Here is a 72,089-nt window from a genome sequence, read left to right on the forward strand (position 1 = left end):
CAGAATTACATCATTATGCCTCAGCGGCCATACAAAATTTTTTTTTCCTACTATTTAGGGGTTGACGGATTGGCAAGATCAGCAGGGTTGGTTGGGTCGACCCCGCTACCTTCAGCGGTTCCACCGGCGGCCTGCGGAGGATGGGAGCGGCTCGTCTGGTCGGACCCTCGGGCCGTGGGACTGGGAGTCTCTATCGTGCCATCCGCCCGGTGTGGGACGCCAAGAACCCAGCGCGGGACCCCTCGGACTGCGTAGGCGTCCGCTGGGAGTCACCTTCTGGAGGCTCGCCACTCTCCCCGCTACCCGAGAGGACTCCAGGACCAGATGCGGCAGTGGGAGCGGTACTTGTTGTCAGCGGCGCTTCTTTCCTTGGCTGCCCGACTAGCATTGCCGCTTTCGCCCAGTCAATGGCGCCCTTCTGCCGCAACATCTTCACATTGGCCAGGGCATCGGCCTTGGCTGCGTTGTTCAGCGCCTTCTTGTGGTCTACCGACTGCTTATACGATTCAACAGCGGCAGCCGCAGCACGGCTTCCCTCAGCCTCCAGGCGAGCGACCTCACCCTTCAGCCGCTTGATCTCAGCTTGTTTAGCGGCGGACTCCCGTTGAAGGATCTCAATTTTCTTCTCCTTCGCGGTCACCCTGTCCCGTACCAGAGACATATCCTGCTCCAGCTTGGTGTACCGCTCATTCTGGTCCAGATGCCGCTCAATGGCAACGTTCAGCTTGCTCCTGGCATCCGCCGCATCGCAGTCGGCCTTTGCCAGACGTTGCTCGACGTCAGCCAACTTCTCCTAGGTCTTCCCCAAGTCCCTCTGGAGGCCCGCCACTTCCTCCCTCAGCTCCCGCTCAACCAGAGGCTGCTTGGACGCCGCCTGGAACATCTCGTGAAGCCCAACGGCGACGTGCCCAAAGACTGTGCTGAAGGGCGACTCGCTGACGACGGTCGACCGAACAATCCCCTCCAGACCGCCGAACCCTAGCCGCTCGCAGAGGTGATACAGGAAGTCCCGCTCACCATCATTAAGGAACTCGGCGTAGGCAGCGAATGAGTCCAGGCCGCTCGCACCCACCTCTTCCGCCACATCCGCAACAGCCCAGGGCGGAGCCTGCCTCGACTTCTTGGGTTGCTCTCGGGCCCCCGTTACCTCCACTTCCTCCTCATCACCAGAGTCCGGCTGGCGGCGTTTTCACTGGAGCACCCGCGTGCTCCCAGCAACAGTTGGCCTCGAACCCCCTGCCAGCGGCGCCAACCCCGCTATGGTAACACCCTCGGTGGGGTGCACCGCTTTCTTCGCCATGCCACGCCGAAGGGCCGGCGCCCTCTCTTTCCTCGGCGCTGCTTCACTCGCCCCTCCGGTCCCCGCCTGGACGGCGGGCAGCCCATCACCACCAAGATAGGAGTGGTGTGGCATTGGCAGAACCACGGGAACCTCTGACTGGCTCAGCGCCAGTGTCTCCGGATCCACCACCGTCTTTTGCGCCTCCATCCCGGAAGCATACATGGCTTCCAGGAAGTTATCAATTTCAGCGCGGTCCATGGCTTTAGAAAAGGCGTCGCGGCTAGCCTTGTTTCCAGGCGGAGTCTCTGCAAAAGTTAGTGGCAGGCCAGTTAGCATGGGACAACCCCACCAAAGGTACGATACAGCTAAGATTACTTACCAACGGCGCGTGTCAACTGTTGGGCTACCAGCAACTCCCACCCGCTAAGTAGACGGAAGTCCAGCAGGTTGCGGTTCCGCCAGCAACCTCTGATGCGCGCTACCCGGCACACTTCTTCATGAGTAAGGTTGTACCGCAACCCCGCTGCACAAACAGGTCATCATGATCAGTAAAAAAAAAAAAACACAAACCACGCCAGTCGTGTTCAACGGAAACAACAAACAACCTCGGATGGGCTGGAACTCTGACTTAATTCTAAACGACGGCTCCCCTCGTTAGCCCCCGCCTGGTACTCCCATCCCGCTGTGGCAACGCAAAACGACCCCCGCCAGTACGACATGGAGTCCCGCAGGTTTTCAATAAGCTTAGGCGCTCCTTGCCAACGGCTGAGGTTCACTTGCCCTCTACAACCCTGGCGCTTCACGTACACCAGTTCATAGAAGTGCAGCACCTCCGCCACGGTCGGTCCTTCACAACCAGACAACCGCCACAGCGAGTTGAGTGACAGCAGTAACCGCCACATGTTGGGGCACACTTGCCCAAAAGCGATGCCAAACTCGCACAGCAGAATCTGAAGGTTGGGCACCAGCGGGAGGGTCACTCCCTCGCGGAATATGGCCTCGTGCACCGCGGCATGACCCACCGGCAAAATCGAAGCTTTCTCCTCTACCGATGGTGGACGTAGCTTCACTGCCCCAGGCAACCGGAACACCCGCTTCAATCGGTTGACGGCAACCGCTGTCATCCTACCTCCCGCCTCGTCAACGGGAGTGCCGTCCTCGAACACCCACGCAGACTCGGTATCCTCCCCCTTGTTACCTCCCCCGCCAGCGGAACCGCTGGCGGCACTATTACTTTCTAGCCGCTCCTCATGCAAGGTATGCGCAACGGCAGCCTCCCCCGCCCTAGAACTCTCCGGACGCGACGCACGACCCATATCTACGTCCCACGGAATGGTCTGTAGCGGCTCGACTTCTAGCGGTTCTGGCAGTGAGGTTCCTGCACGGGCAGACGGACGCAACGAGTCAATAAAATTTCTATCCGCTGCGCTGAACGACACTTCAGATCTGGAATCCTCACTGCTAGAGATCTCTATGACGTCGGCCATCCCAAAAAACCCTAAAACCCAAATCAGTTAGCTCACACAGGATCTAACCTATCCCTATAACAGTTAGTGCCCAAGAACATCAACAACACCCAACCCAGAAAATGCCAAAACAAGAACGAACGCAGACTAAAACCCAGATTCGACCATCTAGAAAAGCCCTAACAACCCCAATTGTCAATCACAACCACCCTTCCCCAAACCCACTCACACCCTCACAGTACGTCGACAGAGCATATAACGGAAAAACACAGAAATCCAACAACGCAGACACCCAATCAAACAGGAAAAAGGCCAGATTACCAACCTTGACAGTGGAGCCTTTGACAATAGTGTGCACACTACTCTTCGCAGCCGGAGATGACGAGGTTCGTCCACGCGCAAGAACTCGCCGATATCGCCTCACCTTTCTCTTCCGATTTCAAACACAGAACACTTGAAGATGACGAGGGCACAGTTCGAAGTTTAGAGCAGTTCCAAATATGCGACCTTCCCCCCCTTTTATGTCAACGTCAAACAATCCCACGCCGTCCGTTTAAAAAAACGACATCGACTGCCAGCCGTACGAGTGTCCAACAGCTGCAGTTACTCTCCGGATTAACCGAGGCGTCGCCTCGGTTACGAAATCCATCATTACTCGACATTAATGGCGAGGAGACGGCTCGACGAAGGAGACACGCCTCCGCACGCTAACCCTTTGGGGGCTTGCCACGTGTCCACCACCATCAGACGAAGCGTCCGACCGAAGCCACAACTTTGGTTAGAAGCCTTCAAGTATCGAAGTCCTCTGAGCGAAACCCCGCTAGCGGAACTTCTCACTAGTCATCTTCCAAGAAGCGGACGAAACCCCGCTAGCAGAACTTCTCACTTGTCATCTTCCAAGATCGAAGTCCGCTGAGCGAAACCCCGCTAGCGGAACTTCTCACTTGTCAGCCTCCAAGTATCGAAGTCCGCTGAGCGAAACCCCGCTAGCGGAACTTCTCACTTGTCATCTTCCAAGTGTCGAAGTCCGCTGAGCGAAACCCCGCTAGCGGAACTTCTCACTTGTCAGCCTCCAAGTATCGAAGTCCGCTGAGCGAAACCCCGCTAGCGGAACTTCTCACTTGTCATCTTCCAAGTGTCGAAGTCCGCTGAGCGAAACCCCGCTAGCGGAACTTCTCACTTATCATCTTCCAAGTGTCGAAGTCCGCTCTCACTTGTCATCTTCCAAGTGTCGAAGTCCGCTGAGCGAAACCCCGCTAGCGGAACTTCTCACTTGTCAGCCTCCAAGTATCGAAGTCCGCTGAGCGAAACCCCGCTAGCGGAACTTCTCACTTGTCATCTTCCAAGTATCGAAGTCCGCTGAGCGAAACCCCGCTAGCGGAACTTCTCACTTGTCATCTTCCAAGTATCAAAGTCCGCTGAGCGAAACCCCGCTAGCGGAACTTCTCACTGTCATCTTCCAAGTGTCGAAGTCCGATGAGCGAAACCCCGCTAGCGGAACTTCTCACTTGTCATCTTCCAAGTATCGAAGTCCGCTGAGCGAAACCCCGCTAGCGGAACTTCTCACTGTCATCCTCCAAGTATCGAGGTCCGCTGAGCGAAACCCCGCTAGCCGAACTTCTCACTTGACAATTGGCAAGGGGCAGCCTAGGCTGTACATGGCACCGCCGGCAGGGCCCTCTCCATCTTGCAAACCCCGTGTATTACTGAGCGCAGTTCCGCTCAGTAACCATGGCCGAACACGTCTACCCGATGCTGTTTTCCTGCTTCATCCAGCGGGGGGTACCCGCCAACGGCGGATCCCCAGGCTACGCCTCCTTTCTGCCAGCGACAGCCATGCGGCGTTGCGGTCAGACCGTCCCTACGGGACACGGGGACTTGTCAACAGTCTACGACGACCCTGATCAAGTACGTTGACCCCCGCCACTCGGGTACTAAGATTGGGCTCGCTACCCAACACCATCTGCTCTGCGCAGCTTCCCCTCATCAAACAATTTGCCGACCATCTGGAGGTCTGTCTTGGATAGGGAGTGGGGGACTCCCTGGCGGCCTGGTAGGGGCCCACCCGAAAGGGTATAAAGCGTTTGCTCAGTAAACCCATGGTTGATGACGCACTGACGCTAATTATGTTGTTGCAAGTCTACTGGAAGTAACGCTTCACACCGCCGATCAACTCCCCAACCAAGATTGCCCTCCTTGACTGGGGACTTGGGGGACTTGTACCTACATACGCTAGAACGAGCATAATTAGCTATAATGAGCCACGCTCATTGTACAGCCGGAGGTACCGAATCTCACCAAGGGGATGACCTGCGAAGTCATGGCCAGGCGGGTTACCGCTCGAGCCCCGGACCGCCCCCAGATCACCGCTGAGGTGCCGCCACGCGCCGCGTCAAGATAGCATCAGAAGCCCATGACGCTGGGAATCGAAGCACAGCAGTCCCACATCGGAAACAAGAAGAAGATCAACCTCTTCCTCGCCTATAAAAGGTCCTCTCCTCTCTCCTCATTAATTACGCAATTACTACTCATTTATTGTTATGCTGCACATACAGTGACTGACTTAGGCATCGGAGTAGTGAAGACCGCCCAATGCGGTCTCCCTCTGACGCACTGTCTATCGTGTTGCAGCAACAGGAATCACCTAATCCTGGGAGTAGCGGTCCGCCCACCGGACCCCCGTTAAACAAGGAATCGGCTACCGCCGGACTTGAGCATTAACACCAGCCGACCTCCACCATAGAGAGGTAGCTCGAATGTCGGACTACTGGACGCATATCGTAGGCGGGACTAACCATGTCGCGGGGCCCACCTAAAAGGTCGTTGCTTATGCTTGGCAGTATGTGATATATAGGCGATATGTACAGTTGGCTTGCGGTGGTGCTCGACGTAACTGTGCTTGGTGGATCTATCTTTGACTGGCAAATCCATGATTGATTGATCCTTGATGAACCATCGTAACCCTTGCTGCTTGAGAGAGCTTCTGGCGGAGGAGAATTGCGGTCAATTGCAGCTGACGTATCTTAGCGGAAGAACTACCGTTGATGGAGATTAGCGGACCTTTGTTTCCCGCTGATGAAGCTCAGCGGAGGAGCTTGCACGGTGCGTCAAGATGGCTGGCAATCAGCGGAGACTTAGAGCTCACTAGCGGAGGCGCTGGATGGCAGGCCTAGCGGAAGATGGCTTTGGCTAGCAGTGGAAGCTTTGGTCAGCTGTAGTCGAGCGTTCGCTAGCGGTTGGCGGAACCTTCGCTAGCGGGTTGGCAGAGCTTGTGCTAGCCGTTGGTGCTGGCGGTTGGTGGAAGCTCTTGTCGGGGCGACCTTGACTCTAGGGTTTGGCATTTAACGGTTTGCTGCCAGTTGAGGAGCTTGACATTGATGCTCGCTACGTGCTGGTGATGACGACCATATTAAGTGAAGGATGTAGCAAGAGGAAGATGATCTCCTCGAGTCTTTGACGAAGTGTCGATGATGAAGGTTGGTAGTGCAAGACCTTCTGATATTGTGGAGCTCAGCGGTGCGTTGAAGCTTCTGGTGGTGTGAAGATTTTGTCTTATATGGTGCCTAGCCTAAAGACCAACTTTCTGGGTGTCCAGAAAAGATGGCACCCAAAAAATTTGTTTTGTTTTGGCATTAGGATGGGATGTCGCTAGACATTAATGAGGATGGCTAGCGCCTAGACGTAGATGAGATGACTCAATATTTTTTTTTTGTTAGTTTTTGTTTTTGTGTTACCGCCAGGGATTGGGCAAATATAACTTTGTATTGCCGCCACATATGTTACCGCTAATTATGGGATTATATTGTTTGACGTAACCAAAAAATAAAAGCCACTGGGAGCGGATGATAATCCAAGAGAAGAGAAGAGTGATGATCAAAGAAGGTGATGCCTAGTGAGCAACTTTGATAATTCAAAGGAAAAGAAGAAAAATTCCCTAAGCTGGTGTACATACATGTACATTTGCAAACATAATTAGCTATAATGGGCCACGCTCATTGTACCGCCGAAGGTACTAATTCCAACTAAAGGAATGACACGCAGACACACTGCCAGGCAGGCTACAGCCTCAGCGTCGGACCATCTCCAGATCACCGTCGACGCGCCGCCACGCGCCACGCCAAGATGGCATCAGAGGCTTCTGAAACTGGGAACTGAAGCATATCAGTCCCACATCGAAAACAAAGAGAAGATCAACCTCTTCCTCACCTATAAAAGGTTCTCTCCTCTCTCCTCATTGATGACGCATTCAATACTAATCTACTGTTACTCTGTCAACATAAGTACATTGACTAACTTAGGCATCGGAGAGCAGAAGACCTCCCGGCGCGGTCTCCCTCTGACGCCCGTTGTATTTCACTTGACAGGTAACAGGAGCTTCGAGAACAACACAAGTACCGATCCGCCCACCGGATCAGCGTTAGCTAGGGTCCAGCTACCGCTGGACTTTCAGATATCAACAGCTGGTTAAGCTAACTTAACGCATGGTAAGTGACGAAGTCATTGTGTTGGCTTCCCACAGACGGCGCCAATGTTAATGTTAGTGACCGAGGGGTCTAATTAATGTTAAATAGAGAGAGAGAGAGAGAGAGAGAGAGAGAGAACGACACAAGAAGTATAGTGGTTCGTCTCCTGCCTTAGCGCGAAACTACATCCACTTGAAAGCTTAACTATATGTGTTGGGCCTTGCGGCCCAAGATGATTACATGAGATGTAACGGGATGGATATGGAATGTCTTTCTAAGTGGGAGGAGAGTTCCTTTTATAGGTGAAGGAAGCCATCTCCTTCACTTGTTTTCTGATGTGGGACAAGTAACAACTATTTCTAATCTAGAAAGCCATATTGTGGAGGCAACTTTGCAAGGCCAGAAATGTGGCTTCCCGACGAGGTCTTGGCCGCTTTCGGATACCATGGTATGGCCTGAACATAGGGCTACTGGATGCATGTCTCGGTTGGGCCTCACCATGGCTTGTGGGTGTCCCAAAGAGGGTGTTACTTATGCTTGGTGATGTAGCAAATCCTCTATATTGTTGGAGGTATGTACAAATACCAACAGAAACACAAAAAGAACACAAAGAAAGCAAAACTAGTTGAAATACAGAAGGAAAATACTTACAAGTACCACAGACCAGTTAATTGACACATATCAGCGGACAGTGCTCCAGTCAAAGAGTTGCCTCGCAATCCACTGTAAACTCAAGTTCCAACCAAGAGAATCAGAAATATAGAGGACTTTTACCAAATACAGTAAAGTAACTACAAAACAAAGGATTGTAAATAATCTACAGAATCAAAAACACACATGAAAGCAAGAAAAAATGCAATACACATAAATTCATGGAATAATTGTTTCAAGTACTCACAGAGATATAACAGTTACAGACCATCAGTTACAGTTCATGAATTGACAAAAACAATGAAGCAAATGAAAGTAGACAAGTGAGAAATGAGAACCCATGAGAGAGAGAGAGAGAGAGAGATTATTAATACCTAGTCGTGGGGCATCGGAAGAGGAGGTTGAAGCGACAAAAAGAGGGAGTCCGATTAACTGAGAAACTGAGAGAGCCATAATAAGGCCGGAAACTAAGAGATGAAAGTTGGCTCATCTCTATTTTGGTATCAATAACACTATCCCTTTTACTTCGAATGGATTCGATTCACTACCAACCTTTGTCTTTCTTTTCAGTATTCACATGAGCGCCTCCGCTGCTCTCGACCAAAGCAGATTTCACCTCCGCCGTCGACCAGAGCTCTGATTCTAATCTTTAGACCCTCCACTTTGAGCCCGATGACCTCTCTCTTGGTCCTCTTACTGCAACAAAAAAATAATCGCATCAGAAATCAAAATCCCCAAAACTTAGGAAATCAAAAAGTTAGGTCAAAATCTAAAAGAAGAGAAATTAGATACCCATTGGTGCTGGAAAGTGAAGGCTCGATTTAAGCCAAGGGAGTTTGGCCACAGGTGACGACGTCATCTTTGAGGCCAGAGAGGCTCCTCTCAGATTAGGTTGATGTGGAAACTGATTTGGTTGTCGAAGAGATGGATTTGGGGTATAGGTGTAGAAGATAAGAAGAAGAGAGAAGCGAGGTCTAGGTTTTGGATCCGATGAATTATTTGGTGTCGATGTAGAACAAAGGTCTTGGATCTGATGGACTTCAAGTGTAGGTTTTGGTTTTGGGGAGATGCTGTCGGGAGAGTGAGGAGATTCGGGTTTTGGTTTTAGGTCTATGTCGAGAGAGAGTGAGGAGGTTTGAGTTCTTCGTTATTTTTTTTTTCTGAAAGTGTTTCATGCCCGGCCTACATTAATTTGGACAAGCCCTATCAATTTGGACAATGACTCACACAACAGAATTTTATAAAAAGGTGGTATGAATGCAGCCATTTGAAATTTGGGGTTTGTCTCCTATCAATTTGACTTCCCTCTTTGAGAAGTTGGAGAAAAATGGTGGTGGGAAATCTCCCTCCTTTCTGTCAAACATATTGATTAGACCACAGTTTTTTATTTTTCATCGTAGGATCAATAAATGGTAAGGGGAAAATTCGGGGTTTGAAATGCGATTTGGCACCACTTACATGGTGGAAAACTTGCCACTCAAATTTTTTAGGGTCATACAACAGTTCTGTCATTAAACGTCTTCTGAACTAATTCATAATTCCATATCAGACGTCGAATTTTATAAAAACGACGTCTAAAAAATAAAAATCAATCATACGGCCGAAAACTGTAATGCCTCGTCTGAAAGGTATCGATTTTTGTAGTACTGAAGGCCGCATGAGCATCGCCGAAATCTTTCCTTCCGCTGAGATAGATTCACCGTTCTCTGGCCTTTCCTGAGCGACACCACCACCATAGATGGTATCAACACCTATCCTTTATCCAAAACCCCATGGTCCCCACCTCCGATTCAGACCAGGAATGCCATACGCGTTGCAAGAGCCGCCGCTGGTGCATGGACCACCGTAGCTCCGCCACTCAAGGTTGCTAAGCCTTCTAATCATCTCTGTTAGGTAATTTACGTCAACCTAGTCTGGGTTGAAGCCTCCATTCAATTTAGACTGAAAGTCTCTAATTCTTGTCGTTTATTTTGAAATGAACGAGGTTTATGGAGTCTGCGGTTTTTGGTGATTTTGAAGGGAGAAGGCACAGGTTCAGTCCGACTAATATCGACGAGTGGTAAGAATCTCGACCTCTGTTTGGATGAAATATTGGTTGAGGGTTGTTCATTGATGGTGTATTGTTTGCTAGGAATTCAGATGGTTAATGGTTATAGATTTTTGCATTTTTGGAAGTTTTGAGGGAGGATGAGACTGCTGGGCCAATTTCAATTGAAACTGGACAAGGTAAGAACCATGTATAGGTTCTGTTTTGGGATACCGAAATGGTCAAGGGTTGGTTACTAATGATCTAGTATTTGTTAGGTGTTTACACGACTGTTGATGGTAGATTGCAGCAGTTGGAATTAGCTCTCAGCTTGGAAAAGAAGAATTGGTAAGGGTCTGGGTTTTGAATCTGCTATTTGGTGAAACTATTGTGGTTGTAATATGTTGTTTGATCGATGAATAAGTGTGGTTAATGTGTGAAATTATTAGTAGCTGATATGTGACTCGATTAAGTTTTGGTATTGTGACTCATGATTGAAATTGTAGAGATGGGTAATAAGAGTAAGTTAAGTGTGAGTTGGTGGTGATTTGAGAATGGTGTTGAATGGTTGGAAAATGGATTGAACGAAGGTTAATTTAAGATGACATTTTGGGTCAAATGCTTACACAGTTTGGTAATTAAGAATGAGTCAAAGTGTCCAATAACGTACTCTAAAGTTATCATATCCCGAAATGAAATTGTTCGGGAATGATGATCACTATTTATTTGCTATGTTTTAACGATTAAGTAAAAAGTTCAAACTGGTTGACCTGAAATACATTCAGGAAATAAGTATGATCACAATATCCCAAATGAGCTTATTACGGTAGCTGAATTGTTCAGGAATGGAAATTGTCAATTGCTTTCCTAAAGTAAAAAAAGGTTAAAAAAATAAAGTCAAAGTGTTGAGTATAATCACCATATCCTAGATGGTTCAAATGCCATATCATTTGAATTGTTTGGGAATGGATAATAGGTTGTATCGATTAAAGGATAACTAGTTGGACTTCAAAGAAATTAAATCAAAGCTTTGGTTGTTCGGTTAATGCTATGATAATGTGAAGTTATGCATTCGTTTGAATTTATTTCAAAGGACTCGAGCGTGTGCACACGGAACTAGACGAAGTATTGAAAGTCAGAAACGAACTAAATTTGGACGAGCACTCCAATTCCAGGTAGGGTGAGATGTCCCTTCCTTGTTAGAGGCTTTTCGATATACGTGGAATGCTATACTATGATAGTATGTTGCCTGCAAGTGCGTTTTTGGTTGTTCATTTGTCGATGCATTGTAAATATCTGAGTTTTCATAACTGATAATTACTGATTGCAAAACCGAGGCTAGACTTGCATGTTGAGATACTGTACCCATTGTATGTTTGTACTTATGACCTGAAAGTAAATGGGACCTAGACGCGTTGATTCCTAAGGATCCCACGGTGTTGATAACCGTGAACCTCCGGAGGGGGCTGTGCTCCTATGTTTGTCGAGGAAGGGTGAGTACCGACAGTGAACCAGTCATAGGACACTCAGGGCCAGGAAATGGACACTTTCGCTACTTGTAGTCACAAGCACTGCAGAGTAGTTGGCTGATTCTCGAAGGATGATGAACCGGGCCAGTCACCGATTGTTTTAGTGTAGCCGGCAGGTAAGTATCGCGGAGCTCCAAGTTGTGTGAAGCATGCTGCATATGTTTTATAAAAAGAATAAATATTTGTGGTTGACTCTTTTTAAAGTATTTTCGATAAACGTGCACAATCTTATGTAGTAAATATTTTCAAGTTTATTATTTTTTGAACCTAGCATGGTTTGGTCAGCCCTTACTGGGCATGCGAGGACGAAAGCTCATCCCTACAATAGTGTGCAGGTTTGAGCATGTGGTCGGGGAGCGTACAGAGGAGGCATATGGCTCGGCTTAGCGTATTCTTCTTTGAGTACTTTATCAAAAGAAGGTTTTGGTCCTTTATCGGATTTTGAAGTCACTTATTTACTTTTTAATTATTTGTTTTCTACTCACTTATTTACAAAATTTTGGTAGACCCGTAACCCTGGGGCGCGTCTCTCATACTTGTAGAGTTGTAGTTACTTAGTGATTTGTTTTCCAAATTGGGCTCCAATTATAAGCCCAAATCCTTTAGCTCACTTTAAATTCCGCTTTTGAAAATATTAAATTCCGCTTTTGAAAATATATTGTTCTGTTGCTAGAATGATTCGCCCAAAGAAAGTGTTTGTAAACCAAAAATCTAAACCCAAAAGCCCTTGCGATTTCGGGTTGATGAGTTATCGGGATGTCATTCGTGACATGTCGGTTTCTCATTGGCTCGGGGTTGCGGCGCTGTCGGACACCTCTCTGGTCACCACATAAAAGAAATTATTTTGCTAGACTATCGCAAATTCAAAGTTCCAATGTTTGACTGCGATTGGGCTAACATCGTAAATGGTGTCAAGGTTGAAGAAGGATTTACACTAGTTAATCTTTGAATATGCCAACATCAGTTTTGTAGACACAAGAAATTTAATGAAAATAAAATTCATTAAATAAATCGGTCAATCTTCGAAATTTTGACTAAACAAGCTTAGTTGGCACATGGGTTCTACAAAAGGCACACGTGGCTCATATGTCATCAAAATTATGTGATCTTCGAGGATGACACATGTCAAAACACGAGTGATCCATTGATTGAATGACGTGGAAGCATCAATTGTGGAAGCTTCAAATTATCGCTGATTGATTGTTGCTCGAGTTAAGTATTTAAAGCGGATCAATCGCATTCAACTGATTGATCTCGATGAAAATCAAGTATTAAATACAAATATCGATCAGATTAAATTGTTTAATTCTGATTGAAATCGGGCATTAAATCAAATCGAAATTGATTGTCATATTCCTTAGATAAAAGATAATTAAATCAATCAATTAAAACTGATTGATTTAATTACGCAATTACGGAATGTGATTAATGCTATGTCATCGAGACACCGATACTATAAATACCCCCTCTCAAATCAAGAGAAGGACTTCGGCCAGAAAAGAGAAGGAAATACTCTCCAATTCCTGAAGTCTCCCAAGCTCGTGTGAAGAACCCTCAAGCTGCCAAATAGCCGGTTCCTCACCAACTTCAAGTCAAAACATTCGTCACGTGTCAACTCTCGTGACTATCGTCTAACTCAAGATCAAGCGTCAAGCCCTTGAGTGAAATTCATTGTCGGAGATCGAATCAGAGGATTACAAGAGATTGTAACCTGCACTTGAATTAATAAATATATTATTTTTGTACACGTGTCTGCATCTTATTTGCTTTCAGATTTTGTGTTTACAAGTTTCAAAGGAGTCCTTTTATCTTTGCATCACAAGCAAATCAAGTGTTTTACTCAAGAGAAAGTGATGTATCGAATTGGTATCACTACTAGCAAAACGGGCAACTCACACATATTTATTTCACATAGATTTTCAACACCCACGGATATCTGTGTGAAATACAATTTCATACCGATAACCGTGTGAACTAAGTAGAATTGGGCCCACGTGAGTTTGTGCATTACTAATAACAACAAAAATCCGTGTGAAACAACAATTCACACAGATTTCAGTGTCAGAGTTAATATTATTTCTCACCTATTCACACAGATGTCTGTGTGTAAATCAATTCACACAGACTTCAGTATCAAAGTTAAGATTCTTTCTCACCTATTCACACGGATGTCTGTGTGCAAACCAATTCACACAGATTTCAGTGTCGGCGTTACGATTCTTTCTCACCTATTCACACGGACATCTATTACAAAAGCTTTTTTCATACAAACATCTGTATCTGAATGAAATACACACCGAAACCGAAATCTGTGTGAATCTATTTTGGTGAAGCGGCCAAGTCTTTTGAGATTTTAACAAGGCGGGGAACAAAAATTTCGAAGTTGCACGCTTGGAGTATTTTCCTCACTTCCTCACTTCAGTTCTCAACCCCGACCCCAAACTCGGCCTCCTCCTCCATTCTCAAGCTCAGACCCTAACCACACCTTTCTCCCCCTCCGCCTCTGCCTCCTCCGACTTGACCCTTACCTCCTCCAGCCCCATCCTCCGCCAAATTTCACTCCCCCAAAATCCCGCAAAATCAAATAAAGATTAGAATTCTCTGGCTCCACCATTTCCAACTCTTTCATAGCTCCGTCTGCTCCTCCCTCGCTGGAAATTCACCAATCGGGACCTTAAAGCCCAGTCGTTCTTCCAAGGCTTCAGATCCAGGGAGCTACACAGATCCCGAGGTCGGTTCGCTCTTTAATTTTGCATCTCATTTCTCGCTCTCTATATCAGAAATTCCTCAACAGCTTCTGCGAATCCTTGCCGTACCTTGGTCTCATCCTCGTCGCCGGCAGCTAGGGTTTTCTCATATACTTCCACTCCGATCACTGCCACCCTCTTCCCTGGCGATGCTATCAGCCCTGAGATCATCGAGTCTGTCAAATAGGTCCCTCTTTGATCCTTATTCACTTTCTGCTCTTCAATTTCCATTTATGACTGGTTTATTTTGCATCGGAGTTGTGTATGATTGTATGTTTGTGTATGCATCTGTGTATAATTAGTTATATACACTCACTCGCACTCAATGAACTTGAATCTAGGGTTTTGAATTTAGATTCTTTATTGGATATTAGTTTATTTTTTCCCTGATTGGGTATTTTTGTTGTTTAGCATTTTACTATTCACAATTTGATTATTTGATTCCTTGTGAGTACCTTCTGCAATACATAAAGCAAATATAATACAGAAAACTGACGGTCTTTTTGTCAAGGTACATCAGTTGTTAATATGTATATATGAAAAACTATATTTCTCTATTGTTTTCCCAATTATCCTCAAGTTAAAACTGGTTTGGTCTTTGCTTTCAGTGTTCCCCCGAGCTTGCAGAGAAGTACCCTGATATAAAGTATGAGAAAGTTGTCATTGATAATTCTTGTATGATGATATGAATAAATTTCTTTATAACCTGTTGGGAATATGAGTAGAACTGCTTATGTGAACATGAAGGAATACATGTTATTAGAGGAATACATGTTTTATGCATCTCTTAATTATTAATATGCGTTTGGTAACTTTTGGTAGGTCGTTAGAGTTGTTGTTTTGGCCCTGAGGAACTTGCTCTCCAAACGGACACTTGGTGTTCAAATGGTGGACCTTGGACTGCCTCAAATTGTTCAGAGTTTGAAAGCACTAACATGGAGTGATGAAGTGAGTTAGAAGGTTGTATGCCTTTTCTGTTGCTGATAGTTCTGTGTATTAGTTGGTGAGACTCTGTTAAATTTGCTGCGTTGTTAGCAGCTGTTGGAAGAGTAATTGGTTCACACAAGAGATGAGCTAGATACTTGCTTTAATAGTGAGGTATTTCAAACATGATACTTTATAAAGTGCAATTCATATGTACTTTTATAAGTTTCTTGTATGATCTCCTACTTAAACTTGTCTTGATGGTTCTATATTGATATAGTACCAGGCCAAAACTTGAAGGAACTGTTGCAGATGGTAAACTGATTCAGAGAGTAAACTGATTTGGTGGTTTTGTGATAGATTGAAGAAGGCCTCGGGAGTTTTCTGGAAAAGAAAAAGGGATTGGGAGGGAAGTTTACCCAATTTAATTCCTTTTCTTTTTAATATGTTTGTAAAAATTTTCAATTTTTGTTGGCATGATGGGGTTTATTTTCCCCTTCTTCATTTTGACCTGGGGCGTTGTTCATGTTTCATGTTGCTGGTCTGAGAGTTGGCTTCTTCTATTTAGTTTGATTGACTTATATGCTTTACTTTCTTTACTGTTGATATTGGTGGGTACACAATGAACTTCTTAATTGTTTCTTCATTTTGTTTGTCTAAAAATCCAAGGGGTGAAAGGAAATTTTTTTTTTCTTCCCTGGATCTGTTCAAGCTTAATATTTCTGATTCAAATATTGTCACTGAAAAAAATTAAAAAAAAGAGGTTTGTAAGGCTGAGGGTGTTCTTCTCTGCTAATCATATATATATATATGTATATATTCAGCAGAGGTGTATATAATGATGGTCTCTCTTCTCTCCTTCACAGGTATGCAACATGATGAAAAGAGAAAGAACATCGCTTCAGTACAATTAGCAGAATATGAAGAGTCTGAAGAAGAATTTCGATACTTTCCAGTTTCCATAGCATTTGTGGGGTAGTTGTTGGGATAGACAAAAGATTCAAATGGACAAAAAAATCAGATTGCTGATGTAATTTTATTTGTTAATTCATTTGCAGAATTTTTCTTTTTTTTTTTGAATGCCATCACTCTTCCACACAGACATCTATGTGAATTAGGAAACTATTTCACACTGATCAGGATATTAAAATATTAGTTTTGACTCACACGGATTGAACCCAATTTAAGTATGTATGTGGACAGACAAGTGGGACACACATCAAATTCCACACGGACTCCCAAAACCGTGTGAATAGAGCATTAGCGCCCCCTTCGGAGGCAACCGAAAAACCATTCCGTGCTTGCACCGTAGGTACAGTCTTTTACATACTGATATCCGTGTGAAATACTAGTATTTCACACAGATTTAAATCTGTGTGAGTTGCCCATTTTGCTAGTTGTGTATGTAGTCCTAAGAGCACCACCAAGAGGCTTGTATGATAATGAGAATCTTGATGAAACTGATTACATGCCATCTATACCACTAGATTTGTCAGAACTTTCCCTAAATTTTGTTGATGAAGATTTAAGTAGAAATCATTGTGATGTGATGAGTGAGGCATCGATAATGCGTGTTTGCATAGTATAAACATGTATAGATGACCTATTTATATGAGATGATTCTTTTGTACCATTTATTTATATCTAACCATATCACTTTGTTTGTTAACAGACTGACAGCGAAGGTAGTGACGGTGAATCCACAGAAATCTGATTTGAAGACCATTTACCTTTATTTTGTCTTCACACTTGAGAATGCCAAGTTATTACCATGTCTACCGGAGAAGTAAGTTCAATCTTAAGAAATTGAATTTGATATTGGGATTTTTTTAATGTTTCTTTTGAACTCCTTTGATTGTTATCAAAGTTTTGAGAGTGCATTTAAATCAATGGAAGAGTAATAATGGGTTTCTTTGCTTGAACTTGGTTTAGTGAAAATTTCTAGTTATGTCTTGATAGAATATGAATTAGCAAATTGATAATGTATACAGTGCTTTCACTACAAAACAGAATTCTGTTGGCTACGCATAGCCAGCGTCGGCACTGAATTGCGGTCGCCTTTGCTCTGATATTTACTTCGGCAAATGATGCCATCGCGAAATTAGGTTGTGCTTGCTTCGGCTACACCAATGCGGTCGCAAAAGTAGATTATGTTTACGACTGTGCATGTTTTCCGTCGCTGCATTTCTTTTCCTTTAACGACGTCGTCTTATTTTCTTAAGAAGAAAAGCCATTGACTATGCCTTTTTTGCTTCACTTCTGGTTTTCGCATCAACCCATCTCTCTCCCCGCATCGACTGGAGACGCTCGAGAAGCCTCCAACCGCTGATAGTATCAATCTCGTCTCACACTCGCCGCCAATCTCACATCTTTTGAATATGTGGTAAGTAAGTCTCCTATGAGATTTGATTTGAAACCCTAATAGAGTAATACTTAGTTCAAATTTTTAATTGTGAAGATTTATCGGTTATAACTTATGGGCTTTATGTGATGAGAGGATTCCTCCATAGATATTGCCAGTTTCTCTCTCGCAATCTCACAGTCGGCAGGTATCCTTGCTTTGTGGTAAGTCTGTGGTACTTTGAATGAGAGAGGGAGAGCGAATCTGTGGTTTTGATGGGTTTCAATGTCCCTTAAACGCCGTCATTTCACTGCGATCTGAACCATCTCCACTCTTCGCTTTAGGTAATCATCCTCCTGCCTCCCCATTTCTCAGTCCTCTGTTCAATCTTTGATCGCTCTAATTTTCTGTATCGAAGCTTATACTTTTCTTCTGTTAATTTTCTAAATTGGGTTCGCTCGAGTGAATGTAATCAAAACTAGGGTTTTGCTTGGTCTCCGATTTGTATCCCAAACTTCAATAGGGGTTTTTGTTCGTGGATGGAATTGGATCATCTTTCGGTATTGTTTAATAATTGCTAGCCCTAACAAGGTTGGAATTTACATAAAGATGAATTCTTTGAGGGAAATTTTCCTTTTTTTTTTTTTGTTTTCCTACCATTATTCACATTTTAATGGCTCTCATGAGTGTTTTTAGCTGGAAATTTCATAGACATTTGGGCATTTTCAGTGAGTTGGTCAAATAGTTCAAAAATTCTTTAGTTTCCTTATTGCATGTCATCTAGGACTCTTTGTCTAGGTTCCGCTGTGATGCCCCGGAAATTCATAATTATTTTCCGAGGATTTTCCAGAATTAGTTTTATAACTATTGGACGGTTTCGTGGCTCGTGGATGGAGCGGAAGTGTTTCGGGCGAATAATTAATTGAAGAATATGGTTTTAGGGGGGTTGCCAAAGGTTGACTTTTTATTCGTTGGGATTCTCCGAAAACTTCCTTCACGAAAGTTGTAGAGCGCGTCGATACGAGTTCGTGGACATGTGGAACGCGAGAATCGGAGTTCGTATGAGGAAGTTATGGCTATTGGAAAAAGTTTCCATTTTAGTATATATAGGAAAAATCAGAAATATATTTTCATTTCCTCATTTCCTTTTCCGGAAGCCTTTTTTTTCTCTCTCTCTTCTCTCTCGTCCGCTCCCTCAGTATCGAAGAAAACCGCCTGACCCGACCCGAACCCGGCCGATCCGACCCGACTTTTCCGGCCAACTGCGGCGGTCTCCGGCCTTGAAACTTGGCCAGCAGGGTCGCCTCCTCCGTCTGGTCGTCCCTCTGGTGTTCTCTTACGGCGATTCTCCGTCTCGGTGGCAGTTCAAGGCGGTGCAGACTGGAGAAATCGGACCCGACCGGAAAATACAGTTCCGACGTCGGCACGGCTTCGATTTTCTTGGGTTGAGTTCAGAACAAGCTCCCTGGTCGATCCTTGGTGGTTGTTTGGATCGATTCACGTGAAACTTCGATCAACTCAGTTGGGATTACTGTTCACGGCTTGTGAGGTAGTTTTCGATCCCTTAAGCTTGTTTTCTGACTTCGAGCTAGTTATGAGAATTCACAATCATGCTTAGATGAAGAACTTTGATGTTGGGAGTTTTGTGAAATAATGTGTTTTGGCCGGTGGCGGTGCACCACCGTCTGTGGTGGCGTTCCGGCGGTGTTCCGGCCACTTAAGGAACTGTTTTTGGTATTATATATGTTCTACTCGTTGATACGAGCGTTTCGATATATAATATGCAAGTTTTGGAGTTCGTTTGGAATTGTTATGATTTTTGCAGTTTCATACCGATCAATTTATTCTATCCGTGAGGATTTGAGCGTCCGATCGACTTGTGGTTTGGTCACATCGATCGTGGACGTATTCCAGAGACTTTGGAAGGTCTCGGATGTGGTTTTGCCTCGATTGGCGCCACTTTGGGGGATTTTAGTTCAAAACAGGGGTTTCGGACTTAAAATTGGTTATGAATCGTTACTGATTTGAGATCATTGGTGAATAGGTGCTTCTAAAAGGTGAATTGGACGAGTTGTTGGTGATAGTGTACTGGTTCGGTTCTGTATAGAAGACGCAGCGGGATTCTAAGGTGAGTAATCTCACAAAGTTCATTCACGAACGGGAAATACCCTTATTGTTTTGAGAGTTATTTATTTAACTGCAAACTATAGATGGTATTAGCAGCATTTCTAAGTAGATGGCTATGTATGTATATATATATATTATGGGATGTATATATGTACATACGTATTCATGTATTAGTAAATATATATGTTTTGGGTGGTTTGTGGATTTATGAAAACAATATGCATGAAATGATGCTTTTTATTGTTTTGGGGTGAGGCTTTTGGAAAACAAATGACTTGTGGAAATGATTGATTTCGATTTGTTTTGAAAAGCGTTGAGATTTGAGAAAAGTGTTGAGATTTGGGTATGAAAACAATAGGCATGAATAGATGCTTTTTATTGTTTTGTGTTATGGCTTTTTCAGAAAACAATGATTATGGAAATGTTGATTTCGATTGTTTTCAAAAGCGTTGCGATTTGTGTAACATTTTGGGTCTGATGCGACTCCTTTAATGTTTTGCTCCAAGGGACAGTGCGGCCCGAGGATCGAAGGTCTGAGACCTTGGGCAGAATATCAGGTGACCACGTCTTTGGCCGGACGAGTGGTTACGTTTTTCAGTTAGAGCTCTAATCTGTCTGCCATATAGGTAATTCATGGGGTAACGGGAATTGGTTATTTACAACTCATGACATTACGTATTTTTAGGGAACAAGGTGTGAGTTGCTTCCTTATTAATGGTTTTTAAGGGGACAAGGTGTGAGTTGTTTTCCTTATTAACGTTTTGATAGAAATCAAGGTGTGAGTTGCTTTCTATGGTACGATTATGGTACATTTGATAGGAAACAAGGTGTGAGTTGTTTTCTATGTTTTACTGATAGAAATCAAGGAGTGAGTTGCTTTCTATGTTTTACTGATAGAAATCAAGGTGTGAGTTGCTTTCTATGGTACGCTTATGGTACAACTGATAGAATTCAAGGTGTGCGTTGTTTTCTATGTTTTATTGATAGAATTCAAGTGTGGGTTGTTTTCTATGTTTCGTTTTAAAAGGAAACAAGGTGTGAGTTGCTTTCTTTTATTTCGATTTGAAAGGAAATTAAAGTGCGAGTTATTCTCCTTTATTTCGTGTTTTTAAGGAATCAAAGCGTGTGTTGTTTTCCTTATCTTTGGAGTGAGTTGTGTGTGGTTTGAGTTACTCATACGGGCTTGCAAAAGCTTACCGGGTTTGTTGTGTGGCAACCCGGTGCACCATTCCAACGGTGTAGGGGTTAATCCTGCAGGTTAGGATAATCGAGGTTGAGGCAGCGAGCTAGCAGCTTTACGGTAGGAAGCCAATTTTGTGACTTTACCGTTATTTGGACTTCCGTTGTAGTGAGCTCTGAGGAGCATTACGTTTATCTTGTTGTTGACAATTTAATTCGTAAGCTTGTGTAATATATAACTCTTTGGAGCGAGTGTATATTAACTTTGAGGGTTCAGGGCATCAATAAGTGTGTAAGTTTAAGGGAAAAAGATTTCAGGTATTTTGTATTGATGACTGGGCGTTCACGCATATATAATTATGGGGTTATATATATCGATTTTCATGTGTGTAAAATCAGGGGCGTGACATCCGCGTTACGGTATTTTACATTCAGTTAGCTTCTTTTAGTCTGGTAATCGTTTGGATACTGAAAATATACATGTTTTACTTTACAGTGAACTGGAAAGTCGGTAATTTTACTTTCAGCATAGCTTTTTAGAACTCAACAATCATGAGTTTTGTTTTCAGGGGGACAAGAGGCAAGTATTACACCTGGGACAGTGTTGTTTATATTGGCCGGAAGGTTTAAGTGAAAGAGAGTTGTTTTCCTTAAGCAACTTTCATCTGGCTTGCTTCTTGTTACTGGTCAGCTTCACTTTCATTTTCTCTTACAAAAATATTCAGTTTTGTTCTTTTTTTCGGTATGTTATGTGAAAATTATTGCCTCTTATGCACACTGCAATTTTTTGTAGGCACTCTAAGCTAGTTGCTGTTTAGTTGTGAAAAGATTGATAATGGTAGAATGGATTTTTTTTTAAGGGGGAGAGAGAGATGTTGCGCGCCCTTCTGTAGTAGCATAGATAGGGTTTTATTGGAAATAAAAAATATCATCGATTTCATATTCAGTTTGCTCTTTCTATGTTCAGTTAGTGTTGCAAGTTAAATGACAAATCTCCCTTATACATTACCATGGTTCTTTTTCTCTTTCCATGTTCAGTTAGCTCCTTTGGTAGAATGATACTGAGACTTCAATACATTGAGGGATGCACAAATCTCCCTTATATATTACCATGGTTCTCATGTCAAAAACCATTCTCATGTTCCTGTAGATAGCTATGTACCATCAGAACAAGAAATTGTTTGTTAATGTGCTTCTTCTTGTTTGATGCTCTTAAATAAACTAGTTAATTCATGCCTTCCTCCCTCTGTTGAAGCTTCATTGGAGGAAAGGGAAAAGGCTGTTAATCCTGAAGTCTCTCATCAGAATTGTGATGGTATAGAGTGGAGCCTCCCTGATAAATGCTTAGATTGAATTGTTTTTATTTTTATTTTTTATTAATTATTATTATTTTTGCTTCTTCCTACTAGTTCAAACTTCTCCCCAACCTTGGTTTCTGGCTTTCGTGAATTTCTGGTTGCCTTTTTTTCTTTTTCTTTTTTGCTCTGGGCTGGGTTTAGTCTTATTTGATGATTCACCATTGCGATTTTGTTTGGTTTCCTTTTGCTTTTGAGCTCTTGAAGCATTGCTACACATTAGAATTCCCTAAGCTTGAACTTTTAACATTGGAGACTATGCTTAAAAGATGGTGAACGCCATGTCCACATTTTTATCACAGGATGGGTGCTTTTACAATATAGAAAATTACATAGTAGCACATGACCAAAGATGTAAATACAGAAAACACACTTTCAAAAAGATTTATACTAATAAGGACATGAGCCCAGGCTAAAAAGCCAAATGATGCAAGTCTGACTCCCAATTCTAATGGAAAATGACCAAAATACTCAGTTTGAAGAAATATTTACGCATATGCCACTGACCAAATACTAACACCCAAAACGAAAACCCAAAACAGATAAGGATCAAGATAGCTTGACGCCTTGACCCATTCTCCAGCCCTGCCTCGGTTGCGACCTTTGCAGATCAGGGACCTAATCGATCTACCTGACAGAGATCGAATTGAACCATCTGTTCGGCGGTGTGATCCATGTCCTTAATTTTTCGACCCGACGTCGGACGACTACTATTCGAAGCTCGAAAGCTCTGAGTATCTCGACGGGTTCTCTGTAAATTCCGGCGGTGATGCGGAGGAGGACCACCAATGTTTGAATGGTATCGGTGTCTCGATCACGTGTATGGTTCGGGTTTTCACAGAGAAGCTCAGATGAAGTTGAATCGAAGCCGGAAGTCTCAAGCTTTCGGGCGAGCTTTCTGGGAATTTTCTGACGAATTCGGGTAGAGACTGAGCCATGCATGGTATGAAACTTAATCTCCTCTCTGAGATCTACATGCTAGTGTAGATAGATTTTGAATTCGATTATGTTTTGGGGGAAGTTGGATTTGGGTGTTTATAGTCTCTGTTCGAATAACTGTTCATGGTGTTGATTTCCGGTTTCCTTAGGTTATTACTGGCTCGATTCTTACTGTTACCATGAGAACTGATGCTTGATACGTTTAATTTACAGAGTTGGTGAAACTGAGGAGAAGGGAATTTCTCAAGAATTGTTGTGTTCTTGTCGTGAAGTGAGGACAACAGCTTAAGGTCCATTTCTTGTTACTGTAAATAAGTTGAGTTGAAATTTTAGTGAAAAAGGCATTGGAGTTTGTGGGTGAATTATAGTTTCTTTGGTTGGGGTTTGAATGTCCCTAGTTGATGTGATTGAAAATGGGATTCCCTGATTACATGAACTTGCATGTTTGAATTTGCCAAATTGTTATTATTGTGATGGTAGTTTGGAAGTTGGTTGAGTTAGTTTTGAATGGTGATATTGGATATCAGGATTAGGCGATGATGAGTGCAGTAGCAGGATTGGACGAGTATGAGTGCAGTAGCAAGATTGAACTAGCGCAGTAGCAGGATTAGGCGATAATGAGTGCAGTAGCAGAACACAAGTACAAGTGCAGTAGCAGAACTGGACGAGTATGAGTACAGTAGCAGGATTAGGCGATGACGAGTGCAGTAGCAGAACACGAGTACAAGTGCAATACCAGAACTGGACGAGTATGAGTGCAGCGAGTGTAGTAGCAGGAATGAACTCGTGCAGTAGTAGGATTAAGTGATGACGAGTGCAGTAGTAGAACACGAGTATAAGTGCAATAACATAATTGGACGAGTATGAGTGCAGTGAGTACAGTAGCATAACACGAGTACAAGTGCAGTAGCAAGCACCTGGATTTGAACGAAAAAGAGTTTGGATTAAAGAAAATAATTAAGATTTAGTTATCCATGCATAAAGGTTAAAATTGTAAATGTATTATTGACACATGGTAACAAAGTAACATAAAGAGATTATTAAAAAAAAAAAAAAGGTAATATTAAGGGATTAGAAGTTAAAAGAAGTAGTTAAGGATAAAAAAATAAATTAACTTTGACAAGTGACAAGTGGTGGGTAAATTGTCCTTATTTGTAAGATTTAATCCTTATAAAGGGATTAGAAGTCAAAAGAAGTAGTTAAGGGTAAAAAAGTAAATTAACTCATGACATGTGGCAAGTGGAGAGCAAATTGTCCTTATTTGTAAGATTTAGTCCTTATATGTTTAATTCAATTTTTAAATGATATATTTGTTAAGTCATCTTTTGTCAATAACTTATATGTAATTTGTTATTTACAATATCACAGTACCATTATACTCTTGTTTTCAAATTCTTAATTATTGATCATTTTGACCATCCATCACTCATCTGTTCTATACCTTTGTTTTGTTTAACTAGGTCATATGTGCACTTTGTAAGTTGGCTATATTTATTTTACTGGGTTATATGATCTTGTAAGTATGGCTAATTCTTTCTGTTGTTCTTTTAATTTCTTGCATTTAGATTTCTTCGGTTGCCTGAAGGCGCTCTTTGTCTGATTGCAGCCGCAGCATTCTCTGCGGAGTATCTCTTGTTCTACTTTCACTCAACAACTCATTAAGGCCTCGAGAGGGGGGGTATTACCGCATCATCCTTTTTTATTGTACGTGTAGTGAATGTTTATGGTTTGGAATGAAAAGACCTGAAACCAAGATTCCTTTTTTTGTTACTATTGTTTGCAGTTCCAATCAAAATAATGACCACATTCTCTCAGAGCCTGTTTTTTTTTTTTTTGCTAATTGGGTTTGATGTGATACTTAGTCTGCATTATTTGTTTGGCTAGTGTTAGCAACTGAAACAATTAGGAAACATCATTTGATTACTATTAGGCAGTTTAGGGTGCTGTGATCATTTGCTTCACTACTGGTATGAACTCTACTTTTTCTATCTGTTTGCAAGTGAAGGTGTGATCTTGCTTTATTTGGATAGTTGTTATTGTAGCTCAGCTGAGTTCTAATTTACAGTTAATATTTCCTTTCTGATGCTGGTTCAGAGGCTAAAGAGTACTTTTCGATAATATGGTTGAATTCGTTATCTGATTTACATTTTTGAACTTTCTCAGGGAAAGGATATCCTAGAAATCAACCATCCCGAAAGTCCTTTCAGCACAAAGACCAAAGTGATATGAAATTTTAGTAAATTTCGATTCTGTATAAAATTTAAGAAAATCAAATTGAAACTGGCAGCATCGCATGGGCGAGCTGCCAGGTTTGAGCTAAAGTTTAAATATTAGTGCATTTTTGTACCTGTATAATCATACCTCAAATATTATTTATCTAGACTTTGTATCTCAAAATTAATTATTGTTTTACACTTTGTTGGCTTTGTACTTATAGATTTATTTTGTTTGCATAATTAAGTAATTGAACAGAATGTCAATTGTATGCGTTTTGTTAAAAAAGAAAAGATTTTTTTTTTATTATTAATAATTCACATTTTGCGACGGCATTGTTTACGTTGCAAAAATTGTGTTGCAATAGGTGGCGTCGCTATTGACCTTTGCGATGCCGTAGTTGCCGTCGTCAAACTTCAAGCAATGGCCTAATTGCCGTCGCAAATAGCAATGGCGACGCCCTCAACGACAACGGCAAAATTGCCGTCGCCTAGTCGTGCCATTGGTCTTTTGCGACGACAATTTGACTTTCTGCAACGGCGTTGCTCCGTGGCCATTTGAATTCTTTTTTGTAGTGTTTGTTAAGTTGATTGGAGTTCTTGAAAGAATTGAATACAACTTTTGGAAATCTTGGATAATGGGGTTACTGTGGATTATGCTAAATGTCCAATGTTAGAAATTGTAAATGGAATAGGGGTTGTTAGGATAAGATAACAATGGTGGAATTTGCAATCTGGAACCTTGTGGGTAGTGCACTAATCTAAAAATTTCTAGTTCATTTCTTATGTTATCAAGTTTTGTTTTTCTAATGCTGGCTGAATCACCTTCCATTATGCTATGCTTTCTTGGTTTCCATTACGAATACCAAATCTGGCCTTTTATACCAAAATGCATCCTCACTTCACTTTGTGTATGTCCAGACTTCAAAAAAAGGTGGCAAGAAAGGGAAAAAGCAAAAAAAGAGTATAGAGGCAGCTGTTATTGCTATTAACTGGGAAGAAAGGAATCCGAGAATAGAATCTCGGATGGAAGTTCTAATAATTCACATAGGAAATCACATACTCCAGCACCTAATAGTCCAATTAGGTGTGAAAATGATACAACCTCAGATTATTCGAAGAGACCTCCAAGGGGCAAAGCAAAGGGGGTTAAAAATTTTAAGAACATAAAGGTCGGGTTGAAGTTCAGTTCAATGTCAGAGGTCAGCCTTATGGGGAATATGCATCAGGGTTCTCCTCCTTCCTTGGAGTCATAGCAAGAGAGTTCGTACCATTGACAACTGAGTGGAAAAACCTCACTGATATGTACAAAAGACAAATTTGGGAACATGTCACGGTAAACTACCTTCTTATAATTTGGAGTAGTTCTTGCAATTTCTATCTTAAATTGATCTTTCTCTTCACTGGTCCTAATAATGAAGCATTGGAAACTCTATTATATTGTTCAATTGTATTTTGTAGCAAAAATATATTGTTCCAAAAATTTGCAAAAGAAATGTGCTCTGTAAAATGATGAAGCTTTGGCGAGATTACAGATCATTGACAATGAAAGAAGTGATGCAGCAACCTGAATCGGTAGGCTTCCACGTGCTGCTGCCCTCCTCAAACCTGATAATATAGATTCAATTGAAGTGTGGCTGGATTTTGTATAATTCAGAACCACAGAAGCATTTAGGGTAAGTTAATTTTCTGCAAAACATGTTATGTTTGCTTTCTGTAAAAACTAATATTATCACTTTGGTTTTTGATAGGAAAAGTGTGAAGGATTCAGGTTGATGCAACAAAGCAAAACCTTATTGCATAGAACAAGTAGAAAGAGTTTTGCATGTTTTGAAGAAGAGCTGGTACCAAACAATTTAATCATTACACTTGATGTCTTAATATTACAAGAAAGCTGATATATGTACTTGTCATTTTATAGAAGCAACAAAGTGAGACACTGGATGCAATATCAAGGCCCGATATTTGGCTTCGGGCCTATGAAGTGAAGAAAAAAGCAAGCTAAGAAGTTGAGGATCCAGAAATAGTGGTAACAACTAAATCTTGTATAATTTCTTGTTCATATTATTCATTTTCAGTCAGTGTTTTAGTTTCTGCAGCCACTGTGTTTGTAGTTTCAATAGAGTTTTGTGTTTGGCTAACTGATGTGCTCTTGATAGTTTGATGTTAGCTTTGTCTATCAGATTTGTTGTTGCATTTAGATTTATACTGTCTTATATTTTAGCTATGATGTTCATAAAGATATTTACTTTCTTGTTTTTATAAATGTTGATACTTATATAGCATTAATGGATTCAATTATGTATTTTCCAGAACCTAGTACAAAAATACAAGGAAGAAGAAGAACACAACCATGTTCTATAAAAGTTGATGCTGTTACAAAGGCACTTGGTCTTGACCTGCGAGGAAAAGTTAGAGGGCTTGGGTTTGGTTCACTCCCTTCAAAAGTGGATGGTCAGACACATGTTGCTAATAAGGTCACTATGCTAGAGAACGCTCTTGTTTCTCAAACACAACAGGTGGACCAATTGACAAAGTTAGTGCAAGGCCTCGTTGCTCGGCTAGACAAAGGAGAGAATGTCAATGTAAGTCCTCAGCATAAAGTTACTGTTTTCAGCTTTGTTCATGCTATTTATCTCATTTAATTGGTTAAATAATTATTGTTTTGTTTGCTGTTATTTAAGGAAAACACAAGTGTGCAGCATTCTGCTAATTGGATTGCACTGAGAAGATGAAAAGAGAATCTGAACTGTTCTAGTGATATAGCAGAAAGCAAACAGAAAGATGCAAGTGCTATAAGTTCTAACAGGGAGAGGGGCAGTAGGGAGCAAATCAAAGAAAATATTTACAAAAAGGAGCCACATTTGCGAAATGGTAGACTGAAAAAGAGCCAAAAGACAGATGTAGCAGAAAAAATGTACTTTGCTAAGTTGGTTTGCTAAAGAAGAAGTTGTTGCTACTGGTGGCATTTTGTCAAAAGATCCAGAAGCTTTGGTGCATCATGTGCCTCTAGGCCATGATTGTTGGAAAATTTCAGTGCACGAAGTTTTTCATGATATTGCTTTGTATCGACCGACAAGTGAGTTCAATAAGCTTGATGCATCTAGAAGAAGTCTAATCACATGGCCTGTCAAATATATCAAGGTGAATTCGGCTGTCAATTGAGGTACATTAATATATCTTCTCTTTTAATTGTTCTCGTTGTTAGTGTTTTTGTATATTTAATGAGTTGGTTTACTTCAAGTTGTATCTAAGACAATGCAGACTCATTGTGCTCTTAAGGGTGAATCTTTGAGACCCATGTTGGTTTGGAAATTGAAAGTCCAAATCTTTGAAATTTGTAAAACATATTTGTTTATGTATCAGGCCGTAAGCAAAGTCGAAGATCAATTATTAAAGTACTAAGATATCCTACTGCATGATTTTGTGCTTAATTCAGGAAACTGGTGTGACCTTAATAACTAGGGCTGTGTGCCATGCATGATGGTTCCATACTGTTCTGTACTTGAAGCTAACTGGCGTAATCACATTGTTAATTTATCACTGTTTTGCTCCTTCTTTTAGTTTATAACATATGAAAATTATTCTATGTACTGACGGTGTAAGTGACCCAACCCTTATAAAATAATCTCAACCCTTGATATTTATTATCAACTTTATTTTTAATAAACAAAAAGTGTATTTAATGCAATCTAACCATTCATTTATGTTGGTGCAAGTGCACGGCGGTGTTCTGAATAATCTCTCTATAACATAATGTTGACTAAAGATGGACTGATTTCAGTTTTCATGCTGAAAGTCATTCCACATTAATACCAGTTTGTACTTTAGGTAAAACATCTCTTAAAGGTTTTTTTTTTTTGGGTCTGAGCATCTCTTAAAGTTAACACACATTATTTACAAACTTTTTGATCATGAATTTTCCTTCTAGAGATTGGACTATGTATTATTGTCTTTCCAATTTTATTGTTTTCTAGGTTTTCTTGTTTGAATTAGTCAGATTGATTAAGGTTTGTCAAACTAGTTTTTGATTCAAGTTCGTAATTGTGTGGTTTTGCTAACTTGAATAAAAAACTAGTTCGACAAATGTAATGTAAAAAATATTCTATAACTTCTCTTTTAAATTAACCTAGTCATTAGGTCTTTATTTGGTTTGTTGTTTCTTACTTGACCTAAAGACTTTTTGTATTCAAATATGATACACAACCTGAGACAATGCTATGCTTTATGTTCTGTAGGGGATTTTGGAATGTGCATTTGCAAGCAGAAGTAGATGGACCAGTTTGAAGTTGAGGCATCCTATTAGGAGGACCTAGTTGCCATATGCTGTTTTGGTGATATTGACAGTTCTCGGTAGGTAGCTTTAGGAGATGGTTTGCCATTGCTGAAAATGATGTGTTACGATATTGTTGTGTTTTTTTGATGAAATAGGACATTGTTGTTTACTATGGTTGAATGAAAGGGTTTAATTGAAAGTATTGTCTATTAGATGAGTGAATGAAGACATTTTTTACAACATGCAAAAGAGTCTTTTACGATATGCAAAATGGCCTTTTAAGACACGTGAAATGGTCTTTTACGACAAGCAAAATGACTCAATTATTCGCTTGATTAATTCCAACCTGTGATCGACGACGTGATGGAGAACGACTATTGTCTGTGTGGTTAAAATAGTTACATACATAGCAAGACCAAGTTCAGTCCACAACATGGGATTGTTGATTTTTCTAGTCTTCATGTCTTAATTGCCGGGTAAAGACTAAAGAGGGAAAGGAAAATGTCTATAATTCTATTTATGTGGATGCTATCTGTTCCTGGCTAGTCCAGTCCAATTGAGGTATACCAGCAGCATGTGGTATTACTTATTGCATTGAATTTGGATGGAATGGACCCTCTTAATCTGTTCTTGGCTATGTTAAAAGGTTTGAATGCTAGGAAAGGTTTTTCCATGCCATTATTTTTCAATTTGGTTTTGTACAATGTAAAGGGTATTGGAGCCTAATGAGAAAATTCTTGATTTTTTTTAGTTGACCGAGGTAACTAGTAACAATAAACGTTTGGATCTGCGGTCTAATTTGATTTATATTTTTTATTTGATTTTGATATACTTTGTTTTTCAATTGTGAGTTTGTAGCCTGATCAGTGACCTGTCACAGGTCATAAGTGCTAGGTTCTCTTGTGCAGGAGACGGTTTCTCTCAGTGAGGAGCGTGACCTGTAAATCATCTTCACCATTACTGAAATATACTTGGTTGTCATAATGTGTAGTTAGTTCAACAAGTATAGAAACAAATGTATTGATTAAACTTGGGGAAAAACTTGAACTAGTCTGACTCATATGAATAAGTTATTCTCTTGATTGATCTCAAAAACCAGAGCTGCTATTTTTAACTGTTTGTGGTCTAGTTGAAATCATTAAAGATGACACAGATCAAGCAATAGTTGTCAGCAATAGAGAGAATCCCAAGGGCATGCTTCTTGCAAGAATACAACATCAAGTGTTTGGTTAGACAAAGACTTGATATTGCAAAGCCATTTCAATTTTAATTTTTGCTGTTTCTCAGTTGGTCATTTAATGACTTCTAGTGTTCATATAATCATCAAAGTCTTAAATGGTTCTTATCTGTATGGCATTATTATGGATCTGATTCTCTGCGTACTTAATCCTGAGAAGCACTCTGTGATTGATTTGAAATTTCTAAAGCAGATCTTTTCTACAGGTAGTTTCTTCTTCCTTCCCTCCTCAGTGATCATGCAAGCGTTGCTTTTAGTACTTGAGCCACGGGACCAAATTTTCCTTTCATTTAACGACAGAGCCTGGTTCAGTACACACAACCAATCGCAAAAAACATACTCACTGAAAAATAAGGCTCATTGTCTATTAGGCCCTTGGCCCTCTACAATCTTTTTTTTTTTTTCTTAGAAAGGGAGGCTAGGCCATCGGAGTATGATTAAAATACAAAACAAACAAAGTGATGCAACTCTTTTCGGTTCCGGCAAAAAATTACATTTTTAGAACTGATCCCAGGCCTACATCAGTTAGGCCTTTCCAAACCTAAGCGACTTGCTTTCTATATAGAAAGATCTGCCATTCCCCTAAATCAGGTGTAAATTTAGAAACAAATTTCGTGTAATATTGCATTGTGCACTTTCTCTTTCCAATTTTTCATTCGTGTCTATATGTCAATCTTCTGTATTTGTCTATAGTGAAAATTCCACAAATGGTCACTCAACTATGACTCATTCGACACTTTGGTCACTGAAATTTCAAATATATCACTTTGGTCACTCAACTATTACACTGTCAATCACTTATGTCACTCAAGAGTATTTTTTATAATTTTTTTAATGAAAAAATTAACAAAGTGACTTAAGTGATTGACAGTGTAATAGTTGAGTGAGCAAAGTGATATATTTGAAACTTCAGTGACCAAAGTGTCAAATGAGTCATAGTTGAGTGACCATTCGTGAAATTTTCTCTTTGACTATATATCAATCTTCTTTATTTGACTGTGATAATGATTTTTATAATATGTTTTAAGGCTTTCACGTTGGCTTGACTTGACTTCAGGGTCCTGGTATCTTGCGTAACGCTCAGGTCATTGAAGTCCCTCTATTTAATTCTCACTTAATAACGGATGATGTACGTAGATACCTATAATCTTTCCCATTTCCGGCCCCATTCTCATTACGTTTTTAAACATGAGATCTCATTATGTCTGTATCGAAAAACCATCATTGATGTAACATCAATGCTTATCATATATAAATTATTTTCAACGTCAGAAAGGGTGGATGACTTTTTTTTTTTTTTTTTTTTTTAGAGAGAATTGTCAACTCATTTCATTGATCAGCGAAATTACACATAATTACTCATTCCTGCGGGACTGTCAAAAGAGTCACTACCTAAGTAATTCAACATTTTTAAAGATCATGACGCCCAGCCAAAACTGCCCTAAAACACCCATGAGAATCAAAGGAGCACAGATGCTACGGACATTCTTGGCGACATATTCTCTGAGAGATCCTATGAACTTCTTCCCCAGAGGAAACAGAGTCTTTACAACATAAAAATAGTAAGAGAGAAATAAAATCCAAGCCCAAAGAGATAGGCCCAGACCCAAACAGGAAACCCTAGCAGATGGAGGCCCAATAGAAGCCCAGATGGAATTGATAAGGCCACCCAACCATGTGGGCACCCCATCCAACAGTCGCCACCCAGTAGTCCGCCTCCCTTCAACGATGCCGGTCGAGAAGATCTGACCCTGCTGCCCACCTCAATCTTCGCCGCACCAAGCCGCAGCCAACCCTAACCCAAGAACACCAGACCGTCCCTTAAGCAAGAGATTATCGTCGCCGCAAGCTAGATTGAAGTCGCAATCCATGGCCGCCATCACAGAAGTCGAGGTCCAACCCTAGACCACCTCTCGGAACTCCAGTCCGCAACCCGGCCACCAAATCGTCCTGCTCAGTCAGGGGCAAGCAACGAGACCCCAGAACCGTCAATGAGCCAGGTTGCCCAGGAACATAGCCCAACGTCGCTGCCTTGCACGACCCAGGATCTCCATCGCTGCTGCCAAGGCACCAAACCTTGAACAAAAGAACAAGAAACAAGATTTTGAGACTCCGACAACGAAAAATCCCGTCGCCTTCAATCTCCCACCAACCAGATGAGAGGGATAACCCATCTCCTCCGGCCCAATTTGCAGAACCGCCGCCAGGAGGCCACGGCCTCCACCTACCTCTTAGAGAGAATAACCTAAACATTTTTGTTTGCTTGGGGTTGATGACCTATTGAGTGTGTTTGGAAGGAGAAAAAATGATAGAATTTAATTGAAAGCGAGAATTTCATAATTTCTAAAAGTCAATTTATTTAAAGACACCTAATTTGTGTGTATGACTCAAACTTTGATTACTTATCTGAGTTGTAATAGTGTTAGTCTTACTAATATTTACGAACATATTTCAATCATTGTATGATTCAGTTACCTTGTAAGACGTAGATTTTTTTGTGTGTAATCCTCTATATAAAGAGACTCTTTTTTTTTTTGAAAGGGGTTTGGAACCCTAAAGAGACTCTTATTATCAATGAAAGTTTAACTTAATTCTCTCTCAATTTCAGTTTTCCTAACACACAATTATTTCGTTTGGCATTATCAGATTAGAAATTTTAAATTTGTTTGTGGAAAAAAAAAAACAAAGGAATTCATTATTTAAATTTCGCACTTCAATTTCCACCAAAATAAGTGTCATTTACGAATTCCTTTGTATTATTCAATTTTCATTTCCAAAACAAGTCTTTTTTTCTATTTTGTTTTTTATTTGTTTTAAATTTTCTTAATTTATTACACACTCTAAATCCTAAATAGATACAACCACCACTGGACGCAAATAGTAAACCAACAGGTTAGTATGTATTTTGATGGTGCATGTGACTCTAAGACAAATAAGGTGGGCTTAGGTGTAGTAATTCAGAATTGGCAGCATGATTTAATTGGTGCTTTTGCTATCCCAATTAAAGCAAAACTAAGTCCTCTAGCTACTGAGGCAACTGCTTTATTGTTTGGATTAAGATTTTGTAAAGACTTGGGGTTGAAGAAGTTTGAAGTGATTGGAGATGCTTTGACTGTGATAAATGCTTTGGATTATGATGGCTTGGATCTCAGTGAGGTGGGTGCTGTGATGGATGAAGACAGGAAATTGAAAGTGGAATTAGAGGTGATGTCTTGGAAGCATGTTCGTAAGAAAAAGAATGGGATTGCCCATGGCTTGGCTAGGAAAGCTTTGAGTCTAGTTCAATTGATGTATTGCCAAGAGGGAGGACCTCCTTGGCTGGCTGATTTAATTGATGCAAACTATAGTGTAAGAGCTTGAAGGGGCAGCTCTCCAATTTGGGGACGGTTATTACCTCAATGCTAGTATTAATAAAGTTCATTCTTAATAAAAAAAAATAGATACAACCAAACAATAAAAATTGCAATGATTTTTTAATCGTTAACGATTCCATCATTATAAATTTTATGATTTTTTAATCCAAAAGGACCCTTAGGCCCCGTTTGGATGGCAGGAAATTATGGTATGGAATGAGAATTAATTTCATTTTCCATTCAGATTTGCTGTTTGGTTGTAATTAGAGATTGGAAAGGAAATAAAAAATGAGATCTGACTGGAAATTAGCTCCCTCATAAAGTCTGAATAGAATCACCTAGTGAGGGGTGGTATTCTATTTAGTGGGAAATTCCCTTTGTCAAAGGCAAAATTACATTAATTATCCCTCCAATATTCCTTATTAATTGATGTACTTTAATTAGTAAAAGGGTGTTATTGAAAATTATAATTTCATATTTCATTCTTATGACTTACCAAACACTACAATAGAAATGAAAAATTAATTTCAAAATTTAATTTTCAGTAATGTTCCAAGCACCCACATGGAAATACCAAAACATATCCCATCCCATATCCGTTTGGAAAGGAAAATAAATACTTTTCCAATTTTGACATTCCTGCTAACCAAACAGTGCCTCTTATAGAATTGATGTTTGTCAAGGGAATTTTTGCTTATAAAACAGAGTACTCCATCATTGTTTGAAATTACTGAGGTTAAACACAGAAATGAATTCTTCAACATCGTTGCTTTTCATTTTTGCCACTATTATCGTTGCTCTGGCCATAGTTGACGCTCAATGCACTTCCACAGCTGAATACTGCTGGAGTTGTAGTAATTCTACTACTAATGCCAACACCACCTACAAACAAAACCTCAACACACTTCTAGCCTCTTTGTCTTCCAACAACCAAACCGACTACGGGTTCCTCAATTTGTCTCTGGGAACTGGCACCAACAAAGTGAATGTAATTGCATTCTGTAGAGGAGACCTTGCCCAAGACCAGTGTCGTAGTTGTTACGGTGAAGCTAACATCATTCTCTCGCAAAAGTGCTCTAATCATTACCAAGCAATCATATGGGCCCTGGGTTGCACTGTTCGATACTCGATAATCATCACCATGTTTGGAATCGAAGAAGACAAGCCCGTTCGGTTGTTAGCGAGCCCTAACAGTGCGTCAAACCCTGAATATTTCAAGCTGGTGCTTAATCCCTTGTTGGAAACTTTGACCCAAAATGCATCATCAGGGGATTCGATGAAGAAATTTGCAGCAGGACATGCGTTTGTCCCTGCAGGAAGTGAAACAAATCAAACCATATTTGCAACTACTCAGTGCAGTCCTGATCTGGACGAGCAAAACTGCAGTGAGTGCCTTGAAGATTCTATTAAGGATATTCCTACATGTTGTGAAGGAACGAATGGAGGGAGGGTTCTTAAACCTAGCTGTACTTTGAGGTATGAAAAAGGAATTTTCTACGATCCTTCAGCTGATTCGCTAATAAATATTTCTATAGCCACTCCGCCCCCTACAGCCACTCCATCACCTACAGCAACAAAAGGTATTGGTGATTTTTCCTTTGCTAATTTACTTTTTCGAACATCCAAAAATGACACACAATTCTAGAATAATTGTGCAGCAACTAAGATCAAGGTCATTAATTAATCAATCGAGATAAAATTTAAATAATATTAATCAAATAGTTAAGTAAACTAACTCAATAAGCTGCCTATAAAACAATTCCTGGACAGCTTCCTTAATACCAGATGGAATTAAGCAAAGTGGTTCTGAGGGAAGATCGAGATCACCAATTATTTAGATGCACAAGGCCGCCCCTAGGGTTGCCTAGTGAGGCAGCTATCTCAGGCCACCGGTTGCCGGAGGCCTCCGATTGATATAATTGTCTCAGTTATTAGATATAAATGTTATTTGTGAAAATAGAGCGTATGTATCAAAGTGGCATAACGGAAAAGCAGCCTGGACATATAATGCGCAAATCCCTTTCTTTAATTCTTTTTTCCAGATACCAAGTATTATATATATATACACACACACACACACACACACTATTATTAAGAGAAGAGAGTTTGCTCTCCATAACTGATTTTTTTTACCAATTTACCCTTAATATATTAAAATACTTTAAATCAGGTAAAATCAATAGGGATAATAAAGTCAATTAACAAAATTAAAAAAAAAATTTAAAAAATTTAAATGTAGTGGAAACGTGAAGGGTGGAAACTCCCACTATTTTTAACTACCTTCCCACACACTCTTGAAAAAAAACCAACCTTCGTACACACACCGTGTGTAGGCCAATGCTAGTATATTATTAAGAGAACCCACTTTGTTAGCGAAAGTATATGTGAAAAGACACGAAGATCCCCATATCATATAAATAGAGCGTATGTATCAAAGTGGCATAACGGAAAAGCAGCCTGGACATATAATGCGCAAATCCTTTTCTTTAATTCTTTTTTCTAGATACCAAGTATTATATATATAAGAGAACCCACTTTGTTAGCCAAAGTAGACGTGAAAAGACACGAAGACCCCCATATCATATATTATTTTTAATTAATTTCTAATATTTGAAGGATATTATAGTAAATAATAAAATACTGATAAATTGTTAAAAGAAAAAAAAATGTTCCCACTAACCCATTTTGTACTTAGATAACTTCCCACTATCCTATTATGCAGATAACATCTCATTGCCCTCATCTGCACATAACTCCCCATATTTCTCTAACTTCAATCATTACCAAGACATAAATATTACAAAAAGAAAACTAAAAAAAAACTGTTTTACATATGCATAGCATATGTGGGCAAGACTAGTAAATATATAGTATAAAAAAATAAAGCATTAAAAATATGCTCAAAAAGCATGAAAAGCTCAAATTGAGACCTAAAAAACAGATTTTAAAAAAAAATTTGTTTGATTGCTACAATGTGAAATTCAAGCGAAACCACAATTTTTTTTTTTTTTTGCCCCATGCCTCTACAATCTCATAACCGGCCCTATAGATGCAAAATAACTCTTTTTCTTGATAGACATACTTGTATAGACTCAAATATCAATATAAGTAGCAAGGTCGAGGCCATGGAGATTCTTTCGTACAGCCCCAGATGTTAAAGAACTGCAACAAAAAATTGAAAACTGTATTCACTGTTCAGTCAGTGAGTATGTGATGAAGCATATAATCTTGAAACAGTTTGATGTTAGCAGCTCTATATGTGTATATAGTTTCTATAGATTACATAAAACAGGTTGAGAAAGAACCAAATACACATATAAAGCTGCTCGCTCTGGTGGTGTGTTTTGGATTTGTTTAAGAGGGACTTGGGGTTGAAGAAAAAGAAAGAGAAGAAACTCAAGAAAGTGATATGGCTTGTTTCGTATTTCCCCAGATTCGTTGATTCATGCCCACCAGGTGTTTGTGATTAATTAGTTTTCAATTGGGTCCTCTATTTTCAATTTCGTTATTTTATTTGATGTTAGTTAGGGCTGCACACGGATTGAGTTGGATCGGTTTTGACTCAAAACCATCTCTATACTAAAGTGAACGGTTTAAGCATTTTAGACAACCGGTCATTAAAAAAAAAAAGCTTAACCCGATCCAGTTAAAGATGGTTTGGTTCGGTCGGTTAGGCAGTTTTAACCTATATTATATTAACATACTTTTATGAAAAAAAAATTCTAGTAAAATTCAATCTAAATAATAAAACTTATATTAAATAAGCAGAATCTAAATTTAAAATACAATAATCAAATCCAAAACCCATATCCAAAAACCAAAATCTAGAATAGGTTCAAAGTGATTGACTTATTTGATGGCTTAGCTATAAATACAAGCTTAAGATGGTAGTATTAAAGGTTAGAGAATGAGAGATTGAGATACATGATATGAGAGAATCAAATTAATCGTAGCGATTATATATTAGACTTTTAGGCCTTGGGGCACTGGATTCGATATGGTAGTATATATTTGAGAATAAAGCTATAATCTGATAGTTAGAACTTACTTAGAAAAATTGAACAAATGAATATATATATATATATAATTAATTAATTAATTAAACTTTTTCTTATTATATTTCAAACATACCGGACTATCAGTCGGTTCGGGTTCCGCGGTTTAAGCAAAACAGAAACCAAACCAACCCAATTCAAAAATGGTTTAGTTTGGTATTGAACCGGCTTTCAATTTTTAAAGTTCAAAAACCTTAACCAAATCATATTTACCGGTCGGTTTTGATCGGTTTGGCCGGTTTGTACCATGTTTTGCACACCCCTAATGTTAGTTGTGAATTTCCCCATATTTAAATAGTCGATGACAAAGAGGAAAAGATGAGAATCATAAGGCAAATTTAGCTGGAAGAAGAAAAGAAATTGAACAATCCATAATCAGTGTTGGGAATTGGGACCGTATAATCTTCAATTAATTGCATAGATTGCTTTCAGTTGATTAAGATCTCTTTATGGAATCTTGGAATATTGAGAGGGATATGTGGCTCCAAATGATTCATATTCGAGGCATAGGAAAATAGAGCAAGTGAAGAGGCGGGTTTTGTCCTCCGGTTCCAGAGCCGCCATGGTAGAAAGAGAGATCGGTGTACAGATTGGAGGATGAGAGAGAGAGACATGATGTAGTTGTTTAATTAGGCTGAATGCAAAATTGTCATTTTATGTTTAAATTGGGTAAGTGGGAATAAAAATCTGTTGTTGGATAAATTGGTTAATTTTAGTTCATTTTGGTGTTTTGAGTCAAGGCCTCTTTATAATCACCTCGTTACTTTTTTTTCGAAATCTTTTCAAAAAGATTAGATAATTTTCCATTAAATGAATGAATTTTGTGCACGGCAGTAATTTATGAGTATGAGCATTTCAAATCAATTATGTATATGAATTATGGATCCACTCTAAACCAATCCAAACTTTTTAGAGTGTAGGCAGTATAAACTCAGAAGTGTCATTTTCAAAAATATTTTAAAATACATAATGAAATTTTTTGTTTTGTCAATCTCCCTATATGTAGACTCAAATTAGATAACACATGCAGATTACTAATAATGCAATTCTCGTGTTTTTTTTTTTGGATTAAATTTTGTTTAGTCCCTGTATCTGATATTGTCCTCGTTTCAGTCCCTAACATTCTCATTTAATCTGAAAAAAAGTCCCCACGTCACAATTTTCGTCTGATCGATACACTCCGTCCAATTGCTCCGTTCGTAGTCTGATGTGGCATTAAAGTCAACGCTAACTCAGCGCCACGTAAGCCTTTCCAATTACAAAATGTCCATACTGTCCATGCCCTCTATTATTTTGTTTTTATTTTTTTTGTAATTTTATCTCTTCTTCTTCCCCATCTCCCTCCTCCTTCTGTTCATCTCCCTCCTCTCTCCTCGATCTCTCAAATGAGCACCCTCAAATATTCCGCCTCCATGAGGCCGCCTCCGCCTCGACACCCAGATCGAGACCCATATCGATCTTCTCCATCGTTATGCAATTCTCGATTTGTGTGAGCAATCAAATTCAAGTGAAACGAGCGCCTCTAGTCCACCTCTATAGATTTTTCACCTATCAAGTTATCCAACTGGTTCAAGATCAAATTCAAGTGAAGAAGAGATCATTGTCTTGGCGACCCGGGAATCCTTGCCGTGAACGAAGTACAAATCCAAGACGTCGTGCCAGAACCGGGGGTCCATTTCGACATCAGAAGCATCGTCGGCGCCGATGACGGTCTTCCCCAACAAGCTCGAGTGCTTCTTCACCATGCTGAGCAGTTCATATCTGCGAGACCAAAACGACGCTGTATTGGATTGGAATTGAAGAATTTGTGAGAAGCGAAGAGTGGAGTTGGTACATACCTGGAGGGGATTTGTTCACCGTCTCAGAGCACGAAGCCGTTGCAAGCCGAGCTATTTAGTTGGCTTCTAATAGAGACCAAAAGTGACTAGGTTGCAGTGCACTAGGGTTTTAGAGAGATGGGAGGAAAAGGCATTAGACGGAGAGCCAAGAACTACAATAGGCCATCGCCACCGCCTGGTCGTTCTCAAATCGACACTTTGCCCTCTAAACTCCACAAAATCCTCTCTTACTCAACTCCCCAAGGTTTTATTTTTTGAAATTTTTGCTCAAATTAGCTTGCTTGACCTAGTTTCTATTTGAAATTGGTGTTGTTAAATTTAAGTTCCTGATGACCCAGATCGAAACCCAGATCGGTGTTGTTAAATAGGGTTTTTGGATTAATTAGTTTTGTGTTGAATTGATACTATTCTAATGTATGATCTTTCTATTTGGGTTGAATGAAATCTTTAACCTAACATTGGATTCAAATGTGCTAAGGATTTGTGGAAGCGAAAATTGAAAGGAGGACAATAGTTTGTGCTCTAATAGGGTTTCACAGTGAAGTTGAAGGTGAGAGAGAGCTAAGAATGGGGGAAAAGACAGGGGGTATATTGAACAATTTGCATGTTACATGGCATGCAAACTGCTGAGTTGGTGTGCCTTTGAGTGCCACATCAGCAACTTAATGGTTTGATTAGACAGAATGTTAATGGTGAGGATCGATCGGACGAAAATTGTAACGTTAGGGACTTTTCAGATTAAATGATAATGTCAGTGACTGAAACGAAAAAAAGGTAAGAGTGCAAGGGCTAAACATAATTTAATCTAACCTTCCAATCCAACCTTAACCACCTCCTCCGATCTCCACTCTCTCCTCCAGCACCACAAACAACACTGACTTCTACAACGCCATCTCCGGCCGTACCCTTAACGATGCTGTCTACGGCCTCTTCCTCAACCTCGATGACGTCAACACAACCGCTTGCAAGTCCTACGTGATCACCGTAACCTCTGAGGTCGTGCAGCGTTGCCCGATCGAGAAAGAGGTTGTGATATGGTACGATGACTGCATGTTATGCTACTCCAATAAGTACTTCTTCTCTGTCACCGCAGAGTCGTCAAGGTTGTTCATGTGGAACACTGCCAACATCAGCAGTGAACTGAACCGGTTCAACCAAGTTTTGGTGGCGAGCATGAAACAGATGGCCATGGCGGCTTTGAACAACAGCGATAAGTTCACAACGAGAGAGGCCAACTTCACGGGGTTGATTAGCTTGTACATCTTGGGGTAGTGCACGTAGGACTTGCTAGTTTTGATTGCAATTGGTGTCTTAGGGGAGCCAGAACGAATTTATCGAGTTGCTGCGGTGGGAAGGAAGGGGGACGAATTCTATATCCGAGTTGTAATGTTAAGTATGCAGTTTATCCCTTTAATTATCAGACCTCAACGTCAGCATAGGTGTCAGTGCCAGGGGCTCAGTGAGGAAAGGTAAAGTTCGGCTAGTATTAAAAATTAGATTCATCTCGATCATGCTTATTCAAAACATGTGATGTTCTAGATTTTTAAGTACTTGATGGGATGAAAAATTCGGAGCATCACATGTTATGGAAGTTTCGTTTGATTGGCTAAAGTTCCCAAATTTTAACATATGAAAATTCGGAGTCTCACATGTTTCAAAAGTTTTGTCTGAGTTAAGAATCTATAGTGTGTTAGATTGTTAGATTGGCTAATTAAAGCTCCCAAATTTATATTAAAATTATAAAACTTTAAAAAATGATGTCTTTATTAATTGTTGGAAAAACAATTAATTGTCATTGGCCTTTTTTTTTTGGGTTCTTGACCCAAAACACCAAAATCAGCTAAATTGTTCCACTTACCCAAGCAACAAATTTTTATTCTCACTAACCCAATTTAAAACAAAATGACAATTTTGTCTTTAATCAAATTAATAAACCCTCGATATCTCTTCTTCACATCGCTCTCTCCCCTCTTTCATCCTTATCTGATTTCAGATCCCTCTCTCTCTCTCTCTCTCTGCCCTAGGAATTCACTGCCGGAATTCTCTTTCAAATTCCGTTCCGGCTGACCGGGGTTCCCTGCAACTCACCTCCGGTCACACACGTAAGTCTCTCTCTCTGCCTCTCTCTCTCTCTCCCTCTCTCTCTCTCTCTCTCTCTCTCTCTCTCTCTCTCTTTCTCTCTCTCTCCTCGCCCCCTCCCTCCCTTATTTTGGTTACGCCTCTGTTCAATTTGCCGGGCACTGATGGTTGCTTGCTCCGGTGCCATGGTACGACAACGAGTGGGATTAGAGATCTCGTGTGATCGACTTGATTGTGCACATCGCCGAAGGCTTAAGCTCAGATCTGAAGATGGAAGGCTTTGCTTTTACATGTTTCGGTTGAGTCTAGAATTTTTAGGTCTGTGGGTTCTGAATAAGAGTATCTTTGTGTGCTCCTCTGGGGTTTGATCTCTCGGGGTCGCCTATTTTTGGTGTTCAACTGTGAGTTGCGAATTTCTCCAAGAAAAAAAAATATGATTTTCATCAGATATAAGTTGAATTATTTATTATTCAACTTGATTAAAGGATGGGCATTGAACTATTCTGATGTGAAAGAAGATTAATGATTATTGGCTTGACCTCAATGCATGAATTTCAAATAATTTCTATAAATAGTTGTTCCAATTAATATTCATTTTGATATATTAAGTAGAGACATGCTGCAATATAAATGAGATTTCACGAGTAGGAAAGGTAATGGTGATTATTGAGGCCGGAAGGCCATTTCCTTCCTCTTTCTTTTATTTTTTTTGGTAAAATGAGGGCAGCAGGAAAGAAAAAAGAGAAAAAAAAATATTTAGTGAATTTCTAGCTTGTTTTTGCCTTTTTTTTGGTAAAATGGGGCAGAGGGCCCAGAATGGAAGAAAAAATGAAGGAAAAAAAAGGTTTTATTGGGCCAAAAGAAGTGTGTTAAGGGTCTATAGGGGGCAATAGACGTCTATTGGGGCCAATAGACGTTTTAAATTGATCTAATATTCTTTTTTTTTTTCTTTAATCAAAGTTTTATTTGTCTAAATCTAGAAAGATTAGTTCTTATTCTGGCGACTGAAAGTCCTATGGGGGGCAATAGACGTTTATTGGGGGACAATACATGGCTGATAGTCATCTATTAGGGGATAATAGACGTGTATTGGGGGGCAATAGACCTCTATTGCCCCTTTATTGGTGGGCAATAGATGTCTATTGGGGTAATAAACATTTCCAGTGAGGTTTTCTAAAAGGTCTGATGGGCGGCGGCCGATGATTGGAATCTGGCGAAAGTTGGCCGGAATCCGGCGACTGGTGACCTGATTCCGACGAAAGTTGGCCTGATTCCGGCAACCGGTGACCGGATTCTTGCAACCGGTGACCAGATTCTGGCGGCTGGTGAAGAGCTCCGGCGAAGTCTCATATGGTTTCTCTCTCTTCCATTTTTTTTTTCTCTCTCTAAGTAACAAAGGGCTGAGGGGTAAAATGGTATTAAAAAAATTATAAACAAAAAAAAAACTCTTAATGGGATATTAGGGAAGACTCCCTTAGAGTGTATTGGATAAGAGGGAATTACAAAAAATTAATGAGGTAAGTGGGAAAAAAATCCCTAGAAATGGGGTAAATGGACAAAAATCCTTTTTTTTTTCTTAATTGAAGGCAGACCCACTATATTGATCAAAAGTGAGAATGGCCATTACATACACTTTCACTGCTATCTAGACAGACAAGAAGATGTGTTGGTACCCACAATAGTACATAAAACTAGGTCACTCATTTGACATTAAATATATCGGAATAACATAAATCATTTATCAATACTACTTCGGAAGATTCGCTTGAAGCAAGAAAGTACGTAGCTCCCTAAAAAACTTAAGGAATTATTGAAAGTAAACTATTTTACTGACATAGAGTTCCCTTAAAAAAATGAAATAAAAGAAAACATTAAAGAAAGTGCTTCAACCCACAGCTCAAATGAGATCACCAGCCCAGCTAGACCCAACAAAGCTGACCGGGCCTACAATAGCAGCAAGATGCAGACCACGACCATTCCAGTGCCGCAAACAGCATCCATCCACGCCACCTCCAAAGTACTCGACCCGAGGGACCAAGTATCCCCACCGCACACCAATATGGAACCGCCGCCATCACCAAAACAGAGTCGCAACCCACTTTGACCATTAGCGGGATTGAACAGGTGACTAAACCTTGTAGAATCTCCTCACCTAGAAACACCATCAGAGCCACACGGGCATGGAAACCACTACCCATCTGACAAGAGCAGCACACATCTGCTTGGCCAGAGGCCGACACCTATTTAGCTGCACTGTCGGATAAGTTTGGCATTAGGCTAAAAAGAGAACTTGTGGCTAAGGTTTTTAGAGAGAGTTGTCATTGACCTTGGCGGTGAGTTGTGAGAAGTATTGGCCCTTTTGGAATTGGAATGATTTAGGCTACATAGTGGTTGAATTATGCCTCACCATTAAGGTTTAGTGAAGGGGGGATTGATGTGGGTAAGAATAGGAATTGTTAAATCAATTTTTGGCCAATTGGGTATAACTCATTTCTACTTATCACTTTCTGCATTTTCTGGTTGCAAAGCCTGCGTGACCACCACAATCTCCAACGTCATGCAATGCTGCCCAATCAAGAAAGAGGTTGTGATATGGTATAACGACTGCTTGCTCCCCTACTCGAACAAGTCCTTATCTGTCGTCGCCAGTGATGTTCATGTGGAACATGGCTAATGCCAGTAGCGAACCGAACCAGTTCAACCAGGTTTTGACGGCGAGCATAATGGTGGCAGTAAGTTCGCAACGCGAGAGATAAACTTCATAGGGTTAATTAGCTTGTACAGCTTGGGGCAGTGCACGCAGAACTTGTATAGTTTTGATTGCAATAGAGCAGTTGCCGGTTTTTTGAGGCGTGAAGTTAGGGGGCTAGTTATGTATCCGAGTTGTAATGTTAGGTTTGAAATTTTTCCCTTTTATAACTTGACATCAACACTGGCGCCAGCGCAAGGTGCTCGACCTTTTTCTCGGCCAAGCTTAGTGAGGAAAGGTAAAGTTCCGCTAGTATTAAAAATTAGATTTATTTTTATCACGCTTGTTCTAAACATGTGATGTTCTAGATTTTTAAGTACTTGATTAGCTGAAAAATTCAGAGTATTACATATTATGGACGTTTTATTTGATTTAAGAATCTATAGTGTGTTAGATTGGCCATGGAGCCACAATTTGCGTCTGAAGCAAAATGGGAGACAATGATGCCACTCTTAGCATTAGAATAAGATGAGGACCGCATGGGGAAGGCGACGGCACCAGTAAACAGTCGGCAGTCCTAGGGTCTGTTGGATCAACTTTTGATTCTTGCTTCATGTAGCTCGAAAGAAAAGATGTCTGTGTGAAGTCTTAAGAATACGGATCATCATATCATGACTAGGATGATCTAACTTGTCGTGGCAAAGTCAATATGTCAGAATCTCATAAGTCATCTCTTATGACATTGTTAGATTCAATAGCTGTAATAGAATAAGGTAGAGTCCACTAGAGAGACACATAAGTTTATCTAAGATGCGCTTACGTCCACAATCATTAGAGGCAATGCAAATGAATTCATTCCTTTTTTCACAATGATTTTTGCATAATATCCATTAGCTCAAATATCTCTAAAGTTCAAGAGGGTTATGCTGGCTTTAGGAGCATATAGAGCTTCTGCGATAGTGATAAGCGTGCCGTTGGTAAAGAAAAATTGGGCCATTCCATGACCTTGGGTCAAATTTGATGGGCCTGCTTGTCACAGAGCTTGGAATGTACATGTAGGCAACATCTCTAAAAATAATTGCCTATAGTGAAAAATAGTGTGCATAGTCAACCTATCCATGAGACATTGTAATTCTCCGGAGTCCATTCCTAAAAGTAAAAAACACTCGAATTAAATAAAGTCGAGAGAAAGAATAAAAACTCAAATTTTATTCATTAATAAGCCCACGAATTATATCAAAAGTTCTGAAACAAAATCAATCCAAATAAACTCAACTAATGGTCATCACTCAATTCTTTCGGTAACTCCAATCAGCCGTGACCAGGTTAGGTAGAAAGAGATTTTGGTAGAGCTAGGCTCACTTGAAAACACTTCTCTCATTCAAAACTTGCCTAGACATCGCATTTAATTGGATGAGCATATATTTGAAGGGAAGCTAAGATCAATGTTTATTAATAAAATATGGCAAATGTCATTGCAATAATCCTTAGAAATAAAAATATTCTAATCGAAATTAGCAACTTCCATGTCATTGACTTTGTCAAAGTTGAAGTTTGCAACCTCAAGCTCGACATCTTCACCACGTTCGACGTGATGGGATTCTATTGTGTTTTTCATGATCTTGTATGCATTAGCTGCCACATTTGGTGCTCTACATACATTTGCCCAATGATCGAATGCTTCACATCAAAAAAAAAATCTCATTATTACTCGATACTTGGTTGTCCCTCTTTGATTGAGGTACTGAAATTGCGTACATGCCATGACCCCTAGGGCCAGCGGCCCCACCATTGGTGGCGGCTCCTCTCTATCCACGATGGCCTCCATGGCCACGGTTTTGTTGGTTGTATCAACGGCTTTCTTCCTGTGCTGAGCGATCATATGGACTAGATCGTCGGGACTGATTCTCCTTTAGGTTTGGGGTTTTGCTCGCGACGGCCTCTCTTAGGGGTGTCATTATAATTCGACTCTGGAATAGTCTTAGTTTCAACGGGTCGGGAATTATAATTATTCATGAGAATATTGTTGTACTTTTTAGCAATGGACATCGCTGAAATCAGCTGATGATGAAATCTCGTGATCCGTCCAACTTGGATATCAATCCGATATTGCTTGGCTATCATATCAAAGACGGGGAAGGAAGAGAGAGTTTTCTCAATCAATTCCTCTTCTGTAATAATTTGATTACATAATTGCATCATTGATTTGATGCGGAGGGCTTCTGAATTATAATCAAGCACGGACTTAAAGTCATCGAAGCAGAGATTGTTCCACTTCTCGTGTTATTAGGAGAGTTAGGAGTCTTGGTCATTCCCAAGTCGCTCTTCAAGTGCAACCCATAAATTTATGGGGTTATTTTCAACCATATACCTGAGTGGTGTCCAATAGGGCGAAGTCCAGCTAGTATTTCGGAGCCTTAAATGCTTCTACAAAAATAAAGTAAACTTTTGAGCGCAAGCTGCTATCAAGAAATTAATTTTCAAGGAATTTGGATTAGACCGAAACAATGATGTTTTAGTAATGATCGGGTACAAAACTTGTTCAAGTTCTTAACAAACAAATGTTTGAAGTAGCACGAACGCCAACTGTTCGGCTTAGAAGAGAGGCTTACAGTGGTGATGGTGAGGGAAGAAGATATTTAGGTTTTTGGTGCTCATGTTAGGGCTCATGCTGATAACCTGTTGTAGGAAAAAGAGATTCAGGAGAAAGTAAATGTGCATGCCATTGATGATATGGCCATCTATTTATAGAGGATTACAAGCACAATATCTTTGAGTACCAGGAATCCTACTCAAATTAAGACTAGAATATCTAGAATAATCTACCCCTATTACAATTAGGATAAGGGAACCTGTTTGGGCCAAACACACTAAATTGAATTTCCTTCAACAATTACATTTATTATCTAATTTTTTCCTTTAATATCTTAATCTGAAAGGTGTGATCGAGATAGAATTTATTTAAATATACACAGAAAAACACCTAGTCATACCCAGGAATGAAACAACATTCCCCGAAATATTCATAATGGATGGTTAATAGAAACTAAAGCCTATTTAGAAAAGAAACTATAAGGATATCATGGCAAACCTATTAGAAAGTAGAAACTGCAATAGAAAACCCGAAGAAACTTCCCCATGATCGAACTTCTTAGACTAAGACACACACACAATAGATATCTTATTCCAGCCGGCTGTAGGTATTAAACTTGCAAGCTAATTCAATATTACTAACCTCTGTTAAAGGAAAAACACATTATGTGCCTTCGTCAAAGAAACTGACTAAAGAGAGAATCAAGGAATTGCAGTCACATCACAAATCATTATTTTAATTGATGTTAATCGTTGTTTCCATTGTAATTCGATCCCTATATAAATGGGCTATGAAATGAAATGAGTAGACCAATTCCAATTCTCATTTTACTTTTACAACCTCTAATTTGTCTTAATAACAAGCTTAATTACAAACAGCTAATTGAGTATGTTAGGGGTCATCAATGGGCAAGGTAGGCCACAGGCCCAGGGCCTTACGGGCTTTTTGGGTGGGTAGAGCCGAGTCCATTATATTTATATGTAATGTTCTTTAAAAAAATATAAAAAAACTATGAAAAAATTATGATACGTTAATGATTGAACAAGATAAAATACAAAACTAAAGGAAAATATGCCCAGTACCATTTGGTCTATCTAGTGACATAAGTTTCCCCTTTATAAGTGGAATGTCGTAAGTTCGACTCACAATAGACTAGTTGTTGTACATGAATTATTTATTTGATAAAAAAATTAAAGAAAATATAGCCAAATGCAATAATTAGTTCACATATTCAACTAATAACTACATAAAAAAATATTAATAGTAAAATTGAATAGGTTTTTGGGCCTGACTTATAAGGCTGGCCGGGCTTTAATTGGCATATAATGGGCTGAACCACGGGCCGGGGCTTGAGCTTTGAACCCTCTATCCTAATTGTGCCTCATGCCTAACAGACAGGGCCAAGGTAGGCTTTGTTGCCGGCCGGGCCAGACTTTTGCCAACTGGGCCGGACGGGAGCCCATAGACTTTTGGGCTTGCTAGCCAAATTATGACCCCTAAAGTATACTAACAAATTGATGAAAAATTAATACAGAACATAGATGAAAGTCAAATAATTGTTGAAAAGCGATCATGATGGCATTGAATTAGAATTTAAATTGTAAGTACGAATTGTTTACATTACAGGAATAAGCCTCTCCAAATTATTGAGTGCCGTTCTTGGTGTTATCTTTCTGGCGCTTGTAGCTTTGGGCTACTTATTCATACGCAGAAGAGTAAAAAAGATGACGCACAATGCCCAACCACAACAAAACAGTATTAACATCACCATCGAGGCCTTGCAATTTGACTTGGCAACTATCCAGATTGCGACAAATAAATTTTCTAGCGAAAATAAGTTAGGCCAAGGCGGTTTTGGTGAAGTTTTCAAGGTATTGTATAAAATTACATAGTACTGAAAGTGATCATTGAAATAGTAAATTGGATTCTATATAACTACTATAACTTGTCGATCAGGGAACACTTGATAATGGACAAGAAATTGCTGTGAAGAGGTTGTCAAAATGCTCTGGACAAGGAGTACAAGAGTTTGTGAATGAGGTTGTAATGGTAGCAAAGCTTCAACATAGGAATCTCGTAAAGCTTCTAGGGTTTTGCTTGCAAGGAGAAGAAACACTACTTGTCTATGAATACATGCCCAACAAAAGTCTTGATTATTTTCTATTTGGTATGTCAATATGCTTTGATTAATTATTGATTTGTAGTCAGCGTAATATATTAATATTAATACTTGTATATAGTGAAATTAATGTGATAGATTGCAGATCCAATGAAACGACAACAATTGGATTGGTTGAGACGTTGCATGATCATTGGAGGAATTGCTCGAGGAATTCTATATCTCCATGAAGATTCCAGGCTTAGAGTTATACATCGCGATTTGAAAGCTAGCAATATTTTGTTAGATGGCAATATGAATCCAAAAGTATCAGATTTTGGGATGGCAAAAATGTTTGGAGTGGATGATCAAACTCAAGGAAACACAAGAAGAATTGTAGGCACTTAGTAAGTTCTATATGCCCAATTAACTATTTAAATGATGTATATAAATTTTATATTCTTTAATTCATCATGAGATGTGATTGTTATTTGTTGGTTTTGGTCACCTAATTAGTGGTTACATGGCTCCGGAATATGCTATGGAAGGATTGTATTCCATAAAATCTGATGTCTTCAGCTTCGGAATACTCTTGCTTGAAATTGTAACTGGACGAAGAAACTTTTTAGGGTTTCATCTTGAAAATTCTGCACCTACTCTTCTAGCATATGTAAGCATTTGAAATTCTGAGTGCATGCATGTAGTTTGTGTTAAACTAATCTATCAAGTTAATTTTATAGTAAAGTACCTTTTTACATCTTTGAAAAGTTACGCATATATTTAAATTGTAAGCAGGCTTGGCAATTATGGAATGAAGGGAAGGGCACGGAGCTGATGGATCCATTGTTGAAAGCTTCATGCAGTCCAGATGACTTTCGGAGATACATCCAAATTGGGTTATTGTGTTGTCAAGAAGACGCAAACAATAGGCCAACCATGTCGTCGGTTGTTGAAATGTTGAAAACTGAAACTATCAAGCTTTCGAAACCTGAACGAGCTGCCTTCTTATTTACAGGAACTAATCACCATGATCAAATAAGTGCTCAAAGCAGTTCTGCAAATGGTTTGACAATTTCTGATGATGGACCACGTTGAGATAAATCAGTTGTATGCTTGTGCATAATACAGATTATGTTAGCGTGAGTCATGGTTTAATATTAGGAATAGAATATATTGTAATTATTTCGTAGTATAGAATATATTGTACTTACCTGTTATATCCTTGTAATCCTCTTTATATACCTCCACTGTGAGATGAATAAGATATCAAACAATTCATTCTCTAAATCTCGTCTTGTTTGACTTGGTATCAAAGCAAAGATCTGAAAAGGACTTTGTCTCGTCTTTTCCTTTAGTCTTCTCTCAATCCAAAGAAGATAGTTGTGTTTTGAACCCATTTATTTGGGTCGGTCTCTGTATGACGTCGCTCTCCACCTTGGCGGACGTCAATCTCTCTTCCAGGTCGGCTTCGTCTTCAGCCAAGAGACCGCCGGTGCTCTCCTCCTGTCCAGGTGACTTCGTCGATCATCCAAGGGCGACCGTCCAACCACATCTCCATAGTCCAGTTGCTCACCTGCCAAGACCGGCGATCTCTTCAATACCGATCGCCTTCGTCTTCAGCCCAGACTCTCCAAGCCACTCCAATCCCAGTCGCAGTCATCGCTTTGCCCAGACCAGACCCAGCAAGTTACTTTGGGCACCCACCCAAAGATCGATTCTCCAGATCGTGATCCTCTTCTCCGCCACGTTCTGTTCGTCAGCCCTCACACCGGCCGTGCCCAGACGACCCACCTCCGGTCGTCTGCTCCAATCTCCGACCTAGAACAGTAGTAAGCAAATCTCAACCCAGTCGACTCCAACAGGTTCCAACAAAAAAAAAAAATAAAATAAAAAAAAGAAGAATCTGTTATTATTTTTTGGAGTTGTTTCTGTTCTTATTTCCGCTGCATACTTTGGGATTTGTGTGTTTTTTGCTATTGTACTATTGCAATGGGTGGTGATGACAGTCAAAGTTCTAAGGCCAATGAGGTGTAGAAGGTTGAGGTCTCTGTCAAGAGCTCAGAAGGTGGTTCTTTCGGGGGTACCAAACTCACTGGTACCAATTTCCGAACATGGAAGAAGATTATGTCAGTTTATCTCGGTGGAATCCACAAATTGGGGCATGTGACTGGAACAATCAAGGCTCCTAGGGAAGATGATGTGGAGGCCTATGCTAAGTGGGAAGATGATGATGGGTTTGTAATGTCAATTCTATTTCGAGCCATGACTGATGATGTGCTACAGATGGTGGAAGAATGTGAAACTGCTGAGGCGATATGGAAGACATTGGGGGATTTGTATACCAACGAGTCTGATTTTATACAGGTTCATGAATTGATGTGTAAAGCTGCTAATATGCAACAGAATGGGCAGCCAGTAGCTGTGTATTTCACCAAGCTGAAGAATATATGGGCTGAAACTGATCAGAAGCGTCCTTGCAAGATCAAGAATCAGGAAGATCTTGTGTGGTACCAGAAGGAGAAAGAGCTAGAAAGGGTCCATGTATTCCTGAGAGGGCTTGATGAGAAGCATAGCAGTGCCAAGGGAGAATTGCTCAGAATGACAGACCCGCCTAGTTTGAACACGGTTTTTACATACATCTGCAAGGATGAGTCTCAGCAGGAGAGTGTCAAACATGCACAGGTTGAAGTATCTAGCCTAGCCATTCAGGCCAAGTCACCGGTACCGTTCCTTCATCAGCAGAGTTCAGCCCCACTTCTTCAGCAAGGTTTCCCACAAGGCTTCACCAACCGCACTCGTCCTCAATGTTCTTATTGCAACGACCTTGGGCATGTTCGGGAGACTTTGTTGGAAGTTGAACCCACACCTTAAACCTAAAAAGCAAGGCTATTGTCCTAAGGTGAAAGCAGCAGCTGTTCAATTGGTCCAAGAACCAGACTTCTATGGCGTGGTTGGCCAAGATCATCATACAGCAGGTGGAGTTACTCCTACAGCCTCTATAGCAAATACGTTGAGGTAAAATTGGTATGGCTTTAAAGGTTTCTCACTTTGTTGGTTCTGATACATGGATTATTGATTCTGGTGCCTCTGACCATATGACTTATGATAAATCATATTTTACTAAGTTGTCTTCCCCACCAGTGTCCTATGTCACCAATGCCAATGGTGAGGCTTTTCCTGTGTTAGGGTCAGGGTCCGTGCGTATTACTCCCACTTTAGAACTTCATAATGTGTTATATGTGCCTGACTTGTCTCATCACTCGATATCTGTTCCACAGTTGAATACTGAGTCTAAATGCTCCGTAACCTTTTATCCTATGTATGTGATTTTTCAAGATCTTCTCACCAGGGAGTTAATCGGTCGGGGGTATCTGAGGGGCAGATTGTTCCATCTGGATCAGACATACGCAGGAGAGAAACCAGGAGCACCGTGTCACGCCACTTTGACTTTGAATTATGATAAGCTAAGTGAAATTTGGTTGTGGCATTGCCGTTTAGGGCATCCATCTTTTAGTCTTATGAGAAAAACCATGCCTACTCTGTTTATTGGTGTGGATGAGTCTGTTTTACATTGTGAAACATGTGTCTTGGCCAAAAGTCATCGTGCTACTTATTCTCCTAGTATTTCTAATAAAAGTGTTATTCCTTTTGAGTTGATTCATTCTGATGTTTGGGACCTTCTAGAGAACCCGCTGTGTCCAGTATGAGATATTTTGTGTTGTTTATTGATGATTGTACTAGATTGTCATGGGTTGCTTTTCTTAAAACCAAAGATGAACTCTTTCCAGCTTTTCAAAATTTTTGTACTCTTGTTCAAACACAATACCATAGCACCATTAAAGTCCTTCATTCTGACAATGGAGGAGAATATGTTAATCATGTTTTCCAAGAGTTTTTCAAAGCCCATGGGATTGTTCACCAAACCACATGTCCACAAACACCAGAGCAAAATGGAGTGTCTGAAAGGAAAAACCGTCATTTACTTGATATGGCTCGTGCCCATCTCTTTAGTGCTCATATGCCTAAGTATCTTTGGGGCGATGCTATTCATACTTCCTCCTATCATATCAATCGTCTTCTATCTAGTGTCCTTCATGGAAAAATTCCATTTGAGGTTCTTGCCTCTCATGTTTCCTTACCTTCATTTCATAATCTGCTAGCTCGTGTCTTTGGTTGTGTTGTTGTTGTCCATATTCCTAAAAATCAGCGGTCTAAGTTGGGTGCCCGAGCGCTTAAGTGTGTGTTTGTGGGCTACGGAGGTTATCAGAAAGGGTACAAGTGCTATCATCCACCAACTAGAAAGTACTATGTCACTATGGATGTTACTTTCTTTGAGGACATGAGTTATTTTTCCTCCTCAGATTCAGCTCTTCAGGGGGAGAATTCATATTTTGAAGAGCTATATCATGGAGAGAGGGAGGAATCAGAATGCGGATAAGAAGTCGCACAGGCAGGAGGTATTTTGACGGATCCAGTTGAGAGCATTGACTCATCACTTCCAGAAGTAGAAGCTCCAGACATCCAGACACCAGTTTCAATCATTGAACATGCAGTTGAAGACACAACTGCCCCTACTGCCATCACTTCTACCCCTGACCCACAACTTCCTGGTGCTGAAGATCACTCATTTGAGGTATGTCCACCCACTAGTACTAGCAATAGTGAGTCTAATATTGAGCAATATGTGTTACCAAATAGGACCACTCGAGGTCAATCAGCCAAAAGATATGATCGAACCTACTCTTACTGCCAAGTCTAAATACCCAGTAGCCAATTATATGTCCACTAGGAGGTTGTCTAAGTCATATGAATCATTTGTGAATCAAATATCTGCTGTATCAGTACCTAACAAAGTGCAGGATGCATTGGGGGATCCAAAGTGGAGGAAGGCAATGGATGAAGAGATGGAGGCATTGCAGAAGAACAATACTTGGCAACTTGTGCCTCCACCACAAGGCAAGAAGGCTGTAGGCTGTCGTTGGGTGTTTACTATGAAACATAATGCAGATGGATCAGTGAATCGATACAAAGCACACCTTGTAGCAAAGGGGTTTACTCAGATGTATGGTATTGACTATGATGAAACATTTGCTCTTGTTGCCAAGATGAACACTATTCGGGTTCTGCTATCGTTTGCTGCTATTTTAAACTGGCCACTCCGACAGTTTGATGTCAAGAATGCATTTCTTTATGGAGAGTTAGCCGAGGAAGTATACATGAGCCTTCCACCTGGGTATATAGTTGCTTCTCCTGGTGATTTTGTATGCAAATTGAGAAAGTCTCTGTATGGTCTCAAACAGTCGCCTCGTGCTTGGTTTGAGAGATTTTCATAGTTCATGCGAAAGGTTGGTTACAAACAGAGCAACTCAGATCATACCTTGTTTCTCAAGCATCAACAAGGGAAGGTAACAGCTCTAATTATTTATGTGGATGATATGGTAATCACTGGCAATGATACTGTTGAGATGGATAGACTGCAGAGACAGCTAGCCTCTGAGTTCGAGATGAAGGACTTGGGTGAACTTAAGTACTTCTTAGGAATTGAGGTAGCCAGGGGGAGAGAAGGAATCTACCTGTGCCAGAGGAAGTACGTTCTTGACTTGCTAACAGAGACAGGTTTGTTGGATTGCAGACCTATTGATACTCCTATTGAGCAGAATCATTGTTTAGCTGAGTATCCAGATCAGGTAACTACTGATCGAGCTCGCTATCAGAGGTTAGTTGGGCGCTTGATTTATTTGGCTCATACTAGACCAGATGTTGCATATGCAGTGAGTGTGGTGAGTCAGTTCATGCATAACCCGAGTGAAAGTCACACGGATGCTGTTATGAGAATTTTAAAGTACCTGAAGTCAGCTCCAGGAAGGGGAGTATTGTTTTCTGGACACAACAACATCCTTGAGGTTTGTGGCTTTACAGATGCAGATTGGGCTGGAAATATTACAGACAGGAGGTCAACATCAGGTTACTTTACCTTTGTGGGAGGTAATTTGGTTACATGGAAGAGTAAGAAACAGAAAGTTATGGCACGATCTAGTGCTAAGGCCGAGTATAGAGGTATGGCTCACGGAGTGTGTGAATTGCTGTGGCTGAGAAATCTGGTGTGTGATCTGGGTTTCAAACTCAAAAGTACTATGCAGTTGTATTGTGACAACAAGGCAGCCATTGACATATCACAGAATCCAGTACAACATGATCGTACTAAACATGTGAAGGTTGATCGTCACTTTATAAAGGAGAAGCTAGATGCCAAAATTATTAGCTTTCCTTCTGTTCCGACGGAAGAGCAACTTGTAGATATACTTACCAAAGGAGTTTCTAGGAAGACGTTTTATGACTCACTAAGCAAGTTGGGCATGGTTGATGTGTATGCGCCAACTTGAGGGGGAGTGTTAGCGTGAGTCATGGTTTAATATTAGGAATAGAATATATTGTAATTATTTCGTAGTATAGAATATATTGTACTTACCTGTTATATTCTTGTAATCCTCTTTATATACCTCCACTGTGAGATGAATAACATATCAAACAATTCATTCTCTAAATCTCGTCTTGTTTGACTGATTATTCTTGAGATTTACTATTGGCTTCTTTACTATTGCCAGCAAGCCTTTGTAGGCATCTCTTGCGAGGTTGATACCAAAGCGTAGCTTTGTGCCGTATAACAAGCATAATTAGTGCAACTACATCGTCCATCTAGAATTTGTCGGAGCGAACGCTTATGCCCTTTTGGGTGGGCCTCTGTTAGACCCTCTAAGGAGTCCCCCATTCCTAGCTATAGACCTCTGTATGGTTGGAAAATTGTTTGATGAGGGGAGCTGCGTTTAAGCAGTGGGCGTTAAGTAGCGAACCTAGTCTCTGATACCCAAGCGTCTGGAGTTAACAGCCGAATCAATGCCTGCCGTGGGCTGCGTTAACTGGTCCTTTTACTCTTTCCCGGACGAGAAATGCTTAAGTTATTTTGCCTAGCGTTCATTGTCATTATGAGGCGTTGCCTTATCGCTTGGCGGCTGGTCGTGAACCATAGACTCATGGAGTCCAGACCCATTTAGATCTTTTTTTTTCGTGGGAAGATTTTCGCAAAGTATGGTGCTGAGAGGCTAGACAATATGTTTACATACAGTGTACATGTAAATCTTGCTAATTGTACGAAGAAAAATAAATAAGCATAGCAAGTAATATATGTGGATCCTATGGCCATGTAACATGCATGTTAGATAGTTGCAAGTGTGTTGAGTGTCCATATAAAATTTGATAGTAGCTTTTGGTGAATACTATGAGGCATTGTGAACTTGGAGCTTAAGTAAAGCATGTTGGATATGTTTGAGTGAGTTAGGTTGTGTTCGAGCAAGTTTGGTGTAATTGAGTGGGTAGGCGATGTGCTCGATACCCAAGCAAGTCCGAGCATGTTTAATTAAGTCATAAGTGTTACAAGTTTCTAAACATGGCATAGTTTGTTTAAGTGAGTGTCACATTAAATTAATTTAAGCATGATCGACATATGTATGGTATGTACTTGTAGGCAAGTTGCTAATAACATTTTTACATTTGTTGTAAACATGCTTAGGGATCATGGGGACATTTGAAGCATGGCTTTGAGCATAGTGGATGTCCTACCAAATTGATACATAGTGTAAGCATGCTTTAAAAGTTATTTGAAACACACAAGGCATGGGCTTGGCATGGCAATAGCTCTAAGATGTGCAAGAGCATAAAGAAAGAGATATAGTTACTTATCTTTTGCGGATTTGGAGTAGATTTTAATTGGAACCAACATAATTACCAAATCATGTTGGAGTTGTCCAAGAATGACGCATGTTGAAGCTGTCCAAGTATCGATGTGAGTATCATCATCGCAGTGCTCCTTACAAGTAATTTAAATGATCGAGATTGGATCTCCTTGAAACAAAATAGGTGATTAGTACATAAATATGTAAAATCAACACTAGTACATCTTGAATATATACTTTGATAAAATGGACAAAGTAATATATCCATTACGCTAAGTGTAGAATATATGTGTATACACTTCTACCTGATGTGTCCTTCAATTTGAACTTGGTAGAGAAACATATAAGATTATGTTTGAAAATATTGTGACTTATGGACTTGTGAGAATGTGACCTTCTCATAATAGACGTAAAACAAGAGTTATGCTAGCTTGAATTTACGATTGCATAAGTATGTCAGAAATTTGCTAGTTCTTGTGATCATAGCAAGATTGAAACATGCATCCACTAGTAATTATCACAAGCTGTAAAGCATGGCATTATAATCAGTAAGTGGTTCACATCAGTAGGAGAACTAAGGCATGAATGCTTATGTTCATCTTGATAGCCCTTATGCACGTACGTAAAGATTTAAACATGGTGATAAGTAGTCATAGACTTCTTTGCATAGCACATGCAATTATCTATCAGATGCCTTGGTTGTGTCATATAAGAAACATATGTGTCACAGCAAAACCATATAGGTGTGTGTTTACTTGACACTGATGCTTGTTGATTTAGGCATGGCAATGCCTGTAACATGATAGCCATGTATTTACTGAGATAAGCGATAGTCACATATCCAATTTAAATATCAACTTGCCAAAGAAACATGGAGTTTTTCAGCGAGCTTAGCATGCTTGAAATAATAAAAGGCTTGTAGTTTTAAACATGGAACAACCAATGAGAACAGCTAATTGTGCATGAGGAGCATGTGTAAAGTATAAATATATGTGGCATTTACACGGGTGGACTAAGTGTCAAATATATCATGCTAGTTGACAGATGACATTAGAGCTATGTAGCTATGTATCATGCTGCAGTTGTGTAAAACAGAGACATGTAGATATATAGGTGTGTGGTGTTGCTGATAAGTGGCGTTGCATTATGTCAGGGCAAACCTTGTGTTTCAGTATGTAATAGAAAGCATGATAAGTGAGTGCAGCGGCAATCTCACAAGCACAACTGTATGCATGGACAGATTATCAATGTTTAATTGCTCGTATAGAGTTCAGTGAGCAGATAAAGCATGATGGAGAAACTTATCTTTTATCGTTCTTCTGCCCAGGGAAGAACACCGGGGAAAGATTTGTGTATTCGTCGAGGGAGCTGATGAATGACTGCAAGGTCTTTGCACTTGACGTTGTTGGCAACAGGCGAGAGTCAAGAACTGCCAGGTGACGAGCGAAAGAGGCCGAGTCTGGCCCTGGTGCTAGGCCAGCTTGCTATACTTAACGCCAACGTTAGGCGCTAGGCCCTGCAATTTGAACGCTGCAGTTGATAAAATAGAACGGGGATTTGATTGAAGTCTGCAATTTGAACGCTAGCGGTAGGGGTCGCTGGCGATAGAGATCACTGGTGGTACGCTCGCTAGCGGTACGGGTCGCTGGTGGTACGCTCGCTGGAGGTAGGTGCTAGCGATAACGACCTCGTCAAGTGTTGTTGGTCAAGGACCGCAAGGATGGTGCTTGACGACCTTGTAAAGCGATGTTGATCATTGGTGGCACTGTATTGTTGCTCTAGCGTGCTAGCATTATGGCACTGTGGTGCTTGGGAGCTGTGGGGCTAGCGCTGCGTTATGCCGTTACGCTAGTGCTACTGGCGTATTTGAAGCTTAAAGCGCGGACTTGACGACGACCTGCTGCCATTGCCCCTGTGCCCCTGCGTTTGTACTGCTAGCGCTGGTGCTGGAGCTCGTCATAGTTGAGCGTAAGTTCGTCATGGGCAGGTGATGATGATGTTGAACGTTGGCGAATCACAGTTGTTGCGGTGCTGGAAGCATCATGGGTGTGCAAGTCGATGAACTTGGTGGCATGTTGCTCATCTAAGAGGATCGTCGAGGACAAGGCCTATGGCTTACAAACTTGATGGAGCACAAGGAATCAAGTTGACGTCCGGTGGTCTGCTGGAGCGTTGACGCTAGCCTTGCTAGCGCTAGAGTCGCTATCGGATCAGTGTGTTGGCTTGTGTTGGTGTTAGCATCACTAGCGGTCAAGTTGATTTCTTTGTTTTTTTTTTTTTTTTTTTTTTTTGTGGCGTCAGGATTGGATGCTGCCAGACATTTAAACCTTCCTCAGCCTGGACAGAGATGAGATGACTCAAAATTTTTTTTTTTATTATTATTATTATTTTTTTTTTCGTTACCACAAGGATGGGTGTGGCGCGCTAGGCAAGGGGTGCACTGGGAGTCCATGATGATCCAAGAAGATTGAAGTGCTAACCAGAAAATGTGTATGCCTAGTGAGCAACTTTGATAACCCAAAGTGAAAAGAAAAAATTCTTTAAGCTCCGTTAAGCAGACTTAACGCATGGTAAGTGGCGAAGCCATTGAATCAGCTTCCTACAGACGACGCCAATGTTAACGTGTGTGACAAAGGAGTCTTAGTTAACGTTAGAAATAGAGGTAGAGAGAGAGACACACACACACACACAAAACATATAGTTGTTCATCTCCCACTTTGGAGGAGACTACTACATCCACTTGAAGCTTTACTATGTGTTTGGGCCTTGCTTGCCAAGAAGATTACAAGATGTAATGGAGCTAGTGGATTTTAAGTAGAAGGAGTGGTTCCTTTTATAGGTAAGAGAGCCCTTCTCCTTTACATATTTTTCAATGTGGAATGCAAAACAACTATTCTAGTCTAGAAAGCTCCATTGTGAAGGTAACTTAGCAAGGCCGAGAAGGTTGCTTCCCGGTGAGGTCTTGGTCGCTTCCGACTACCACTGGCTAGGTTGAATGTCAGGTTACGGAATGCATGTCACGGTTGGGCCCCACCATGGCTTGTGGCTCCCCTAAGAGGATGTTACTTATGCTTGGTGACATACAAAACAAGCTTGCTAGTAGAGGTATCTACAAAAACAAACAATTCAGTAATAGAAATAAACTAGAAAATAATACAAAATTATTCATTAATAACACCAATCACCACAACATCAACCACTCACAACAACCCACATCATTTACACAAAATCATCACACAGATCATCACACTAGTTGTCACATAATATTGTTTCCTCATCTCCAATAGCCTCAAAACAATAATGAAATCATTTTTCAAATATTGTTTCTTCATCTCCAACAATCTCAAAACAATAATGAAATCATTTTCCAAATATTGTTTTCTCAACTCAAAACCATCACCATAATCATACCTACTTCTTTCAAAACTCAAAGCCGACAAAACTATCTTTTCTTTCCAAAATCATTTATTTTCCTCAACATCACATTGCACAACAATAGTAAACTATACACACAATTCCACCAAGATATATATATATATACACACACACACACACACACACACACACACACAGAGTCGTCCACTCAGGGATGCCACTAATAACAACTATAGTTTTACAATAGCAAAAATTGAGAAAATCATTTTTATACTTAAAATCTCATTTTAATTACCTATGAACCGTAGCCGAACAAGTTCATATAATTTAAAAAAAATCTTTATTTCCATAAAACAATTTCCCAATGTAGCGATTAAACCGAACAATAATATAATTCGGTTCATAATGAACCACGTGAGATTTAGTCACCTCTTAATCCCGCTGCGTTTTCTCTTACAGTCGAGATACATTACAAAACACAATCACCAAATATCCATCCAAGATAACTTCATCAAGCACCTAATGATATACGGTCTCAACTTAGTACACGATTTAAAACAAAAGTGATCATGGTTCGAACCGAACATTTGAACCCAAAATCGAAGATTTCGTCAATCGAGACTAAACTTCTGCAGAGACCTCCCAAGGTCTTCGGAACACTTCTAGGATCGTTTTCTCAAAATTATATAAATATCCAAAGGTCGAATCCTCAGGATCGCTTCTAGGATCATCTTCTCAAAATTATACAATGATCCAACAATCGGATCTTCACCGATTTCTTCTAGAATCATCTTCTCAAAATTAGAAGACGATCCAACTGTCAGATCCTCACAGATCGCAAACCGAGAAAATATAAATTTACGTAAATCTAGCATGCTTCAATTTTTCACAATATGACCTCATGATATATCGACGAGCTCTTATCAACAAGCAGGTGACAACCATAACAACAGAACTAAAAAAAAAAACTTGGCTTGACCCGCCGCCACACGTCGTCGGCAGTGGCAGAGAGTAGGGTCCACGCGCATAAAGATTTGGTCACAATACCTATGCTATAATCTTTCCCACAATATGTACAACAACTTTCACAACTACACTGAAGTCAAATTGTAAGCCAATTGGCTAGAATTTATCTTGAAAAGAAGAGGTCCAATTGAAACCCTAGAAATTTCAATTTCAAAATTCGATCTCCACACTTTGAATCGTTGCAAGCCACTTGGAGGGAAGCAACTACGTCCTCTGGGCTCCAAAAGCCCTCAAGAATTGTCGCCTGAGGTGGCCGGAATCATGAGTTCCGACAAGCCCCCTACACAGCGCCGCCACAGACCTTCTCAGCCTTGCTGCACCTTTCACAGCTCGAATTGAGCGACGATTTGGCCACATACTTGTACAGGGAGGAGAGGTGAAGCGTTTGGGACCGATGGCACGGCCAATGGTGGCCGAACGGCGGAGATATCGCCGGAAGAAAGTGAGCGGTGATTTTCATCGGGGAGAGAGAAAATGGAGCTCGGGTTTCCAATTTTGGAAACTTGGGCTTTTTTGCAATTTTTCTGAAGTTTTGGCCTTTATACAAAAATGAAACTTTTTCGATCGGCCATAACTTCTTCATACGAACTTCGATTTCCGCGTTCCACATATCCACGAACTCGTATCGATGTGCTCTACCACTTTCGTGAAGGAAATTTTCAGAGAAATTCAATGAATAAAAAGTCAACCCTTTGACCCCAAAATAAAATGTTTAGAGTACTTATTCGTCCGAAATACCTCTCCACCCTCGAACCACGAAATCATACTAACGAACAATTTATTAATTTCGAGAAATTAATAACGAATTTTGGGGTATTATACTATCTTTCATAATCCTGTGTACCAAGGAGAAGGGCAGAGAGGCAAAGTTCACTTAACCCGGGCAAGCCGTTGCTTCTAGTAAAACCCAAGAAGCTTGGGGCGGTCCTAATTCCAATCGAGACTCGCACCTGCTCGATGGGGAAATTGTAATGTTTTATGGTGGTTGTAAAAAATCCAGCCAATTTAGTTCTCGCTTCAAATTCGATCAACTAGGTCTAACTTAGTTACTCTTATAAACCTATATTTATATATCGTACACTCCAAAGAGCAACCTCTATAAATTCAAATAAAATGAAAAAAAAACCGACCGTTGGATGTAATTATTACAATAAATTATGAGTGTGGTAAAAAAATTAGCCAATTTCACTATATTTTCGAATCCGATCGACTTGGTCAACCGTTGTCACTTGTTGTTTAGAATATATATGCACATATTCTCTATAAAAGTATGAGAACTTCCACACACACACACACATATCTATTATCTATATATATATATATAAATACACACACACACACACGTATATATATATATATATATATAAACATACACACACATATATATATCTATTGCACAACAACAATGTAATAACTGTTGACTGAATCAAAAATTTGGACAACAGAATAATTCTTGCTGTCGTCTGATTGTATCAGACAATAGTTAAAAATTTTGCTGTTGTTGGAATTGTGTTGTCTGATTCGTTTTTTGGCATAGTGAAATTTTGCAAGTGCGTGGAGTGTGAATCTCTTTGTTTGAATCATTCAGATGTTTAATGTGATGTTTAGTGGTATTCAATATACCTGGTATGTGTTGATATTTTTTGTCCAGAAAATTGCTGTCATGTTTTTGACAAGGTTGTTATGGTATATTTTGCAAGGTATAGTGGGAGTATTTCCTTTTTACTGACATATAGTTCTTCCTATAGCAATTGTTTTTGTTAAGTTGTCGATTATCTTGAAAGTGCATTCCCATATTTATTGGATTATGTTTTTTCATGGACTCAAGATCTTATGCTCAAAAAGTTTTGGTTGTTATCTACAGAATGTGAATATTCGAAGGCTTGTAAAAGTTCACGTTGTCTTTGAACTTTTAAGGCGACATTAAGGTTAGAATTCTCCTGGAGATAGTTCATAGTCTCAGCAGGAGCTATTAACTTCTAGTACTGATTGATGATTTTCTTGTTGAGATTTGATTTGGGATATCTGTAGGGGCGGAACTAGGATTTATTGTTTGGGGGGGAGGGAGGGGGTCGAGAGGTAAAGGTAAGTTTAAACATATAACATCAACTTTAGTATTTTCTTATTTTTTTGGTATAAGTATTATTATTGGAAACCTAAGAACTATACTCTTTTCATCTTCAAATCAATCAATTTTTTATTCAACCCATCTCTAAGACTAAATATAATTCATTCATAATATCATTCAAGCCAATCAGGTAAGTTTGCTATCTTTCTTTTTCTATTAGACTCATGCGGGCCAGTGTTTACGAAGTTCATTGTGAGTGTGCTGAAAATGATGTAGGGGGGTCTGATCAATGGTATTAAACGTTTCATATGCTTTTTACAACCCTATTATATGGCTTTTAGCTGATCTACTAGAAACAGGGGGGTCTGAACCCCCACTGGCCTCAACACTGTTCTACCCCTGGATATCTGCTCTATGATGAAGTTTTCTACTAAGGATTTCATGATTAAGATTCCATTCTATTTTGTTTATTTCTTGCTGTAGCAGTATTGTTGTTAACTAAAGCATTATGTGCTTTGAATATAAATAGCTATTTGATTTTAGTTGTTCTCGTACTGTAGAGGCAACATATGGCATCTATCAAGATGGTAAGGAACATATACAGCTAAGCTTCATTGGAAACTTGTGTTTTCTTGAGGTTTTTTTCATTCAAAACCATTAGGAGGACCGAAGTACATAAGCATAAAGTTTTGATACATATAGAAGCTTTTGTATATTACAGATATATCTTTTGTTTGGTAACTCATGTAGATTACATGCAATTGCAACATTAGTAGTTATGAAGGTCTTGTGTTCTGTTGAATATAAAGCTCCTCCTTAGCTATGTGTTGTGGTTGTTCTTTGACAGAGTTTTGAATTAGATTTTAAAAGATCATGATTCTCTTGTGCACACTAAAGAATTGATTACTGTATCTGATCACCATAGTATTCTTGTTAAATAAACTCATAATAGTTCAAGTGGGAGAATGTAAGACTAAAATGGATTTTATCATTAGTTTACATCGAGTCATCAACAACTTACCAATTTAAGCAGAATAAGTAATTGGAGAATCTTGAGACTTTAATCCTAGATACTTTATTTACGGTATCCACATATATAATGTAGGAATCTATTATGACTTGGTTATTAAGTTAACCTAAAAAGATATGCAATTACAATAGGGATTTGGACTTGAATTGTTTCCTTTATGGGAGGTTACAAAATATCCAAGTCTCTATATAAAGCTTAGGTCAGCACACCGCCGAAGGACTCCCCTCACTCCTTGCTGGCAAGACAGCACACTACCGATGAGAAGGACTCCCGATACCAATAGTGATGACCCGCCCCAAGAGGCAGCGACCCGTGAGGTCCAGCCCACGCTAGAGTTCTTGAGCCCGAACACCGAAGGACGTTCGATCATGACCACCGATGCGACCATCGCACTTGAAATAGCAATGAGTGACCTAATGGAGACACGTGCACAGGCTGAGGCCGAGAGTGCGGCAGCTCGCTGAGAGGTCGAAAAATATGACAAACCAGAATTGCAGACTCCGAGAGGCACTCCAGCGGCGGGTTGCGAGCAAAGAAGTGTTAGACAGGGCCCGTCAGCAGGAGACCCCGATACCAACCATTGGTCGGGTTCCGACACCCGAAGCAGTCCTCACTACGGACCCAAGCACTGGTCTCGCTGGCATTTTTGTGCCACCAAGCACAACCTCTAGAAGCCCTATGGGCGACACCCCAGGCAGCACCAGCACAGGACCACAAGTGATTTATCAAAACTCCCCTTTCTTCCCGAATCAACTTGGCACAGCACCACCACCGCAATCTTTACTCGATACAACAGGAGCGTCTGGCACAAACCCAGCTGCAACCGCCAATATACCCCCACCGGATCCCAACACCCAGTTGCTACTATAGGTGAGTGAAACTATAGCCTCCTTACAGGCGTAGATTGTGAGTGCCGAGAGCAGGTCCGGCTAGCAACCGATCACAGGGGGTTTCCAGGGAAAGATGGGCCCATTCACTCCCAGGATACTGGCCTAGAAGAGCCCACATGAAGCTAACCCTTCAAAATTGAGAAATTACAATGGAACCCGACACCCATACCACCACTTGGAAGTCTTTCAATCTCTTTTACATGGAACCCGATACACAGACGCAATGGCATGCCACGCGTTCGAGGAAGCCCTAACAAACGAGGCCTTGCATTGGTGTCTTAACCTCCTACTAATTCCATTGATCGCGTCTAGGAGCTCGGGGACAAATTTCTCCGCAGGTTCATTCTGTGCGGCGGTGGGTATCACACGATGCCCGACTTATTCAGGCTCAAACAACGGCCAAATGAGCAATTGCGAGACTTCGTCCGCCGATGGCGAAAGCAAGCGACACAATGTCGTTCCCTTGACCCAGCCCTAGCAGCATCAGCATTCAAGAAGGCACTCTAGCCTAGATACTTCCTATTGCAAATCAACACCAATCCCCCTGCAACATATGACGACCTCCTCGATGCCGCTATAGCTTTTGTGCAGGCCGAGTACGACACCTTTGGTCACGACACCAGCACCAACACACACCCAGTTAATGCCCCTTAAGTCAACCCCATTGGGACCACCGATAGCAGGAACAAGGACACCACCAGGGACAAGGCTGTCCAACATGACAGAACCCCGCGAGAGCGACCAGGTTACAACGATAAAAGGGACAAGCAGTATGGGAAGAGCCTTGAGAAACCAAAGTACAATTCATCAGGCAGTCGATATCGCGATGTGCCATATGACGGTACCCGATATAAGGATAACCAGAGATTCGAGGCACCCCGATATGAGATTTGCACCACACTCACAGCTTCATATGAAGAAATTTGGAATAACCACAAAGACATCATCCCACGCCCGCCGCGACGCAAACCAGGTCAAGCCAAACTGCGAGATAATGGAAAATACTGTACTTACCATGAGTAAGCCGGCCACCCCACCAATATTTGCTGGGCACTGAAAAATGCTATTGAGCACCTCATTCATAGCGGCCTGCTCTCGCAGTATTGCACTCCTACAACGGGAGCCAATGCCATTGAAGTCTACGGACAGATCTTAACGATACATGGAGGCGCCCCAAGAGCACCCGAGACTTTCCACGCACAGAAGCGGCAATGCCTTCAGGTCCAACAGGTGTTAGGACTCAGTCACGGCTGCCACACCCCACAGGTAGAGTGGCACTCGATTTCTTTTAATCACATAGAGGACACCGTAAAGAAGCACCATAATGACCCCTTCTTGATCACCATGATCATCGACCACTATCGTTGCCACCAGGTTCAGGTCGATAGCGGCGCAGCGGTCAGTGTCATGTTTGGCAGCTGCGATGAAGGTTTGAACCGAGACAAGAAGAAACTCACCAATGATCACGAGCCCCTAATCAGCTTTGCAAGGGAAATCACACAACCCTTGGGGTCCGATAATTTACGAATCATACTCGGAGGAGGTAGCACCATCGCCACTATGACAACGCATTTTATTGTTGTCGACTGTCCCTCTTCCTATAACGTCATCCTAGGGCGAGACGCCATTTGGGGACTTCAGTGATTCATCGTAGGGCACATGTTAATGATGAAGATACCTACCCCAGGGCGTATCCTTAGCATCTGAGGCGACCAGGAGTTGGTGAGACAGTGCAACACCCTGACTATCGCGAGGGGACATGGCAGGCGAGAGGTACTCCTAACTTCAGATTGACCCTCCCCATCCGACAAGCCTGACGACCCAAGGGAAGATCCCGAGACCCCAGATGCCTGCGATACACTCAACAAAAAGAAGGAAGATAAGCGCAAACTCAAGCACCCGAGACCAGACACTTTGGAAGATTTGATATCAATCTCAATATCCGATACACACCCTGAAAGAAAAGTCAAAATCGGCTCCAAGACAGACCCACACTTCCAAGAAAAGTTAATCGCCTTCCTCAAGACCAGAAAGGAGGTGTTTGCATGGTCATACGTCGATATCCCAAGGATATCTCCAGAATTGCTGACCCATAAACTCACCATCTCACTGGACGTTCCCCCGATCAGACAAAAAAGACGGGCCTTCAAGGAAGAAAAGTACAAGGCCATCCAGGTCGAGGTCAAGAAACTCCAGGATATCAGTTTCATCAGGGAAATGTCTTACCCAACATGGCTATCCAATGTTGTGATGGTAAAGAAGCCCAACGGCAAATGGCACATGTGTTTCGATTACACCAACTTGAACAAGGCTTGCCTAAAGGACAATTTTTCCCTGCCAAGAATCGATTAGCCAGTTGACGCTACCGCAGCCACAAGCTCCTTAGCTTCATGGACGCCTTCTCGGGTTACAACCAAATTCCCATGGAACCTTCCGATCAAGAGCACACATCTTTCACCACCGACAAGGGTCTATATTGTTACAAGGTAATGCCATTTGGTCTAAAGAATGTCGGGGCCACATACCAGAGAATAGTCAATGCCATGTTCATAGATCATATCGAGACAATAATGGAGGTATATGTGAACGATATGCTCGTCAAGAGCGTTACCATCGAAGATCACATCAAGAACCTGGGCATCGTCTTCAACATCTTACTCCAGTAACGTATGCGACTCAACCCAGACAAGTACGTGGTTGGCGTACATGGCGGAAAATTCCTGGGCTTTGTAGTCAACAAAAGAGGCATCGAAGCAAATTTCGAGAAAGTTCAGGCAATCCTCAACATGGCACCACTAAAGATGAGGAATAAGGTACAATCCCTTACCGGGAAGGTTGTCGCTCTCGCCCGGTTCATATCGCGTTTAACCGACAAATGTGCTCCCTTCTTCAAGCTCCTTAAAACTCACCACACCGAGAAAATCAATTAGGGACCGAACATGACAAGGCTTTCCAGGGCATCTGAGACTACCTAGCATCAGTGCCCACTCATAACCCATCCCCGGGGAAGTCTTGTACATCTATCTCGCGGTATTGGTTACAACAATTAGCGCGGCCCTGGTCAGGCACGAGAGCACTGATGAACTGCCAATCTATTACACCGGTAAAGGGTTTGTGCGGGAGTTTTTGCGTTTTGGATCTTTTGCAGCAGGGCCCCCTTGATTAAGCGAGACTAGGCCCAAGATTGATCAAAGGTTAGACCTGAGAACAACCTCGTTGTGACCAGCTAGATGATAACGGCAGTGATTGCACTAGATAATAACAACAGTGATTGGATTGGATGATAACAGCAACGATTGGATTAGATTTCACAAGAACAGAACTTACATGTAGATGTGGTGTGGGAGCTAGATGCCTAGAAGTTTAGTAGAGAGAGAGAGAGAGAGAGTTCCAACAATGGCATGATTTATGGGTTTTGGGTTAAGGTTGATTGGGAGGAATTGATGGCTAGGGATTCAGAGATAGAGCTTGATCTCTTGCTTGATGTTTCTGGGTTGTTGTGGCTTTGTTTCCAACTGCAGTGAACCCGCCTTTTATAGCGAAGGTAGGCGAAAAAGATCGGTGATAAGAACCAAGGGTTCTGAGGGAGTATTCTCAATATTGGGAAGATGATTCCCAAGCTTTCAAGTTTTGTTTTCCCCATGGAACTAAATGGGTGAAAGCTTGTTCAGGATATGAGGGTGAAGGTCAGTGGTGTAAGCATAGGGTGGTGAAGATCCCAGATTTTGTGCTGCTGTGATCTTTGAGGGATCCTAATCCCTTATTTCCGGCTATTGTAAATTGAAATCACAAAGTTTGAGGGCTATTGGAAATTGAAATGGGATTGCTGAGTATATGAATCAAAAAGCCTCTCCATGGATTCTGGGTTCTTGCCAAAAATGGAGAACCATCAATCCCAGCAGCAATTTTGGATAGAACGACGTTCTGGTTTGGGAAGAAGATGGTTTCAATGGGCTTGGGCTAGTGGCTGCTGTAATGGGCTTTTGGTAAGGAGGTAATTTTAATGGGCTTTGAGTTTTGCTGGGCCTGTTTTCATCTCTCTACTAGCCCATGTTAAGATTTTGGTCCATCAAGCGTGAATTTTGGTTCCCAAGTCCAAAATTATCGATGGGCCTTATCGTAACAATGGGCCTCACAGGATCCGTTACCTTCCACACCACATCCCTCCGTATAAGCCCCAAACGTAGCTTGGACCTACTTGTATTGCGTGGTAATTAAGCGTGTCGGCTGCTTTGAAGAGGCACGTTAGTTGTTTGAGAATTTGGGCTTATTGTATCTCTTGCTAACTGGAAGGCTTCCTTTTGGCATGAAATTGGCTTGTTTGAAGGCCCAAACTAGGTTATGAGGTTGATGACTCACCTTCTTCACGTGTCACTTATTAAATTTGAACTCGTGGAAATTTGGGTGTCAACATTAGCCCCCTTGATTATGTCGGTCGTGTGACCGTGTTACGGGCTACATAATCAAAGAATTCGGAGACTTACCGCATGATTATACATAACCGCTCCTTTTTTTTTTTTTTGCAGTTGCATCTGCCTAGGCATCTTACTGACATGATTTATCAAGCCTCCCGCGTGACAACAGATTCTCGTCATCGTTGGACTCCTAATTAGAAGAGCAGAGTCCCACTTTTCAATTACTTTCCTTCTAGGAAAACGGCATTGGCGTGTAAAGTCCTTTTCTTTTCTCTTTTCCTTCTTCCATATTTTGATTTGCTCGAGACATCTTCCTTCTCAAGTGTCAGACTCTCGTTTTGAGGAGAGAAATCAAATTTCTTTGGCTTGAATGTCCCTATTCTCACGCTCTTACATCGGGCAAGTTGCAGGGCTGATTCGCGACTTCTTCTGTGCTTGGTAGGCTTGTCAAATTGCTTTCTCTTTTTCCTGAGGTAATCATCTCCGTCCTCTATTATCTCTATCTCCCCCTTTTTTTTTTTGATTCTGTATCCGCTGTAATTGATTATTGCGTTAGCTATATGATTCGTTACATATCGCGTGCTGGGTTACCAGTTCTACTTCTGTAATTGATTGTCGTTTCAGCTATTTGATTTGTTGTCGTGATTGGTTCATTGCATATCGCGTGCTATGCTCTCTCGGGTTATCAGTTCTACTTCCATAACCGCTCATTGTTTCAGCTATACTGATCCCCTGTCGTGATTGGCCTGTTGCTGTAATCAATTTTGCTGCGGTGATTGATTTGCTATCATGTGTCTTGAAAGGTACATAGCCCATGAGTATTTTCTTCTCATTCCTTAGCCTCATAACACATCCCGATTTGCTTTTCTTCTTTTACTGTCGTGACAACAATGGGGTTGGTACACCAAAGTATCGTTGGCTATGTAAATTGTGTTTTTTCTTGGCTTGGCTTGGCTATATGCACTCAATAGTCTTAGTTTTTGATTAGTTCTCTGCCTGATGTGTAATAATAGATTAATTCAGCATGAATGGTTCGATCTTTTGCTTTATGCGTGGAGTTCTTTTTTTTTTATTGCTGTGATTGCGATTAAACATGATGGAGCTTGTTGTTTCTTTGCTTGGTTCATCATGTAAGATGTGTTTATTAGCTTGGTTGGGCTATGTGGATTCAATAGTTTCAATTTTAGCTTAGCCCTTTGCTTGGCGTGTGATTATGAATTGGTTGAGCATGGAGTGGCCTGGATTCCCTCTTTTTTTTGCATTATGCGTGGAGTTTTACTGCTGTGATTGCAATGGAACATGATGTAGCTTGGTATCATATAGTTTAGTTCATCATGTAAATTGCGCTTGTTAGCTGGGATTGACCATGTTGATTTTAAGGTTTTAATTTTGCTCAGTTTCTTGCTTGGCATGTAATAGTTAACTGGTTCAACTTGATTGCTTGTGAATAGCGTGCTGTGATTCAATGGCTTGGCCTCCCTTAGCTTCTTTTTTTTTTGCATTGGCGTGATAATGTGCTTTTGAATTGGAGCCTTTAGCCTTTTATTTGCTTGCTGCCATGTGTTGAAAATACTTTCATGCATGTTCGTCAGATTCTTAGCTTATGATAAAAGTATGAAAGAGTAGTTAAATGAGTAATGACATAGAGATCGGATAGTTGGACAGATTGTTGTGTTGATATTAAAAGACATGTGTGCGTATATGTGTGTATTAGTTTAATGTATATAGGCATCAGGTGGTTGTGGTATGCACAATTATGTTTGCTAAATAACAAATGAGTATTTGAAAGGAATGAGATGCTTGGTGATTTGAAATCAATGCTTGGTTACTATAGCTGAAGAGTCAAAGTGTGTTGCGCTTATTTGCTAAGTCGTGGAACAAAGTAAGGGAATCATGTGATCGAATAATTAACAGAAGTAAAACTAAATGAATTGTAACATATACGTGTGTGTCATATAGTGCAGCAAGCATGACTTTTGTGTTAATAATGGTGATAAAATACTTGCAACATTATGTGAAAAGTGAAATAAGAGTGATGAAAAGAATAGAAGCAAACGTATGACTTGATAACTGAAAGATCAGAGAGATGACTTGC

General features: G+C 40.7%; 3 protein-coding genes and 2 long non-coding RNA genes across 5 annotated transcripts; all 5 read left to right on the forward strand.

Annotated features, from left to right (window-relative positions):
* Positions 1-13,639: 13,639 nt before the first annotated feature.
* Positions 13,640-23,588, forward strand: LOC112169377. The gene is made up of 10 exons (XR_005801397.1): positions 13,640-14,351; positions 14,987-15,262; positions 15,369-16,400; positions 16,761-16,874; positions 17,099-17,471; positions 17,599-17,773; positions 21,305-21,421; positions 22,633-23,033; positions 23,243-23,319; positions 23,557-23,588. It is a non-coding gene; the product is annotated as an uncharacterized LOC112169377 (long non-coding RNA).
* A 2,615-nt stretch (positions 23,589-26,203) lies between these two features.
* On the forward strand, positions 26,204-28,066 carry LOC121049798. Its single transcript, XR_005801352.1, has 6 exons — positions 26,204-26,578; positions 26,778-26,918; positions 26,994-27,086; positions 27,164-27,271; positions 27,556-27,827; positions 27,927-28,066. It is a non-coding gene; the product is annotated as an uncharacterized LOC121049798 (long non-coding RNA).
* Positions 28,067-34,856: 6,790 nt separating this feature from the next.
* On the forward strand, positions 34,857-35,753 carry LOC112171023 (cysteine-rich repeat secretory protein 38). Its single transcript, XM_040508481.1, has one exon. The coding sequence runs from the start codon at positions 34,857-34,859 to the stop codon at positions 35,751-35,753; it is 897 nt and encodes a 298-aa protein (XP_040364415.1).
* Positions 35,754-40,749: 4,996 nt separating this feature from the next.
* On the forward strand, positions 40,750-41,273 carry LOC121049977 (putative cysteine-rich receptor-like protein kinase 23). The gene is made up of 2 exons (XM_040508482.1): positions 40,750-40,775; positions 40,862-41,273. The coding sequence occupies exons 1-2, from the start codon at positions 40,750-40,752 to the stop codon at positions 41,271-41,273; spliced, it is 438 nt and encodes a 145-aa protein (XP_040364416.1).
* Positions 41,274-48,745: 7,472 nt separating this feature from the next.
* On the forward strand, positions 48,746-50,555 carry LOC121048754 (cysteine-rich receptor-like protein kinase 10). The gene is made up of 6 exons (XM_040508483.1): positions 48,746-48,767; positions 48,989-49,233; positions 49,319-49,529; positions 49,627-49,867; positions 49,977-50,130; positions 50,256-50,555. Exons 1-6 carry the CDS (start codon positions 48,746-48,748, stop codon positions 50,553-50,555), a joined length of 1,173 nt encoding a protein of 390 aa, XP_040364417.1.
* Positions 50,556-72,089: the final 21,534 nt, after the last annotated feature.

Source organism: Rosa chinensis, chromosome 6, assembly GCF_002994745.2.
Source record: "Rosa chinensis cultivar Old Blush chromosome 6, RchiOBHm-V2, whole genome shotgun sequence".
Classification (NCBI taxonomy): Eukaryota; Viridiplantae; Streptophyta; class Magnoliopsida; order Rosales; family Rosaceae; genus Rosa; species Rosa chinensis.

Excerpts from the sequence above, each read along its gene's own strand:
- LOC121049977 (XM_040508482.1), top strand. The coding sequence starts at position 40,750 with ATGTCAGTGACTGAAACGAAAAAAAG. Across the intron at positions 40,776-40,861 it reads GTGACTGAAACGAAAAAAAG|CACCACAAACAACACTGACT; the intron begins GTAAGAGTGCAA and ends TCTCTCCTCCAG.
- LOC112171023 (XM_040508481.1), top strand. The coding sequence starts at position 34,857 with ATGAATTCTTCAACATCGTTGCTTTTCATTTTTGCCACTATTATCGTT.
- LOC121048754 (XM_040508483.1), top strand. The coding sequence starts at position 48,746 with ATGCCTAACAGACAGGGCCAAG. Across the intron at positions 49,234-49,318 it reads GTTTTGGTGAAGTTTTCAAG|GGAACACTTGATAATGGACA; the intron begins GTATTGTATAAA and ends CTTGTCGATCAG. Across the intron at positions 49,530-49,626 it reads TCTTGATTATTTTCTATTTG|ATCCAATGAAACGACAACAA; the intron begins GTATGTCAATAT and ends GATAGATTGCAG.